Source organism: Poecilia formosa, unplaced genomic scaffold (assembly GCF_000485575.1).
Source record: "Poecilia formosa unplaced genomic scaffold, Poecilia_formosa-5.1.2 Scaffold217, whole genome shotgun sequence".
Lineage (NCBI taxonomy): Eukaryota > Metazoa > Chordata > Actinopteri > Cyprinodontiformes > Poeciliidae > Poecilia > Poecilia formosa.
In genome coordinates this window covers 583,485-637,784 of record NW_006800156.1, presented here as the reverse complement: position 1 = coordinate 637,784, position 54,300 = coordinate 583,485, and the positions used below count along the sequence as shown (strand labels likewise).

Sequence of the window (54,300 nt, the reverse complement as noted above, 5' to 3'; positions counted from 1 at the left end):
GCTGGTTCTGTTGCTGGTTCTGGTTCTGTTGCTGGTTCTGTTGCTGGTTCTGGTTCTGTTGCTGGTTCTGGTTCTGGTTTTTCTCGCTCAAAGCAAAACCAATCGTCTCCCTGCTGATATTTGTGATCATGCAAAGCAGCTTCAGTTCATCGTTTGTCATCGACTGAATGAATCATTTGGACAAACGCAGCTTTTAATCGGCGCTCGTTTGATCAGGACTGCGTTTCAAACGGCTGCAGGAAAAAGTCGCTTCTTCTGAGGTGAGTTTAAAAACGAAGAGACGACAGAAAACCTCCTGGTTTCTCCACCAATCACTGATTCTCTCTAAACCTTTAGTTTTGCTGTTTCTAAATTAATATCAACTTGTTTTCTTTGCATGAGGTCTGAAAGCTCTGATGACCATTTCTGAATATTTGCTTGGAGTCCCAGACATGTTGTCAGTAGTTCATAGAATAAAAGAATAACGTTCATTTTATCAGATATAATCAGACAAACTGGTCATTTAAAGTTCTCTATTTTTCCAGACCTATATTTGCTCATTAGTAACGTTTTGAGCATTTCCTGTGATGAAAACATGTTTTTAAATAATTCAGAAAAAACATGTATATCCTGACTACAATTTTAGCTAAATCCAAACTTTAAGGAATGAAAATGTTAAAATATTTCAACCTTTTTGTCTCTAACTGTATCTTCAGACCTGCAGGTGTTAACGCTGCTCCTCTGATCATTTCTACACACATTTAGGCAAACAACAAAATGTTATAAGAATGTCTTTAAAAATGATTCGTAGGTTGAAATAAAGTTATAAATCATTTTTAGAAAACAATTCCTGATGTTATATTTATCTCTATTGATTCAGTGATGAGGTCGTTGCTTATTTGTCTAAGTTGAAGACATTTTTCTAGCTCAAACATTTAAAACATTTAAGGTTTTCATGACCTTACAGGCTCTGGATATTGAAAATGTTTATATTTCTGGCTTTACTTTGATTTCCTTTTCTTTACAGACTCGGTCATCTGACAGCCATCATGTCTTTGCTCCATTTTCCAAACTCTTCCCTGGATTCTGGACGTTCTCGCTGCAACAACACCGACGGCTCGCGAATCGGCCTGGCCTTGATCTCCACCAGAGTCTTCCTCCTGTTTCCGGTGTCGCTCCTCATCCTCTGCCATGGCGCCCAGCGGCGGCGGCGGCGCTCCTTCACGGCGATGAGCCACCTTGACGTCTTTACCTTCCACCACTGCGTCCTGGAGCTGGTCTGGATTCTGGGTACTGTGTTACAGTTTTTAGGGTCGTCGATGGACCTGGAGGTCATGTCCATGGCAGGTACCTACCTCAATACCTGCATCTTCCCAGGAGAGCCCTTGTTTCATGTGCTCACCTGTCTGGACCGATACCTGGCCGTGGTTCATCCGGTCCTTTACGTTAGCCTGCGTAGCAGCCGGGGCGTTTCAGTCAGGAATGTTGCCGTTTTCGGCGTTTGGCTGTTGTGTTTTCTGTTTAGCTGTGCAGCAAACAACCTCAGGTCCGTCATCTACATCCGGTTGTTCAGTGGCTTTCTGACCTGCTCCGTGCTCATCATGCTTTTCTGTGGCGTTTCGGTTCTCTGCGCTCTGATTGGTCCAGGCCCGGGGAAAAAGGCGGGAAACAAGAAGCTTGTTGACCAAAGCATCCTGAGGGCGTTCGTTACGGTCGCCGCCATCACCGGCGTCCTCTGCTTGTGGTTCTTTGCGTTCCTGGTGTCCAGTTCTTTGACCAGCTCTGCGCTGGTGGCGCAGAGCGTTTCCTGCGTTCTGGAGGTTTCTGTGCTGTGGTTCAGTTTGCCCTGCAGCCTGATCTTACCTCTGCTTTATTTACTCAAAACTGGAACGCTGCAGTGTGGACACGGCGGCGAAGGACAAGAAATGGACACTGAAATAAACTAAACATTTCTGGTTTAAACTGAACAACTGATCAAATTCAGATTTAGAAGAGATGAGATTTGTTGGTAGATCTCTGGAAAAGTTCTTCAGTCGAGTAAAATGTGGTTCAGTCAAGGCAAAACTATTCATCATTGCAAACAAAATGATTAGGAAGTTATTTTGTTATAACTTGAAGTAATCAATCATTTCAACACTATTCGGAAATCTTTGAGTGGAAATGATCCAGTCCTGAAATGATTAAAAGTGTCATAAAAACCAGACAAACATTAACGAACCACTGCTGCATCATTTCTAACTTATTAGAAAACATTTCTCTCATCATTGATGGGGAACTTTTTGAGTCAAAGGTAAATGTTAGACATTAAGTTAAGCATCTTTAATTTCCCCTGAAGTAAATCTGATTATTATTATTATTATTATTATTATTATTATTATTATTATTATTATTATTATTATTATTATTATTATTATTACCTGCTACTTTGTCACTGTCAGGTTTATACAGGCAATGCAAATGTGTATTATATAACTTCACTATGGGTTTATTTGAATTACACCTACTAATTTTCATATTTTAAACCTTAAACTTGTTTATTAATATCTACATGAAGTCATTTTCAGCATTGATTAATAGTTAACTTGTCATCCACACTGAACCTGGTTCTGGTTCTGCTGCAGGTTTCTTCTTGTTAAAGGAGAGTTTTTTTCCTCCACTGTTCCTACAAAGTCCCAGACTGAATTCAGCCGACAACAAATCAATCAATTAACCAATCAATGACCAGTTGATCATCCAGGAGGAGTAATCTGGTCAGTAATCTGGTTTCCTCAGATTAATCACTTTTTAATTTGGTAGAATAATAACCCGAACTGACCAGATTAATAACTGTGATGAGATCTAATTTACTTTCTGTCTGTGTGATTTAATTGAGCTGATTCTGTTTTTCTGTATATAAATTTGATGTTTTTCTTAGTTGTGTTTTAAGACGACATGTTTTTATAGAAACAGAATTGATTTGAATTGATAAGTTTTGTGGTATGTAGTGAACATAAATCCAGATTGAATCTATACATTATGTCATTATAAACATCTGCTGTTTTAATTTTCTTTTTATTCCATTTAATGTATGTTTATGTTGTGTTTATGATTGAGGGAAATTATCATTTATATATTAAAGTGTGATTTAAACAGTAAAGCTCTTCAAACTACTGGATAGAAATATGTAAAAAAAATCACTGGATTAAAGAGTGTAAAACATGCAGATAGTTACAAACCACAGGTTATAAATGAAGGATTAAAAAAAAACTTTCTGCTTTGTAAGATAAAAATACTAAAGTGATAAACCTGCATTCTGCTCAGTGACCAGCAGGGGGAACTCTCCTGGTGTTTCTGCTGCGTGTTGGTGACGATAGTTTTGCTTTTACTGGTTGAAATGCAAAATATTCACTTTGAATTGTAAGAGTTTGAGCATGTAGGTCAAATAAATATGTATAATTTATGATTCCTTGTGTCTTTTGTTTTAATGTTGAATTAAAATAGATAATCTTTGTCTAAAGTTTAAAGCAAACAATAAGAAATGAGAGGAACATTTCCTCTTCATTTGATCTCAAGTTTTCTTTAACTGAATTCACATTTACTGTAATATTTATGTTAGTGAACTGATGCCATCATCAGATCAGGATGATTTATTTTACATCTGGTTGTTTTTGTGTAAAGAGTGAATTCCTGGATAAATATATGAACATCAATAATTGATATTCTGTTAAAATTAACAAATTTTAACAGAATAAAAGAAAATAAGGTTGTGTTCAATTTTTACTGATTTAAAACTTTCATAGAGCAAAATTAAGCTATACAGTTTTACACAAAACAGTTTATAAACTTCATTGAAACAAACCAAACATCTGGCCATTTTGAATTTAATGTGATTTTAAATATTAACGTGTTTACATCTGTGTATGATGTAAGTAAATATAATAAGATATCTGAAAAAAATATACTACTGCAATTAAAAACCCATTAATTTTAAGGCTTTTTACACATTTTAGCAGGTTTTTCAATAAGTGTATTGTCTTCATGTCATCCACTTATAATTAATTACCTCAGATCCACTGCAGTAATCTGATGTTTATTCTGCAGTTTAACCACAGCAGAAATAAATTCAAATGATTTCCAGGCTGAAGCTTCGTCACGTTGAAACAGCCACAGGTGAGGAGCTCACAGGTGTTCTGTCACCTGGACGCTCTGAGGAAGGAGAGACATTTTCTAGAAATGACAAGTTAAAAATACAATATTCAAATAAACAGGTGGACGTGCCAACACCTCATTAAATTTATGTTTCCTTAAGAAAAAGTTTTTATTTTTTTTTTTTTTTAAGTGTGAGATGCACAAAATGAGTTTCCTCTGAAATCTGAAAATGTCTTCAGGTCAGGTGTGAATGAGTCCCATCATGCAAAGACGTCATTTGTCATGTTGAGACATGAAGCTCAGCAGCAGCTATTAAAGCACACAGACAAACTGCAGGCCAGATAAAGGGACAGTTTGGGGGATTCGGCTCTGCAGGCAGGTAGGTGGCCGTTTACCAGGACGGAGGAGAAATAAATGATTCTCTGAATGGAAAATGAGATCTGAGGTAAAAAACAAACAGCATCACGTCTCCAACAGGGAGCTGAGGTTGTTCATGTAGAGGTCAGAGTTTATGAATGATGTGAGGTGTGCATTTAATCCAGAAGCTTCAGTTCATGTAGAACGATGTGGTGATTTGTTTTCGTTTTCATGAATGTTTCACCCTGAAGCTTTGTTCATTCATCTTGATCAGACAGATTTTTACTTTCATGTTAACAGTGGAAAACTAAATCCAGCTTTTCTTCTTCTGCTGTCTTAGAATCGTTGGTGTTGCTAAAAAAATTCACAGACCTTCCAACTCTTGACTTGTCCTCATAAACCTCCATTATGAAACCATTTTAATGACCTTTTTGTTCAATCTAATGACCCATAAGAGACCATTCCACTACAGCAGACCTTCATCACAGTGATGTAACAACCTTAAATAATCGTTTCCATTTTTCCTTTCCTCTGTATCACAAAAACACGACAAAAGGCAGAAACTTAGTTTTTACTCCTTCACATCTTGATGTTCCTGAACTTCAGCACGTTTTGCATTTAACCAAACTTTGTGTCCAAACTTTCTGCTGGGCTAAAACTGTAGACTCAAAAGTAACCAAAATCTAAAGTCAAGCAAATAAAGAATCGCGATGTTTATTACAGATCCAAAGCTGGAAAATGATTTTTACATTAGAGCGATTATAGATTAAAAAATAAATAAATAAAAACAAAACGAATACATTTCTGCCAAAAATTCAGAAAATTTCTAGAAAACTTAAACATTTTTCAAAAGACAATTTTCAACATTTGAAATTCAGAAATTTCCAAGTTTTTTGTAGAAAATTTTTGATTAATCTAAACATTATATTTTTTTCAAGTAAATATTTTTGTCTTTTCTAGAAAATTTCTAATATTTAATATTACTGTTAGCATTACTCTAATATTATATGCTGTAGCAGAATTTGCACATTTATTTGTACTAAAACAAAGGCGTCTAGTTTTCAGGGTTTTTTGGGCTCAAATTAATAAATTTATTTTCAACAATAAGAACAGGATTTGGGTCACTTTCAAAACACTTGGTATATCTGATCAAGTTTAAGAAAGAATAAAAACTGTATATTATTTTCTGTAAAGCGTTTTGAGACAAACTTTGGTGTCGTTTATAAAAATCAACTGAACTGAAGTAGATTTAGGTTTTGATTTATTTATCTACTGAATGATGCTCTGCTGAATAGAAAATTTGAATTTTGTAGTTTAATGAGGTGCTTCATGTCCAATTCTTTAACTGTAATTTTACAATATTGTAATGGCTCCTCTTCCTCCTTTCTGTCTGCTCAGATCCACATCAACCATCCATTCAAAATGTCAGCCAACTCCTCTTCCTCCTCCTCTTCCTCCAACTCGTCCAGTCAGTTTGATCAAACTGACTGTGACTTTGTCAGCATCATGTTTCTTGCCTCTGCATTCAACCTCAGCAGAGCCGTCCTCCTCCTCCCTGTGTCCGTCTTCGTCCTCATCCTGGGCGTCCACCAGAGCCGCTCCTTCACAGCAGCGACCCACTTGGACGTCTTCACCTACCACCAGGCCGTCATGGAGCTGATCTGGGCTCTGGGGGCAGGACTCACCTCTCTGGGGCTTTATTTTCATCTCCCAAATGTTCCAGTTTTTGGCTACATTTTTAGCAGCGTCGTTTTCTTTGGAGAGACCCTGTTTCACATTCTCACCTGTCTGGAGCGTTACCTGGCTGTTGTTCACCCGGTCACCTACAGGGGGCTCCAGAACCGCCACGGAGCCGCCATCAGGAACGGCTGCATCGTGTCTGCCTGGCTGCTGTCCTGGATGTGGGCCTGTCTGATAGTTTTACATGACAGCATCTTGTCCATGATCTCATTCTTGTGTTTCCTGGTTCTGTCTCTGATCATCATCTCAGTCTGTAGCTGCTCTGTCCTCTGTGCGCTGATCCGACCCGGCCCGGGGGACAGAGACAGAACCAGGGGACAAATGGACCAGATGAAGCTGAGGGCGTTTTTTACGGTCACAGCTATAATGGCCGCGGTTTTCTTGTGGTTTTTTGCATTTCTTATTGCCACCGCGGCTAAATATGCCAATGTGTTCAGTCACAGCGTCTGGTGTGCGATTGATTATTACGTGATGTGGTTTAGTCTCCCCAGCAGTCTTACTTTACCCTTACTTTACATGCACAAAAAAGGAGCTTGGTCCAACTCATAATGCAACAGATTATTGTAAATTAGGTAATCTGGAGCCAAATGAAGTTAGAAGTTGGAGACATTTAGTTTGTGAAGTTGTTGTACAGAAGATGGTGAGCATGGCTAAAGCAGTGCTGGGCTGCGGATTCAAACCACTGCAGTCTATTGTTCAAAAATATGACTTTTTTTTGGTATTTTTTGTTGTCATTGTGTTATTTATTTTTTCTAATGTAGCATTTTATGTATGTGAATAATTGGATTATGTTTTTAGAAATATTCGGAACATGACTGTCAGTGATGTAAACTCAGTATTTCTACTGAGTTTTATTAAAGTGCATATTGATTGGTTGCTTATTGGATATGATGTGTTTTAGTTTGTAAGTATACATGCTAACATAGCTCATGATGTGAGCTGTAGATGTAATGAATTTCAGGTTTTTACTGGTTTGATTTAAAATAAACCATCATATGATGCTGTTTCCTGTCTGTTTACTTGGTTTTTGTTTTTTACATCATAAAATTGTTGCACTTTGCCAGTATAAAGGTAAAAGTTCAGTATTTACATTTAACCAATTGGTTTTGTCTTATTTTCCCAGTTGAAATGAATAAAATTTGGACGTATTAGCGTTTAGCTTTCACTGCCACCAGCCTGGTGAGCTACCAAATCCCACACAACCGTTTTGTTTCTCTCTATAATTAATGATCGTCTCACCAACGAGGAAGAAAAGGGTAAATTGAAACCACCGAGACGTTAAATATTAATCATAAAATGTTTTATGTTCTGTTTCTGGAGCCTCTTCAATGTGAGGGAACTTTCGTCAGCGCTGACTAAGCTTCTGCATGAAATTAAGAGTCATTTTCAGATTCAAACTTTCAGAAATCCTGCAGTTGTGTCTGAATTCACTGTGTGTCAGAACTGAAGGAGTTTTTTGACATATTTATGAAAATGCTGCAGCATGGCTCGACTGTAAATCACATTTCTGAATAAAACAACATTAAGCCAGAACCATATTTACTTGTCATACTTTTGAAATGCACAGCATTAGGTCTGATGGTGCATTACTTCCTGTTTGGTAATAAAGGAGAGTGAATTTTTGTTTGCCACATAAAAGCTTTAAATACAGAAAATAATCAAATTTAACTCAATTAATTTCATAAAGTGAAACCAGATCAAAAGTAAAATTTATTTTTGCTTTAGCATGATTTCACTCATATACAGCCAATTCCAATAAAATGTGACATTTGACTCTGTCAACCTGTTTTATTATGTCCCTTTGACTTGTTGCCAGGCCTCTGATGTAACTGCTGTAAACTTTGTTTTGGTTCATCTTTGCTAAAGTCACGTGAACGTTCACATGCTGCTCCATGAGCCTCCATTCGCCTGCTGGGAGTTTTTCCTTTTGCATAAAGTCCTGGTCCAATCATGCAAATCATGTGACCCTGCATCATTTGTAACCCTGTCACATCTACATGATTAATCACCTTCACTGTACAAACAGGGAGCAGTTATATACCTGCACACCTGTCAGCACTGACTGACTGACAGGTGTGCAGATTCCAGAGGCAGAACGAAAACGATTAATCACTTCTCCAAAGGTCAGTTACTCGACTCTTCATGATTTATCAGCATTTTATGGAATTATTTAAATAAAAATAAGTCTATATGTGGAAAGGTTTGCAGACGTTGTGCTCTGGAAATGGTTTTCTCCTCTGAAATAGTAACATCCATCAACAAAACGATTAACTGGATTAATTGTGATGAATCATTTAATAAATAATTTAATCGTTAATAACTGGAGTGCACAGACTCCAAAAAGTCTGTTTGCTGAAAGAACAACAGACTCAGAGCAGAAATTAAGTCAAAACTGTTCAACATTTTACATGTTAAGAAACGTTTGTCTGTAAATATTCTACCCAGAACTCCTCAACTTTCAGCTTCAGCTTCAAATTCTGTAAAATAAAATGTCTTATTAAGAACCTTTGGCTGCCCAATTATTAATCAATTAATAATAATTATCAAATCAGTGATGCTGTATTGACACATTTTGATGATATTAGTGTTTTTTAGCTGCAGATTCATCATTAGATACAAATTATTAAGCCTTCACTAGAGGAGTACTGTTAATGCATTTCAGACAATAAAATGTTTCTTATTTTAAAATGAATCAAATTGTTTATTTATTTTAGTCTTTCAATGTATTTATAATTTTGTTTAAAATTAAAAATCAGAGCCAATTTTTAAATGATTAATCGATTAGTTGATTACCAAAATAATTGTTAGTTGGAGCCATAAACCCAACATGCACTTCTGGTCTGAGTGAGGAAACTGGAGAATTGATCCATCCGCGGGAAAAACATCCAAACTCTGAGCAGAAATGTGTCTCAGCTTCGACTTGAACCCACTGAAGAGAAGCAACAATATCTGTGAATCAAATATTATAGAGAAAAAAATAAAAATCACCAAAACATGACTGACTTGGATCTGATTTCCTACCAAAGAATTTACAATCACTTGTTGTGAAAACTTTTAAAGTGGAGCTGAAGTCAGATTCCCTGTTTGTGTGAACAGAGGCGCCTGCAGGATGTTAAAGCACAAAACTATCCCTGCCCCTGACCCACAGGAGCACAAAACCAGCACAAACCACACAAACAGCTCAGCCAATCAGCTTTTTTATTTTAAACAAATTATATTAAATAATAAAGATGGGAAAGCAAAGCCTGCCTGTGATCCAGGAGGATGGAGATCTGCAGGTTCAGGTGGTGTCAGACGTCCAGAGGAGGAGAAGGTGAAGCAGCAGGAATGTTTGCTGAATTTCTTTTTGGCAAACATGTCGACTAGATTTAACTGTTTAACCCGCAGCCTTAGAGCGACGCTCAGGAAGAGCGCGGCAGATGTCACGGTCGGCTGACTGGGTGACCCGTCAGCTCTTCAGTTTACAAAACCACAAAAAGAACCTCATAAACCGACGACCCGCCAGAACCGCACATGGTAAAAAAGCTCAAATTGGATCCAAACAACAGGAGGGATCAAAGTCCGATCATTCAGTTTTAGCTTACAGAAAGAGCACCCACCAAAGACACTGACCAATAAGATGTAAGCTTGGGACGTACATGTGTCCACTCCCATAGATTCACCAGCTCTGGGCTACAGACACAATGTTTTGACACAAAAGACCTTATTTTTCCTCCACAGCGTGATTTCAGGAAGATCTCAAGCTGCACTCAGTGCGTACGGCTGCAGGAGCTACAACCTTAGTGAATAAATCTGATTCTGATTGTTTAGTAAGAAATGCAAATAGTTTCAACATTTTCACTAAACTGGTTTAGTTTCAGGCTTTCTGACGTTTATTTTCTTCTGCACAGATCATCACCAGGATGTCGGTCAACTCAGCCGTTCCCAACTCCTCCTTCGATTCGGCTGACGTTCGCTGTGCCAACAACACGGTTTCCTCTCTAATCGGCATTTCCTTCATTGCCACCAGATTCCTCCTCTTCGTTCCTCTGTCCATCTTCATCTTCTACTTGGGCTACCAGAAGTGGCAGCAGCAGAGGAGCTCCATCAGCGCAGCCAGCCACTCCGACATCTTCACCTTCCAGCAGTGTGTCCTGGAGTGGGTTTGGATTCTGGGGACGTCTCTGCACACTTTGCTAACACACGTTGGCGTTCTCCCCATGACGACTCCGGGGTTTTTCCTGACAACCAGCATTTTCATAGGAGAAACCTCGTTTCACGTCCTGACCTGTCTGGATCGCTACGTGGCTGTGGTGCATCCGGTCGTCTACAGAGACCTACGCAACACGCGCGGCGTCACGTTCAGGAACGCCGCCATCGTCTGCGTCTGGCTGCTGTGCTGCTTAATGACGTACGCCGTGAACTCAGCGCTCAGCTCGGGGATATTTCTGGTCCTGCTGCTGTCCTTTCTCGTCTTGGCCTTGATATTCGTCTCTTTCTGCAGCTTCTGCGTCCTCCTGGCTCTCATCAGCCCGGGGCCGGGGGACGCAGGCGGGGACAAGAAGCATGTGGACCAGACAAAGCAGAGGGCCTGCTTTACTGTCACGGCCATCCTGGGGGTTCTCTGCCTGTGGTTCCTGGGGTTCTTTGTCTTCACCTTTCTAATAGGGTCAGAGGTCATGGCTGAGAGCATCATCTGTGTCCTGGAGATCTCTCTGCTCTGGTTCAGTCTGCCCAGCAGCTTGATTTTACCTCTGCTTTACTTGTACAAGACAGTAAAACTACCGTGTGGAAGCCAGAATAAGGCCTGAGGAAGAGGGACAGAAAATCAGATCAGATTTAACTTTTAACTGAAGTTGCTGCCTTTGGACCTAGAGAGGAAGGATCTAGAGTTATAGATCTAGAGTCAACGCACAGCTTCAGTCATTCCAGCTGGAGACTAGAGATGAGGATGACCTCTGACCTGAACCTTCAGAGAAACATAAAGACGGTTCCAAAGTCGGCCTTCCATCACCTGCAGAACGTCTCCAGGATCAGAGGACTCCTGACTCAGCATGTTTTTATCTTCAGTCTCTGCAGCGTCTGAGTTCCTCCAGACTAAACTCCCAGCTGTTTGAAACCGTCTTTAAACCATAATAAATAAAACATTAATCAATATATTTGATGTGTATTTGCTTGATGATTTTAATGATGATTTTTGACTAAATGTAATATCACTGGTTTCATAACTGATGCCTGTATGATGAGTTTTACTTTAGGAACTTTGAACTGCTTGTAAATGTACTGTAGAAATAAACTTGACCTTTAACCTCTTGTGAGGATCAAAGTTGTTTTTGTGATGAATTAAATATTTCTGGTTGGTATAATCTTCCTTCTTGTGTCAGCCAACATCTGATGTGAGCCGTTTCCTGGTTTCAGTCAGGACTCAGTCGGCAGCACTTCGGATAAGAAGCAGCTGCTGACTGATCCGATCTGCGTTAGAAATCTGACCTGCTGAAATAAAAGTCCAGATCGTTCTGGTCTTACGACCCGTTGAGTCTGTTTGAGCTCTGATCTCTGCTGTTTGGAAATAATTCCTTAATGATTCAGTAACTTTTATTTTCAATGGGGGACAATAAGGGATACACACACACACACAAACACACACACACACACACACATTTATATATATATATTCATACTCTTTATGTATTTGTGTACATGTTGGGTTAGTCGTTCTGCGGTGTTTGCGCTCGTCTTTCTGCTCATCAATGATCTGTAAAAAACATTTGCCTGCTTAAATTTACCGGAAACATTAGAATAAAAGATGTGCTGCTTCTGTAAAATGCAAAAATCCTCTGAATGTTTTTCCGTCTGTTTGCTGTCAGACGTTTATCTCCTGTTTGTGAGGCTCATGTCGGCGTCTCTGAGTTTTAAACAACAGGCCAGGTAGATTTATGACTGAGGTGAGTGTCTGTGGAAATTATTTAGTCCTTCAATGTATTTTATTATCCGGGCAAAAATTCTCATTCTGCATTTTTATCTTTTTTTTAAATTTTGATGTTTTGGGAACGTCTGTCTGCTCCAGTTCTTTAGAACCAAACCAGATTTTTTTCCAGAATTTTATTGGTGTATAATATTACACACTGAAAACTGAAGTTATTGATCATATTTCCCTTACCTCTAGTAGAAAGGTGATATTTTTCTGATATTATTGAAAATATGATGAAATTTATCACATTGTTGGAAGCTAACAGATAGTCAGATATCAGCTGTTTGTCTTTGCCAACTTTCAAAGTTAAAATCTTCTTATCAGCAGGAGTTGAAACTGTAACTGGAAGTTTGTCCAGTCAGTGGTTCTGGTTTTGTTTCTAAATGGCGTCACGCTGGTGGAGGCTGCCGATCGCATCCGCTGCTACATGACGGGAAACTCAGGAGTCCTCAGAGGGAATGAACTGAGGTTCATAACTTTGTCTGAAGGAGCATCAGAGTTGGCTTGTTGCCATGGTTTCCAGGTCTTTTACTGACAAATCCTCTGAGGTTAAATATTCTAATTATTTCTTCTTGAAACAACCTCTAGGTTTGCTACAATGTGAGTTATACAAATATAAAAAGTATCAAAGCTAAGCATATTCTCTCCATCCTCATCAAACACATTCAGGAGTTTTATTCTGCTGCATGTTTTCCTGCTGAGCTGCAGAAATTAATTAACTTCAGCAGTGAGATGCAATGTTTTGATTTTTTTTAGCACGTTTGCTTATTAATTAAACTAGGGACGTTGTAGACATGAGACAAAAATAAAAATGTGGCTGTGGAGGAGAACATTTCTGCCAAAACACCAACAAATTCATTTATGACATTCCTAAAAAAATAATAGCACAAGTCATTTTTGCTTAAATCTCTTTTGGTAAAAATAATTTAAGCTATTATTTTAGGGAAGTGACAATATCCCAGAAAAATCTTTGATGTTCTCTGATTTCAAAAAGTCATATATTTGCAAGAAAATAATATATTTTATGATCAAAGCCATGGATTTACAGAATTTAAGCTGAGATATTCTGAAATGTTGTAAATCAGAGATCTGAAACAAAAAATGCTGTAAACTGGATTCTGACTGAAGTCTGATGGATTCCAGTCTGACGCAGGTTGGTGGTTGTTCAGCCCAAACTGGTTGATCTCTGTGTAACATTTAGATAGTTTTTCTAGACGTTTCATTCCGTTTCTGCTCTGCTCCGTTTTCCTGTCCAGATGTCGGTGACCCTGAACATGTCGGGTAACTCCACCGTCATGGCCGCCCTGAACTCCTTCTCCCTGTTGATGCCCTGCAGCTTCAGCACCTTCCTCATCCCCTTCTGGACCTTCACGGCTTTCGCTGTGGCCAACGTTTTCCTCCAAGTCCCTCTGCTGGTCTCCGTTCTGCTCCTGGGCTGCCGGCGGCGGAGGAAACGTTCCCGCTCCGCATCCAGCCACTCGGACGTCTTCGCCTACAACATGGCTGCAATGGAGATGGTCCAGGTGTTAGCCAGCATCTGCTTCACTACCAACATACTGATAGGAGATGAACGGATGAATGAGCTCAGCCAGTTTGTGATCTTCATCATGCTGAGCGTGAAGCCTCAGTTTCAGATGCTGACGTGTGTTGAGCTCTACCTGGCCGTCGTCTTCCCCATCTCCTACCTGCGCCACAAAGCCTCGGCTGGCGTCGCCATCAGAAACTTCAGCGTCGCTTTTGTTTGGCTGAGCTGCGCCGCCTGCGCCGTTCTTACCTTCTTCATGAATGATAAAGATGCTTTGATTCTGTATTTCTGCCACATGACGTTTCTGCTGCTTGTCATTTGTTTTTGCTGCGTTTCGGTTCTCTGGACTCTGCAGCATCAGGGTCCGGCCCGCAGCAGAGACGGAGAGCAGGCGGACCAGTCAAAGCTCAGGGCGTTTTACGCCATGCTGCTCATCATGGCGGTGCTGCTGCTGAGTTTAGGCGGCGCGTCGGCGTGTGAAGCCATTAGAAGCTCCGTGGTTAGAAACGGAAACGCTGCCTGCTTCTCGGCGCAGTGTACAGAGCTGATGTCTCTGCCCAGCAGTTTCGTTCTTCCGCTTCTGTTTCTGCACCGAGCAGGAAAACTACCGAGCAGCAAACCGGCCGCCTCACAAGGCCATTTCTAACCAGCCTCTAGAATAAGGACAAGTAAGCTTAGAAACTACTTTATAATTTTAGCTGATGGCTGTAATTTCTGATCCAAACCCAAAAATAACGATAAGGTTGTGATTTTTGTCACTCAGGCTTTAATAAAGTGCTTTTTAAGTAACTAGTGTGGATGAAATGTGGCTAATAGACACATGGGGTTGAACAGCCCATGTTTCCAACACGTTTAACGTTTTAATACGCTGTAAAAATGAAGCTATTTATTCTCCCAGTCTGACTCCAAACTAGATTTGATCAAAATGAGATTTATTTGTTAAATGCCAGAAAAATTAGAGACTTTTTACCACTTTAAAATCAGAAGTTTACACACATTCCTTAAACAGTCTGATTTGACTCAAATGTTTTCCTTCCACTGGATTTTCCTCAGTTTAAAGTTGGGTTTCTGGGCCTCTTTATGCTTCATGGTTTTCCTAAATGGTTTTGTTGTCATTCGGCTGCTTGGTTGGTAATTTGTTGCCATAAATCCTGTCGTTGACCAGCTGATGACGTTTATTTCTCATTAATTTCACATCTATTTTATGAAGTGTAAAAGATGACAGAGTTGTGTGAAAAAGCCAAATGTTGTAATTTCATTTTTAAGCCAATGTTGGGGAGAGTTTGCTGGGCGAAGATGTTCTGCCCCCACCTGTTTCTGAGAACTCATCCATCAGTTTGAAAATGTTTCTATTTTTGTTTTATGAAAAACTTTGAGTTGCATTTATTTAAAAAAATAAGTTAATCATTCATATATTATGTGTTTGCTGTCTTATTGCTGAAGTTAACCGAAAAGTAAAATGAGATACTTTAGATAATTTTATGTTACCACTGAGTTTGAGAATATAACTTTTAAAGGTGATGGGTTTTTACTATTTATGTTTTTGTTTTCTGATGTTTTATTAATCACACGAATAAAACATGACAAAACGCCTGTTCTTGTTTTCTGGTTCAGATTAAATCATAGTAGATAAAATAACAACCGACTCCGAAAACTAAACTGTATTCTTTAGAAAAATCAACTTCCACATAGAAAACACTGATAAACACTGGATATGTTTTAGGTCCTGAACATAATCTCGATATTTTCTTCTTAACAGAAACGGATCGACGCAGGAAGAGCAGGAAGCATAAAAACAGAGACAGAGATTCATTAAACTGGAAAAAGGTTTTAAAATGTGACTGTCAAAGGTCAAAGGTCATGAGAGAACTATCTGTACATAAAACCTTCCAGGAAACTGAAAAAACTGAATTATTTAGACTTTGATCAATAATAACTGGAACACGTGATAAACTGGATTTTATGATGACAAAATGTCCTGTAAAGTGTTTATGGCTGGTTATTAGTTTTGTTCAGATTAACGTCATCGAGACTCTAAATCAGCCCTGGAGCATCCAGACCATCGGTTACATTTGTCTTCAACGCGCAGCAGCGATGTGGAAATCACATTCACCAGATTAAATTTAGCGTAAACAGCAGGTGAAACACATGAGCTTTGAAAAACGCAAACATTTACGTCCAGTTTGGTTTTCGTCGCTCAGGTCGGTGGAAAGCAGCTGCAGGGTTCAGGTACGTTGTTTTTAAAAACTTCGTTTCTTTTCATTGTTCAGATTCTCAACACTTAATAATTTTCACTTATTTGTTTATTTTGCCAGTCGGTGGGAGGAACATAAACCCAAAAACTGAGGAAATGTGTGTTTGGTTCATTCAGTTGGTTTGTTTTTATCACTGATAGTAATAAATTATTTAGCAGAATCAGCAACTTTTACAATCCAACAAGTTAATTTTATTTCTATTAAATATAATTTGTCTGGAACTGTGAAATCACAGTTGTATTTCTCTTTTACAAATTAAAGCAAACATAATTCCTGGCACCTTTAGTGCATCTCTGTTTGGAGATTCTTTGGTTTTCTATGAAAACACCTTTTTGTTCTGTGTCATTATGGATGAAACGATCAGGAGCCTCTGTGGAAAGTCTGATCATTTTAACCACATTTATTTTCATTTTCTCAAACTGTGCCGTTAAATAGTGGAAAACAGATTTTCTCTGTTTTTGTTTTTCACCTTGATGCTGAATATGAACTGATCCTGTCAGGACTGTTTATGCTGAGCTGCAGGTTTGCACAGTTTGAACTAATTAATCTCAGATTAACTCATAATAAACGGTTTTCATTCCCTTTTCCCAGATGTTAACCACCAGGAGCTGGGAAGCGTCTTTAACTCGCCCTGCTGGGACTTTCCGCCGGATCCAGGCGGCTTCACTGCCGTCAGCCTCGCTCTTCTTCTGCCTCTCTTCGTCGCCGTGGTAACGCTGGGCTGCCGGCGGCGGCCGGATGTTTCTTATTGCTTCCTGTCCCACTTCCTGTCCCACTTCCCNCTGTCAAAGGTCAAAGGTCATGAGAGAACTATCTGTACATAAAACCTTCCAGGAAACTGAAAAAACTGAATTATTTAGACTTTGATCAATAATAACTGGAACACGTGATAAACTGGATTTTATGATGACAAAATGTCCTGTAAAGTGTTTATGGCTGGTTATTAGTTTTGTTCAGATTAACGTCATCGAGACTCTAAATCAGCCCTGGAGCATCCAGACCATCGGTTACATTTGTCTTCAACGCGCAGCAGCGATGTGGAAATCACATTCACCAGATTAAATTTAGCGTAAACAGCAGGTGAAACACATGAGCTTTGAAAAACGCAAACATTTACGTCCAGTTTGGTTTTCGTCGCTCAGGTCGGTGGAAAGCAGCTGCAGGGTTCAGGTACGTTGTTTTTAAAAACTTCGTTTCTTTTCATTGTTCAGATTCTCAACACTTAATAATTTTCACTTATTTGTTTATTTTGCCAGTCGGTGGGAGGAACATAAACCCAAAAACTGAGGAAATGTGTGTTTGGTTCATTCAGTTGGTTTGTTTTTATCGCTGATAGTAATAAATTATTTAGCAGAATCAGCAACTTTTACAATCCAACAAGTTAATTTTATTTCTATTAAATATAATTTGTCTGGAACTGTGAAATCACAGTTGTATTTCTCTTTTACAAATTAAAGCAAACATAATTCCTGGCACCTTTAGTGCATCTCTGTTTGGAGATTCTTTGGTTTTCTATGAAAACACCTTTTTGTTCTGTGTCATTATGGATGAAACGATCAGGAGCCTCTGTGGAAAGTCTGATCATTTTAACCACATTTATTTTCATTTTCTCAAACTGTGCAGTTAAATGGTGGAAAACAGATTTTCTCTTTATGCTGAGCTGCAGGTTTGCACAGTTTGAACTAATTAATCTCAGATTAACTCATAATAAACGGTTTTCATTCCCTTTTCCCAGATGTTAACCACCAGGAGCTGGGAAGCGTCTTTAACTCGCCCTGCTGGGACTTTCCGCCGGATCCAGGCGGCTTCACTGCCGTCAGCCTCGCTCTTCTTCTGCCTCTCTTCGTCGCCGTGGTAACGCTGGGCTGCCGGCGGCGGCCGGATGTTTCTTATTGCTTCCTGTCCCACTTCCTGTCCCACTTCCCGTCCCTCTTCCTGTCCCACTTCCTGTCCCTCTTCCTGTCCCACTTCCCGTCCCTCTTCCTGTCCCACTTCCTGTCCCTCTTCCTGTCCCACTTCCCGTGCCTCTTCCTGTCCCTCTTCCTGTCCCACTTTCTGTCCCTCTTCCTGTCCCACTTCCCGTCCCTATTCCTGTCCCTCTTCCTGTCCCACTTCCTGTCCCTCTTCCTGTCCCACTTCCCGTCCCTATTCCTGTCCCTCTTCCTGTCCCACTTCCTGTCCCTCTTCCTGTCCCACTTCCTGTCCCTCTTCCTGTCCCACCTCCTGTCCCACTTCCTGTCCCTCTTCCTGTCCCACCTCCTGTCCCACTTCCTGTCCCACCTCCTGTCCCACTTCCCGTCCCTATTCCTGTCCCTCTTCCTGTCCCACTTCCTGTCCCTCTTCCTGTCCCTCTTCCTGTCCCACTTCCTGTCTCACTTCCCGTCCCACTTCCTGTCCCTCTTCCTGTCTCACTTCCCGTCCCACCTCCTGTCCCTCTTCCTGTCTCACTTCCCGTCCCACCTCCCGTCCCTCTTCCCGTCCCACTTACTGTTCCTCTTCCTGTCCCACTTCCTGTCCCACTTCCTGTCCCACCTCCTGTCCCTCTTCCTGTCCCTCTTCCCGTCCCACTTCCCGTCCCACCTCCTGTCCCTCTTCCTGTCCCTCTTCCTGTCCCACCTCCTGTCCCTCTTCCTGTCTCACTTCCTGTCCCTCTTCCTGTCCCCTCGGTGTCTTCTTGTCGCTGCACAGCTTGAATTTTATAAAACGTTTTGAAGAAGTGAAACTTTGTTTAAAATGATTCAAACTTTTGCACATTTGGGTTGAAAATTACTTTTATTCAACAAAACTGATTAAATGAAATGAAACACTCGTCACTCAAAACATTAAAACAACACAAAAGGTGAATAAAAAGAGATTTTTTTCATTCACTGTGGGATTAATAAAATTTTATTTTAGTTTTTATTAATTTTTTAATGATGTGGAATCATTTATACCTTTCTTAATAATCAGTGTTAGATATTTTATTGTAATTATAGAAATCAAAGCCTTAATAAAACCTCTAAGCAGCTTTCTGAATATTTTCTGAGATTTTAACGATGTATCTTTGGTGAGCCTCTTTGCCATCACCCTAATCTCCAGCTTCTTCCACACATTCTAAATAAATACATTTATATTTAGGTCTATAAAATTAAAAGATTACTTTCAGCATAAATCTGCAGGCATATTACATCACAGCTCATCAGGTCAGGATGAGTTTTGGCTACAGACTGAAAAATAAGAATTTAAGCCCAGACAGAAAAACCACAACCAAAGCAGAAACAAATCAGGTGAAGCAAAGGGAGCGAGTTTTTGCAGGTGTTTCTGTTTCCATAAGAGGAAGGAAAAATGACTGACATGTTTTTGCATTTTACATTTGCATCAGACAGCAGCAGAGTCGCATTCCCTTCTTTTACATAATGTCTGAGCTTTATGTAATAAATCACAACACGAGGAAAAAACACACTTTGTTTTTTATTCCTTATTATTTCTCAGTTATTGGATGTGTGGAAAAAAATGTCATGAGACTTTATTCAAAGTTGATGCTGATCAAGAGAGGCTGNTCCTGTCCCTCTTCCTGTCTCACTTCCCGTCCCACCTCCCGTCCCTCTTCCCGTCCCACTTACTGTTCCTCTTCCTGTCCCACTTCCTGTCCCACTTCCTGTCCCACCTCCTGTCCCTCTTCCTGTCCCTCTTCCCGTCCCACTTCCCGTCCCACCTCCTGTCCCTCTTCCTGTCCCTCTTCCTGTCCCACCTCCTGTCCCTCTTCCTGTCTCACTTCCTGTCCCTCTTCCTGTCCCCTCGGTGTCTTCTTGTCGCTGCACAGCTTGAATTTTATAAAACGTTTTGAAGAAGTGAAACTTTGTTTAAAATGATTCAAACTTTTGCACATTTGGGTTGAAAATTACTTTTATTCAACAAAACTGATTAAATGAAATGAAACTCGTCACTCAAAACGTTAAAACAACACAAAAGGTGAATAAAAAGAGATTTTTTTTCATTCACTGTGGGATTAATAAAATTTTCTTTTAGTTTTTATTTAATTTTTTAATGATGTGGAAACATTTATACCCTTCTTAATAATCAGTGTTAGATATTTTATTGTAATTATAGAAATCAAAGCCTTCATAAAACCTCTAAGCAGCTTTCTGAATATTGTCTGAGATTTTAACGATGTATCTGTGGTGAGCCTCTTTGCCATCACCCTAATCTCCAGCTTCTTCCACACATTCTAAATAAATACATTTATATTTAGGTCTGTAAAATTAAAAGATTACTTTCAGCATAAATCTGCAGGCATATTACATCACAGCTCATCAGGTCAGGATGAGTTTTGGCTACAGACTGAAAAATAAGAATTTAAGCCCAGACAGAAAAACCACAACCAAAGCAGAAACAAATCAGGTGAAGCAAAGGGAGCGAGTTTCTGCAGGTGTTTCTGTTTCCATAAGAGGAAGGAAAAATGACTGACATGTTTTTGCATTTTACATTTGCATCAGACAGCAGCAGAGTCGCATTCCCTCCTTTTACATAATGTCTGAGCTTTATGTAATAAATCACAACATGAGGAAAAAAACACACTTTGTTTTTTATTCCTTATTATTTCTCAGTTATTGGATGTGTGGAAAAAAATGTCATGAGACTTTATTCAAAGTTGATGCTGATCAAGAGAGGCTGTAACTTCTGACATTTTAAATTTTACGACACAAAGCAAAAATAAATAAATGCACTTCAAATACACCACCAAACCCCATATATATGAGTAAATGGACAGAAAAATGGATAATAATAAAAATAAGACAAGTAAAATATTATATTGACTATATATATAGTTGGACCAAAACACAGAATAAATAGTGAGAGTTTGTTGGAACAGTGTAAAGGTCATGGGGTCGTTTGGTTTTCATTTGGGTTTCTGTTTTGATCGGTTCCTTAATTTTGTCCTAAAGGTCTTGCCATATTGGTTCTCTGTGTTCATTATTGCTATTAAGGTGTTGCCATATTCATTCATGTTTGTGTTCAGGTTTTAGTTCAGGTTTTTAGTTCATTCTTGCGTTCTGCTCCAGTTCTTTTAGTTGAGTCTTTTTCACCTGAATTGTGGTTAATTAGTTAATTTGTGTTTATTAGTTTTCCTCACTTTCCTGTTTGTTTTCTCTCAGCTGTTCCACATCTCCTCTGATTAGTCCGTTTGACTTCCTGACCAACATAAGGACTCCAAGGACAATCCCAAATGACATGCATAAGACATTTAAAACAGTTTGGATTAGATGTTCACAGCTGAGTGCATGTATAGATAAATATTTAAATTAGTAACTCTTTAATGTTCCTATTCAGCTTCTTCTTCTGCGTCACTCAAATGATCATCTCTGGATCCAATTAGAAAAACTGAATTTCACATTTTCTCTGTTGACCTGTGGTTTTGTGCATGTCGTGTTAATGCAGCCGATAAAATAATGTGGAGGTAAATTGTTATATTAGAGCCTGAATGTGTGACCAGAGCTGCTGTTGATGCTGTTATTCTCAGAGAGACACACCAGACTACAGCTGAAAACGACTTTATGTTTGTAATGAGGCATTTTGAATCATCCAGACTCGTTGGTCTGTTTACCGCAGGACAGTTTTCCTGCTCTGTGCAAAAACAGGAATGGGAGAACCAGACTGCTGGGAGCCGTCAGCCATATTCCCAAATCGATGAAGATGCAGAGACCCTGTCGGTCAGTAGTTTCAAAATCTACGAGGCCCAACCAGAACAGGAGGCCGACGGAGCGTAAAATCAGCGCGCCTGTGATCGCCATGATCATTTGGAAAGCTCTCTTCTTGGACTGGTCAACGTTTTGCTTCTTACCGCCTTCCTGGCCCGGGCCGGGCCGAACCAGAGCGCGGAGGACCAACACGCAGCAGAGAAGCATACCGAATATCGCCACACCGAGAAGGGAAAACATCGGCACAAGAGGATAATCAGGGTAATACTGCCAAGCCATGACCATACCGCCGCAGGAAAGCAGCCAGACGACAGCGGAGCTGATGTTCCTGATTCGCACCCGAACCGCGTCTCTCACATGCATGTATGCGATGGGGTGAACCACGGCCAGGTAGCGCTCCAGGCAGGTCAGCAGGTGAAACAGAACCAGGCCGTCCATCGGAAGGGCAGAGAAAACCACACCCAGCATCAGCGCCGGCTCTCCGGTGAAAAGTTGCCCTATCGTATACACGACGGTGCCAACAACGCCGAAGAGCTCCATGGCCATCATGTTGTAGGTGAAGAAGTCGGTGCTGCTCATCGCCGACGCTGCAGGCGAGGAGCGCTGGCGCCGCCATCGCTGGAAACCCAGGAAGAGGATCAGAGCGAAGAGCGGGCCGAGGATGAAGATGACGAACACGGTGTAGAGGCCGAAGATGACGCTGCTGCCCACCGACAGCTGGCACAGCACGTACAGGGAGTCGGAGGCATTAGCGAGGGAAACTCCAAAGGAAACCATGATCTGTCAACGGAAAACCAGAGGAAACAAAGCCTGATGATCTCCGAGCCGGAAACGTATCACGTTTTATGCTGATGATGTTCATGTTTTCAGTGAAAGCCTGTTGGTTCTTTACATGAACTTGGGCTGAATGTATTTAACAGAACCGGTTTTATACAGTCAGAGTAACAAGCAAACCAGTTTTAATGTTTCCATGTTGAAATAATATGATCTTCAACCAGGTTTTACAGATTCAGCCAATTTAATCATCTCAGTCGATGTTAAACTGACCAATGAAACAAAACGTAAAACTGCTTTCATCTTTACAGTCAAAATGACCAAAAACTGATTTTTCTGCTTATTTACTCTGAAGTTTTAATTTCCTGAGAACAAGTCCGACTATTTCCACAAACTCAGAACAATACTTTCTGAAAATAAACACTTCTGTCCATTTCTTGTTAAAATGTTTCATCCTTTACATCATGATGTTAAACCTGCTTTAAGTACCTTTACAGACGATTCCTCTGCGTATTCAAATTGATGAGGCTGGGTTCCCGGTTCCTCCTGACAGTGACTGATGAGGCTCCTGTCAGGACGCGTCATGTTAACACGCCGCTGTCTGGACCAAAACAAACATCTTTGCATGTTTGCACCAACAAAACACAAACCTGAGCCCAGGGTTCGTCGGAGCTGAAAGGACGGCTCGCTGCGGCTCCTTTTGTTGTTTTAGTTTCCATTAAATGTTATGACAGACAGAGTCTGAACATCAGCAGGGAAATGAGACACACATTCAACAAACTTCTCATTTTTTCTTACCAACCAAAAAAAAATGTGAAAAAAATGTAAAACTAAAAGCGAAGATGGATTTTGTTAAACCTTTTCTGTCATTTGGTTTGAAAGAGATTCTGTTAAATGTGAAAATGATGCCATGTTCTCATGTTTCTGGCAGATTTTATTTCATTTTTAAAAACATTCTTTATGCTATGAACATGATTCCCAAGGCCTTTAGAGACCAAGAGGCCCACAGCATCACACATCCTCCACCAGGTGATTTTGTTTCAGACTAGATGTGACTGATCAGAGTGTTTAGTGTCTGAACTTATTAAATGTTTGTCCTAATTGACACTATATGTCTGTACAGACATATAGTGTCAAATGTCCCGTTTGATTCGGACGGATCTGGTGGTTTTCTAACTCCAGTGAGGCGCCGACGTCCGGCTGCTGAAATGACATTTAGATTGAGGTTTAGGAAACACATCTCTGATCTGGACAAGTTCATTCCTGTTTATATCAAGTTCTACATGATTTTGTTTCTTTATTGTTCATTTTTTATTTCATATTTGACCTAAAACTGTGGCTCATAATCAGACTCTGGTACATTGATTGAGCCTGAGTGAAGACAGGAGACTCTGTGAAATGGCCGGAGCTCTGCCAGCAGCAGGTTCTGCAAAGTTGATGTTGTTTCATTAAATTTGGCTTAATTTCATCTTTATGACCACAGTTGGGTACTAACTTTTTGTTTTTGAAAAAATCTACTTTCAGGAGTATTTTTACTACATTTCAAGTAATTTTAATGTGAAGTTTTTCTGCTCTTGAATTAAATTTCTGTATTTTCTACCCACTGAATGAAAATCAAACATATTTTAACCAGAAGTTCCCCAGACACACACCTGCAGGTTCTGTTTAAGTTTCATCAGTTTTTTTTGCTGAAAATGATTTTGAAAAAAATATTTTTGCATTACTTATTAATATGAAACAATTTGGTCCAACTTTTCCACTTAACTTTATATTTTTGTCTGTCGCATTATGTAATTTTTAAGTATTAAATGATTGGTATTCTGATCAGTTAATTGATCTTTTAACACACTTTTTCACTTTTGCTTGAGTAAAAACATGTTGAAGTCTTTCTATAACTTTTGCATATTTTGCCCACCTCTGATTCTGACTTTTTTAAAATCCAGTTTAGATTCTATGATCGATTAATTTCTGTTAACTGATTACTGGAGGTGTATTTTTGTGTTAAAACCCTCAGTGATTCTTTCTCCATCAGTTCTTCACTCCGGTGGTTTGATTCTGCTGCATGTCAGTTTTCCTGCCCTGTGCAGAAACAGCAGCGGTAGAACCAGACTGCTGGGAACCGTGAGCCACAGTCCTGAGTCCATCACTGCGCACAGATCCCCTCGCTCCATCGGAACCAGCTCACTCAGACCCAGACACACGGACAGGCCGCCGACCCGCAGCAGCAGAGCGCCTGTTATGGCCAGTATCATGTGGAAAGCCTTGTGCTTTGACTGGTCCGTCTGCTGCTCTCCGGGTTTTGACCCAGTCAGAGTCCAAAGAACAGACAGGGAGAAAAACACCATCGCAGCAACGCAGAGGCCCAGCACAGAGAAGAAGGGGATTGTGGGAAATGTAGGATTGTACCACGCTGTGACTCCTGCCCAGCCGAAGCCCAGCAGCCAAACACAAACGGAGCTGAAGTTTCTGACTCTGAGTCCGAGTGATTCTCTGAGGCGCATGTAGGTGACGGGGTGAACGACCGCCAGGTGGCGCTCCATGCTGGTCAGGACGTGAAACAGGGTCTGCGCCGGTAACGTGACGCTGAACAGATACAAGCCCAGCATGAAGGTGGTGAAGCTGTTGATGTACAGGCTGAAGGTGTTGAGCGCCGATCCCAGCACAGAGAAAACCTCCAGGACGATCATGTTGTGGGTGAAGAAGTCGGTGTGGCTCATCCTGAGGCGACGCCTCCATCGCTGGAAGCCCAGGCAGAGGATGAGGATGTAGAGCGGCAGCAGGAGGAAGATGCTGAGGAGGGAGAACATGGTGTTGGTGGCTCTGCTCCCTGTGGAGTTCATGCAGGCCAAATAAACCAGAACAACAGAGGAGCTGGAGGAAGACGAGTTGGTAGACATGACCTGCAGAAAACAACAGGAGGAGGAACTTCAGTTTCTCTGCTTGAGGATTTTGCAGCATGTTTTGTTGGACAGATGAACTAATGAATATCTTTGCCTGGTTTTGATGCATCACTTTCTAAGGCTGATCACTAATTAAGGTTAGCAGGTCTGAGCAGCAGACATTCAGATATCAGGATGATTTCCACGTCTGTCACTTCAGCTGTAGGGAAACAAAGATTTACTCTCCTGTCTGTTACATTTCATCAGTTTCTTACTGTACATCGTTCTGAGGCCACATCAGTTAGTTAGTGGTTTGTAAATACAATTCTGGAAAAAACTAAGAGTCCACTGCACTGAAAACCTCCTGTTATTCCTCCAAACATTGATTCCTGAACTATTCCTAAGTTAAAACATTAGTCTTGTTGTTTCTAAATGAATATTAACTTGTTTTCTTTCCATTATTTGAGGTCTGAAAGCACTGTTTCGACCATTTCTCATTTTCTGCAAAAAAAATACTAAATTTGTGTTTGTAATTTCGGGGACATGTTGGTAGTTCAAAAACAGAACAATGTTCATTTTACTCAAACATGAACCTATAAAAAGTAAAATCAGAAAAACTATTGCATTATTTCTACTGCACATTTCTCAGTAAACATGAAATAAGACAAAACTAACTTGTAACTAACTTTACAGCAAGATACAGGAGATTGTTTTAATTTCTCACCATTGATGATGAAGTGTCTGCTGCACTGGCAGATTATTTCACATTAAGACGTTTTTCTCATGTTTTAAGTGAAATAATCTGCTAGTGATATTAGTAAGACTTATGAAATGTCTTTGCATCAGGACTTGATTTTTTAAGGTCTTTTTTTTGCTAAAGAACAATTTTAAAATGGGTTAATGCACTGAAATGGAAAATAAATGTTTTAACAAAACAACGATTTTATTTTCTGATTTTTCAGAAACGATTGAACCTAAACCAGAATGTATTGAAATAAAATCACATCACACATTTCAAATTAACTTCAACTAAACATTTGGTGCTACTGGTGTAAATTTAAACTACAAATAAAACTCTGAAATGTTTAAAAACAAGATTTATCTAAACCAACCATGTTGGATCTATTTTCATGAATGTAGAGGAGAACATGAAAAGGTCCGACCGTCTCTGCAGGAGCTTCCTGTTTCCTCTGCTCCTCACACACTCCGACTCCCAGCAGGCTGAGTTCAAACTTTTTCTCCTCTAACAGCTGGAAATGTGCAGAACAGCATTTTGCATGTTATAAAAACCATGAGTGATGAGAGCGACCCGAGTCAGATCAGTTTGTTCAGCTGCATGAAACATGTTCACAACAAACCCATAACTTTACATCAGAGGCTCAGGAAAACCAAACCAAAGTGACCGGTCCATTCATAATTATTCATGTTACAGAATGAAGTTAATTACTGAACATTAAAACTGTTTGTAAGAAACTAATAACATTTAGAAAACAACATTTGTCTCCTTTGTTTTCCTGACATTCCAACATTGTCATCTATAAGTCAAGTATTGAAGTTGATTCTGTATCCATATTTATTTTGTATCGATATGATTTCATTTATTTCTCACCACTAGATGGTGCTGTGTCTGTTTGTTTCTCCTTTTCTATTTTCTTCATCCTTCAGAATGTTTCTGGTCTGATGTGAACCTGGGCGCTGACCGTGGTTCTGATCAGAGAGATCCAGTTTGGTACAAAAGTATCACAGTCTGGTCATGTAGACTTTATGTTTTCTAATAATGTGTTTGAATGTTTTTTAGCTCCAGTTTGAAAGTGTTTGTTGTTTTGGTGTAATCTAAAAACAGAGTAAAAGTAGAACTAGTTCAACATATGTTTACTCAAGTAAAAGCAGAAAGTAGCCGCCCAAGAAATCACACAGTGAGAGTAAAACAGTGTTTTGTAGAAAGGCAGCTCAAGTAAATGACAGAATCAGATGGACCAAAGTGTAAATTTATGTAGAAATGTTGGTATTTCAAAGACCAAAATGAAAATAATTCATAATAAAAGAAATTCAAGAAAATCAAGCAAAATAAATATTTTTTCCAAAACCAGTTTATTTCAGAATAATCCAGATATAATTCAGTGAAGCTACTCACAATACAAAGTAAAAGTATTGATACTTCATAATAAAATGATTCAAACAAAGGTAAAAGTACAGTGTAGCAAAAATACTAGCACCTTTTATGTATCCAAACATTTAAGAAAGTTACTCAATTAAATGTAGTAAATTACTATCCCACTTTGTCTAATCTCTGTTATCACACAGGTAGTACATAGAACAGGTGTAGAAACGCTACAGCGAGTTAACAGGGCAGAACTGGAGGGAGGGAAACTACCAGCTCTCAGATAATGAACATAGAACTATTCCATCTAGATTAAATATTCACCAAATTTTCTCTGTGAACATCAACAGAGAACCTTTATTACCTGTGAGTATGAGGGACAAAATCAATCTAAAAACACGAACTGTGACGCAGATCTGTGTGTAGCTGCAAAACAAAATTATTCATCGGTTTCTGTTAACCTGAAAAATGTCTAACAGGATGAAGAAATCAGAAACTTAATTAAATATGGTCAGGCGATGTCATCTGGAACTGGTTTCAGCTGCATCTAGCTACATCCTGCTGCATCCTGCAGCATTCTGCTGCATCCAGCTACACGCTGCAGCATCCTGCTGCATCCACCACTTCTGATGTGAATCCCAGAAGTCTGAGCTGCTGCTTGGCAGGGAAAAAGTTTCCCCAAAGAGCAACAAACCACCAAAATTTGGAGCACAGCGCCATCTACAGAGCTAATCCAAGAATCCACAAACAGAATCAAACCCAGTTATTCTGGACCAATAAGGAAGCATCACACTAAGATTCCTGAAGCAGTTTTAAACAATCCACCATTCAGCAAAACCAATCCACACATGAGAAAGATTTGACGCTGCATTTGTTTCGGTTGTTCGTTCCCTTTTCTTCTAAAATGCTCAGAAACAGTTTGAGTTGAGTTCTGCTGTTCTGTTTCTTCTCATCCTGAAACTACAACTTTCCTGCTCTGTGCAGAAACAGCAGCGGTAAAATCAGGTTGCTGGGCACCAGCAGCCAAACCCCCGAGTCCATCAGTGCACACAGATATTCTGTATCAGCTGAAATTAAACTCTTAACCCCTACGGAAAGCAGAATACCCAGCATCCTCAGGGCCAGAGTGACGGTTATGGCTAAAATCATGTTGAAGGCTCTTTTCTTTGATTGGTCGGTGTTCTGCTGGTTCCCTCTAGCGCCCCCTGGCTTTGGACGCCTCAGGAAATGCAGGACAGACAGACAGCAGAACAACGTAACAATCAGACAAATGGCCAAACAAGGCAGCAGCACGTCTGTTGGGAAGTTCGGTAGATACATTGTCATTGAAGCAGACAACCCAGAACCCATCAGCCACACGGCCGCCGTGCTGATGTTCCTGACTCTCACTTTGACCGCCTCCCTCAGGTTCATGTAGGCGATGGCATGAACCACGGCCGCGTAGCGCTCCACGCAGGTCAGGACGTGGAAAATGGTCTGACTGGGAATAACGAAGCCTAACAGATACGCTCCCGTCAGGAACGTTATCTGAGATTCCAGGTGGCTTCCCAAAATGACCAAAGCTGATCCGAAGACATCAAAAATCCCAGCGATCATCATCTGGTAGGTGAAGAAGTCGGAGTGGCTGATTGCTGCGCCTGCAGCAGCTGATGGCTGACGCCGCCATCGCTGGAAACCCAGGCAGAGGATGGAGACGTAGAGCGGGAGGAGCAGCAGGTTGGTGACGGCGTACGCCGCGTAGATGACCTTGAATCCTACAGAAACCTTACATCCTGGCAAAAAGTGACTGACGGAGACGTTGGACATGTTGAAGAGAGGAGAGACGACAGAAGGGACAGACATAAACCTGAGGGACATGGTCTGCAAAAAAAATGAGAAAATAAACAGAAATTAAACAACAAGAATATGGAAAACAGTTTTAATCAACAGTAAAAACGTTTATCAGCCTCCAGGTTTGGTCCAAACCCAACAGGAAACTGGTTTGTATTCTGAAAACACTGAGAATTTAAAGTTAGTGACACAAATATGAATGTTACATAATAATAACTGTTGGTTATAAAGCTAAACGAACTGCTTGGCGGGTCTGGTGACCTTCAGGTGTCGGGGAAAATTTACCTCATAAACAAAACTGAACAGGAGAAACCGAGAGCAGCTTCACAGCTTCGTTTTAACCAACAATTCACATGTTTCATGAGTTTATTTTGAAAGAAACTAATTGGGAATAATATTTTTTTGCCTGAATTTTGTTATTATTATAAATTAATTTCCTATTTGTCTCTAAAACACCAACATTTTCATATAACTTTATATTTTGGTTATATAAAGTTCCCTCAGGATATTCGTATCCTGAAGGAACTTTTCATATGCTTTACTTTTTAAAAAAATTCAATTAAAGTACTTAATGACTTCCTGTTTCCACGGGCTGTTAATGTGTAACACAGGAAGGTCAACTTTCTTTTATTCTGGCCACATGACGTACAAGGACACTGGTTTAGCCGCCAAACAGGAAGGTTTGGCAGCTAAACCTTCCTGTTTGGTAAAATTTGGTAAAAATGTGACTCAAGACTTGAGTCACATTTTTACCAAATATTGTTTTACATCAGTGACGATGTGGTGAAGTAAAGCTGCTCTTACTCCGTCCACTGTTGCATTAGTACATATTTTCTTGAAACAAGAACATTAAAAATATAACTGTAATGAAATGATGAACACATTTAAGTGTAATCTCAGGATGTCGTGTTTCTTACTGAAGCAAATTCATTAAAGCTGCTCCAGATAAAAGTCTAAAATACTGAAAATGTTGAAAATTATGACTGTTTTGCAGTCGCCTTCTGCATCTTCACATATTTCTGTTACCATGATGTTGCTGTAAAGTTGATTTAAAAAAAAACATAAATCTGCACCAACATGATATGTGTTGGAATAGCTATAAAGAAGCTTTCATACATATATTGTTATAAAATAAACCCACAGCCGTCCCAAAACGGCTACATTATTTTCTCTAATGGAACTAAATGCATCCAGATCAGTTAAAACGCTCAATATTTGATCACTTTCAGTCAAATTTAACTACAGATTATCAATAAACACAGAAATAGAAAATGATAAAACTGTCGTTAGATGATTAAATGTTTCAGACCTACCCTGCACTAAACCGTCCAATCAGATAAAAACGCTTCTCTGCTCCGTCTGGCTTGGAGTCGTTTCCCTCCCAACATTTATTGCCTACCGATCTGCGTATCGGTGTATGAATGTGTGAGTGTGAATGGGTGAATGTGACTCTAGTGTGAAGCGCTTTGAGTGGTCAAAATGACTGGAAAAGTGCTACGTAAGTTCAGTTCAGTCCATTTACCATTGATAAAACAGGTTGAAAAAAATCCTGGTTTTACTTGACATGAAAACCACAAATGGCCAACCACTCAGCTGAGGTCTGAGTTTCTGAAGAGATGATTTGAATATGGAGCAGAATCTCCTAACGACCCGATTTCATTTCTGCTAATGTCAGAAACGTCGTTCCACCTCCTGATTTAGTCTAGTTAGATTCAGATCTGGACCAGTTGGAGTTGATTTTTACTCGTCTCGGCCCAGACTGAGCTGGAAGCTGCTGATGGCCAAAACATTTCGTTTGTCAAAGTGAAGAAGGTGAAACGTGTGAAGCAGCTTCAGAGGATTATTGATGATGGATTTGTGTTTGTGCAAAACGTACAAGACCTTTGCATGTTCCAGTCATCTAATGGACAGAGACAGATTGACCTGCTTCTGATGCTATGAACTGATATTATTGTTATTCAAGAGTTAATTTCTGGACAGAAAAGGGATTAAAACTCAGAAAAGTCTTGACAATCTGCATAATATTTAACAAAGATCCTGGCATGTAAAGATCTGCAGGACGCTGCAGGGAACGAGTCTGTGGATACGATTGGCTGTGCTGGTTGCTGAGCAACCACATGAAGTTATGATCTTTTAAGGCTGCAGTTTGATAAACAAAACTGCTGACATCATGTTGACTGACGAGGAGAAGGCAAAGCTAATGGCTAACAGGGATGTGATGAATGTTAGGCAGCTGGTTTAGCTAATGAGGCTGAATGAGGACAACCTGAAGGCCTGACAGCCTAACTTTACTCTGAAGTTAGAAGCTGTTATAAGTTTTAATCCTGTAAGAGGAGGGGCTGTTTGACGGGTTTGATCAATTTCATTTTGCACGTTTTTTCCTTTTTCATCCAGATAACAGAATAATGTTTCACATTCTTCCAAAATGTCTCCTGCATTGTGGTCGTTTTCCAGCTCAGCTAGATTTACGCTTCCATTTAAGCTCACAGAAAGTTTTTAAAACACTTTTTAAACAAGTTTTGAAGTTTCTGCCAGGAGCAGGAAAGCGACCTCAAAGTAAACTTGAGTAATGGATGCTAACATGTGGATATTTGATAAGTGTTAAGAAGTAATCAAGGCAGTTTGTCATCCAGTTTGGCTTTATTTTAAAAGAAAAATACTAAACACAAAACATAGGCTGTTTCAGTCCAGCATTTATCCACCTCTCACTTCTGACCACAAACATTTTATTAGTAAAGTAGGATTCATCTTCCATTCATCTGCATTTTAATCTTTACTTAATCATCTGTTACAGACAAACCTGATATTATTTCTATGTTCATGCATAATTGTACAGCAATAACTCAGATTCCAGTAATTAGACGTGACTCCAGGTCTGAAGTTTCATTCCTGACAGGTTAGCTTCCCATTCCTGTGCAGAAACAGCAGCGGTAGAACCAGACTGCTTGGCAAACAGAACCAGAACCCGGATAGAAAGATTGCACAGTGATTTTCTACTCTGTGGTTTTGATGCAGAATGGCCATGGATGCGCTCTGCCCAGAAATCCTCAGCACCAGCGCGACGGTTATGGCCAGGATGGTGTGGAACGCCCTCCATTTTGTCTGATCCATCTTCATTCCCGGCGTGATCAGGACACAGAAGACAGCCAGGCTGCAGAAACTCATAGTCATGATGATGAAGGCGAAGATGGAGAAGTACACTGTGGTGGGGAAGTGAGGGTAAAACACGGGAACCAAAGCAAACATCACGAAGCTCAGCAGACAGCCAACAGCAATGCAGACGTTTCTGACTCTGGTTCCCTGTGACTTCTTCAGCTTCATGTAGATAATGGGGTGAACCACAGCCAGATAGCGCTCTATGCAGGTCAGACAGTGAAACACAGTCTGTGCAGGAGCAGTAAAGGAGATAAGGTGATAACCAAACACCATGTTGGCTGTTCTGCAGGTTCCAACGCCAAAACTGAAAGATAAAAACCCAAAAGAAGAGAGGGTCTCTGCTGCACACATCCAGTAGGTGAAGACGTCCGTGTGGCTGTTCTGTCCTGCAGCCGGCCTGGTGGAGCGCCATCTCTGGAAACCCATCCAGAAGATGAAGAGGTGCAGAGGGAGGATGAGGAGGTTGGTGAGGGTGTAGCAGTAGTAATGGATGACATGGTTGATGTTGCTGAAGCAGGAGAAGGTGACAGGATGGAGGGAGGTGTTGAAGGAGCAGAAGGTGCTGGAAGAGGAGTTGATCAGCATGGCGGAGGGAAAGAAGACGTTTCCACCCTGGAGATACAATAACAGACGAGTTTTACTGACCCTTTGCACGTGACGTCACGCTGATCACAAACAGATCAGGATGAAAACCAAACTGGTCATTTTTTGTATAACTTTCAAAGCAGAAAGATGCGGCGCGATGGACAGCAGCCGTCAATCTCGGTGTGACCGCGGTAAGATTAATGTTCATATACTTTATGGACACGTATGAAGATGATATCAAATATCGCATTATGGAGAAGGCAGCGTCTGACCATTGGTAACCATGGAAACAACGCCGCACCGTCATGTAGCCTAGCATGTATGGGGAAAAAACTGGTCAGCATCTCTTTTGTTCGGTTTTAATGCTGCTCGGGTCTAAGGGGAAACACTGTTTATGACATATTAATATAAACCATGTGGCGAGAATTCAGGCAAAGTCTGTAATTTGATCGACACGTCAGAGGGAGGAGGTTCGGGTCGGTTTCTAAGCTAACTGTTTCCAACTTTAGTAAATCCCTCCGGCTATGAGCCCCAACCAGGTGAGTTACCTCCACAGACAAATTAGCTCGACTCCGACAAGTAAAAGCCATTAATAAACTGACAAAAACAACGTAGGAAAACAATTTCAGTCTCTGTTCAACACTCCCATCCCTCACTTCCGACGCCCTCGAAGTGACGTAGTTGCAAAAGGTCAATATTTTTAAAATGCATTTTGGCAGGAGGAAGTGGTTTCAGTTGGGAGAAAGAAAACTCTTGGTAATTTTGAAAGAAAAGTCCTGCCGTCCTGTGCATTGTATAATTAAACAGACTGACCTGGTGAGCCTGTTTGGTTTCTTGCTGCTGGCTGAGTTCAGCAGGCGTCTCTGTTGAATAACTTGGTTAAGTTCATCTGAGGGTTTTAACTAGTGGGAGGGAAACTGACGAGCTGACAGCTTATTTGCATCATGCAAACTTTGTGATTTATTGTAACTTTTTTGTTTTTTTCCATTAATCATAAAAAGTGCTGGTGAACTATGAATTTGATTTATTGTCTGTTTCTGGACTTTATTTCATATCAACCTGTCAGGATGTTTGCTGTACAAACTGCTGTATATATGACATGAAAAGTGACCTTTTCTCTGAACTACAGCTTCATAAAGATTTACTTCCACAGTTTTTAGGTTTATCTTTACATTTACATCTTTACAATAACTCTGAAGTTATTGATATGCAGTCTCAATCAAACAAGACATCATAATGTGTTCATGTTAAAATCAGATTGAGCTAGCAGCCTCATTTATCACAGCTAGGCTATTTTAGCAACGGCAGAAAATCATAACAAATGTGAACAAAGCTTTAGGTCTTGCCTAAATGAGTCTCTTTTTAAGCTCTTGTTTTGTTATATCATCTAAAATGATCGAAGTATTGACAGTATTGGTAAGAATCGATCTGCTGTTTCAGTATCAATCCGGACCTCACTACGGTCCATTCTTCCAGTTCCTCCTGAAACATGGCAGCTTCCCGGCCTTGTGCAGAAACAGCAGAGGTAAAACCAAACTGCTGGGGACCGTCAGCCACAGCCCCGAATCCAGAAACGTGCATAGATGTTCTGGATCTATTGAAATCATATCACTGAGGCCGAAAGACACAAGATATCCAACTATTCTCAGCAGCAGGGTCAGAGTTATGGCCAGTATCATGTTGAAGGCCCTGAGCTTTGACTGGTCCGCTCGCTCCCTCGGCCCTGGCCGCCTCAGAAAGCGAAGCACAGCCAGGCAGCAAAATGTGGTGATGAGGAAGCAGATGCCCAGGAAGGGCAGCAGAGGGGCGGTGGGGAAGTCAGGCAGGTACAGCTTCAGTAAACCCAACCACCCGAAGCACAGCAGCCAGACGGACGCCGTGCTGACGTTTCTGACCCTGACTTTGATGGATTCGCTCCACTGGACGGACTTGACGGCATGAACGATGGCCAGGTAGCGCTCCACACAGGTCAGGACATGGAAGGAGCTCTGGCCAGGAAAAATGACGCAGAACAGAAACATCCCCAACAGGACCATTGCCTCACTCTCCATGTGGGTTCCCACAACATAAACCACGGAGCCCAGCACGCCAGTGACCTCCACCGCTGCCATCTGGAAGGTGAAGAAGTCGGAGTGGCCTGACGGCGCCAGGCGCTGACGCCTCCTCTGCTGGAAACCCAAGAAGAGGACGAAGGCGTAGAGCGGGAGGAAGGAGACGCTGATGACGGTGTAGGTGGTGTAGATGGCCAAGCTCTCAGGAGAGTTCAGGCACACGCGTGGAAATCCTCAGCGGATGAGTTGGAGGAGGCGAAGAGTTGATGGACATCGCATCTGGAGGAAAAATTAAAAACATGGAAGGATTTAATTCGCTGTGGAAACAAAAAACTGCTAGGAAATATCAAAGTGTTTGGGACTTAAACCAAATTCCTGCCTGGACAACCTTTATAATTTGATAAGTTTCTAATTGTTTACAAACCCAGAAGATTCCCTTGAGTCATAAAATAACTTTAATTACCATCAGAAACATGTTTATGACGAAGATGCATCAAAATCTACAATATAAGGATCATCCTAAGAAAAAGGAAATAATAAAATTAAGAGAAAAAAAATCCATATTATGAGAATAAAGTCACAATATTTTGATAATAAATGAAAAATGTTACAAGAACAAAGTCGTGCAAGAATAAAATCATAATATTAACAGAATAAAGTTGAAATATTACTATAATAAGGTCACAAAATTTGAGAATAAAGTGAGAATAAAGTGAGAATAAAGTTGTAATATTTACCTTATTCTTGTAACATTGTGACTTTATTCTTGTACGATTTTATTGTGGTGATTTTATTTTTACCATCTTAGCGTAGCTCTAATAATAAACAGCTCTAACTGTATAAGGAGTCTGGACTGGTCAGACTGTGTTTTAGGAATATCTCATATTTTCCATCCCCATAATGAAAGCAGCAGATTAAAACATTTAAACTTTGACTGAAGTCACTTCATGCAGCTCAGTTCGTCCACAATTTTAATCAAATTTACTTCCATTCTGATCCGTTCAGACAAAACAAAATCAGTTCAGTTTAATCCAATAATCTTCATTTGTTTAAAAGTCAGTAGAAACATCTGGAACACCTGAATGTTTCTCCCATGTAAATGAATAAAAACACAAAAAAACTTCATCTATAAGAGACAAATCTCACCAGCAGCGTTTCTTCCAAACAGATGAAGCTTTAGAAGGTTTAGAGGCGTCTGCTTGTTTAAAACATAAATTTTATTTGCATGTTAGAAAATGACTGATGAGCCACTATTTAAATGTGTTGGCGTTAAAACCCACGACCACCAGTTCCCACTTTGTGTTCCAATATGGCCGCTCCTCGTATCAACAGTAAGCTGCAGTGGAAACATGTTTGTTTCATAAAACACAGATGTAAGACTGGATTCTTGGGCACCAAATCGTTTCAAGACAAAACAAAAATCATGCAGGAGGAAAAGTAGAGAAATGAATCTGGACTTTCTCACCTTATTACTGTAGAAATTTTAGAAGTTTTGCCACAAAACTGCTAACATATTCAGATAATTCTGGATGTTTGCATCTGTAAACAGAGTCGATCTGAAGAATGGATGTTTCTGGAGAACTGCAGTCCAACGAAGTTTCTCTCATCGGAATAATTATCAGTTTTCAGCTACTCTAGATATGAACTCACATATCTAGAGTTCAGAAATACTTTGACTGAAGTCACTTCATGCAGCTCAGTTCGTCCACAATTTTAATAAAATTTACTTCAATTCTAATCCGTTCAGACGGATCAGAACTGATCTGTCAATTCTGATCCGTTATGTTAGGAGATTCTAATTACTAGAATCTGGTAATTACTAGATACATTTATGGATCATGTAATTGTTAAAGTTGGATCTTGTCATTTTTTTAAAATAAAACAATAAATCTTATTGTGTTTAGACCTGCAGTGTGTAATATTCTGATGATTTAAGTGATAAATCCTGTTTAACCTGCTTGTGTCCATGCACATCTCTGTATGTTTCTCTCCAAATTAACATGTCAGTTCATGTGATTTCATGTCTGAGTTCATCATCAGTAACCATCAGCCTGCAGGTGATTTATCAGAGTTATCCATCAGGTGCCAAATAAAGCACAATCAACAGAAACAAGCTGCTGTTTTTATTCATTTGTTTAATTAATGAATTAAACAAATGAAGCCGCTCCAGTTTGCATGCAGGAGAATTAATTGTTCTGTGAGTTTTGTTTTCTCATCGTTCATTTTATTTTCATAATGGCTTCTTTAAAAACAAATGGGCTTTAACTTTACATTTAACCTGTCATTCACAGGTTGTCAGAGGTCCTCTCGTGAATGACAGGTTAATAGTTGCATTTCAAGGTTTTTCTAAATGTATGAAGCTGTTTTCAAAACACAACATGATTTTATTTTTTTAAAGACAGATCAACACAGAGTAACACGTCACTGTAAAGTTGGAAGAAATAAGAGTGCATTTAAAAAAAAATGCTAATAAAAAATCTGGAAAGTGCTGCGTCATGTTGCAATGCACACATTTCGCCAGAAGATGGCACTGTGGTTTTAAATTACATTTTCTTTGAGACTTAACTGTAATTTTTATTCTTTTATACTTGTGTTTAAAATGGACCATTCTGAAAATTAGACTTTTTCATTTACTTATGGATATAAAGAGTTTTATCTATGAAAGATTGGAGGAAGAAAGAGAAAAATGAGGAAAAGCATCAGAGCCAAGTCAAAACTCCTGATTTTACTTAAAAGCTGTTGATGCTGTAGCACAGCTGGCTGCAGCAGACAATTAGAAAATTAGACCAATATCTTTTTTATCATTTGTTTTTGATAGAACATAATTCCACATCTTCTTGTGTACAGATTGTGTTAACACTGCAGTGCAACTATCTCTTACAGGAAATTAGAAAAGCGAAATTAACATAATATGAAGGAAACCCTATTAGGACAAACAACTTCTACAAATCAAGGTGGAAAATAATGCAACATTTGTTTACATTAAACAAGAAGCAAACAAAACAGTTCAGCATTTACTAATTAAAACAGACTCATTCAGTTCATCAAACCACCTCATTAGAAAACCTTTTCCTGTGTCGTTGTTTATCTGTGCTGTTAGTTTGTGTTTTCACATCACTAATATAAGGCTGACAGTGACTCGTTAAAAACGAATAATGATCAGGTGTCGTTTTTTTCATAGTAAAAGCTAATTTTAGCACTGTTGCACAGCTAAGTCTAACAGGACGTTAGAAAAGTAAAAGCTGACATCCAGAACATTTCAACCCAATGCTCTAGTTTATACAGCTGGTTAGTTTTCCCGCTCTGTGCAGAAACAGGAGCGGCAGAACCAGACTACTGGGAAACGTCAGGAAGATTCCTGAATCCAGGAATCCGCACAGCCTCCTGGGATCCAGAAAGAGCACGTGTTTTAACCCAAAACCCACCAGGAGCCCAGCAAATCTCAGCACTAGAGTGACGGTTATGGCCAGGATCATGTAAAAAGCTCTCTGTTTGGTTTGGTCAGCCTGTCTGTTTTGATCTGTCGCTGGTTGAGTTAGAGCCCAGAGAACAGAACAGCAGAAGAAAACCATCACACTTATGGTGAGAACTAAAATAAGGAAAAAAGGAACAGAGGGAAAGTCTGGCAAGTTCAACTGTAGCACCCTCACCCATCCCAAACACAGCAGACAAACCGAAGCACTGCTGATGACTCTAATTTTGACCCTGTGGGTTTCCTTACTGTGCATGTAGGCAATGGGGTGAACAACAGCGAGGTAGCGGTCAGCGCAGGTCAGCACATGTAAAAATGTTTGTCCTGGTAAAATGATACAGAATAAATATACACCCAGAAAGAGAATCTGACTTTCACTGTAAAAGCTTGACGTAAAAAGGACAGATCCAACAACGCAAATGATCTCTAGGATCATCATCTTGAGGGTGAAGAAGTCGGAGGGGGTCAGTGTCGCCCCGGCAGAGTGCTGATGTCTCCAACGCTGGATCTCCATGTAGAGAACGAAGACGTAGAGAGGGAGCAGGAGCAGAGAGTTGATGCTGCTGTAAACCATGAATATCACTCTTGTGGCCACTGAGTGCCGACAGGCCATGAAAAAGGGAACGTCAGAGGAGTTGGAGGTTGAGGAGACAGGAAGGATATTAAGAGACGACGAAGCGTTGACAGACATGGCCTAAGAAGAAGAGCAGAAACCAAAAACAGTCGCTAATTAATTATCCTTTTTTGTCTGTAACATATCCATATCATCACATTTGCAGATGATAGTTTGATTTCTGCCAGTGTTGCATAAAATTACATTAATTTCCACTCAAAAATCTGAGTCTCCTCAAAAATATATATAATCTATAACTTTGAGACTAAGAAGTCTCAAAGTTTAATCATTGTTTGTAAAGAGTAATTGTGTTATTGACCACATTGTCAGACAAGACAGGAAGGAATGACAGGAATATATAATGGAAATGCTTCTTTTCTGCCACACAACAGCTGCAACAGAACAGCTGGAAAAACGAGGACTAAGACGTTGCAATGGCCCAGTCAAAGTCCATATCTGAAATGTTTTGAAGACTAAAGGAGACATTTGTCTCTGAGCAGAACAAATGTCTGCAAACCTGAAGACATGTTGGAAAATTGGCTGTAATTCAATATAATGAGTTGTTGTGATAATTGGAATATTAACGTTGAGCAATTTGGACTTCAGATAAAAAGATTCCTCAGTCATTTAAGCAAAGACTGTTATCAAAACTAAGACAATTAACTGAAATAGATCACTCTAACTACCACAAACATGTCAAATAACTAATCAAATCCATAAATAATTCAGGATATTCTGGACAAAATGATTCTCAGTATTGTGTGAAAAAGTAATACCTGAGAATAGTATAGAAATGTACCTGTTAGTTTGGATCTTTCCTCTCGTTTTTCTCCTGAATGTCTCGTCTTTCTGGTTCTGACTGTCAGAGAATTGGACCATGACTCTATATGTATTGGTGACGCCGGTGTGACTAAAACCAACAAACCAAACCGATCTAATGTTTTCGTGTAACTGAATCCCGGTGGGGCAGTCATTAGAGTTCTCAGCTGTCATTTAGTATGAAATGGAGACGTAAAAGCGTATGAAGTTTCTCGTTCTAAACCCAGTATGTATGCAAAGACAGCAAATGAAGCTGTGGTGTAGTATGGCATGTCAATGCAAACACAATCTAAAGCATCTACGGGACAACAAAGATGAGGACGGAAAAACTGCAAACCAAATCTGAACAAAATGTCTCCTGGTTTGTTTCTGTACATTTACCCAAAAACAAAAACCCTAAAACAAAACATAGCTACAGCAGTTCAAGCGCTCTAATGGTGTCTCAGGGCTAAAGTGGATGTTTGATATTGATGATATTACAAACATATAAAAGTTTACACTCGCACTTTAATGAAAAAAAAAATAGAAATACAAAAATATTCCAAATTAAGTGTAAAAATAAGTAAATAAATGAATACTGCAACATAAAAATAACTGGAATATATAGAAATTACAACTTTTAAGAAATAAACTAAATCTTTATATTAAAGAAAGAAATAAAAAAGAAAATGAAAAAGAAAGAAGGAAAGAAATAAAGGAAGAAAGAAAGAAGGAGAAAATTACAGCATATTAATAATTATTCTTTTAATATGATTTCTAATTAAATAAATAAAAATTAAGAAATAAAGTTGGGATTTTTTTTAAAATAGATAAACGAGGGAAAGTAATTAAAACATTTTAACATTTATTTATTTTGTATTTAAGCAAACATAAATAAATAATTTAAAACAGTAGAAAAAATAGCAACAATTATATGTTTTGTGATAATACATTGAATGAAACTCTCTCTGTTAGGAGGTTTTAAGTCCATAACCGTTTAAAAATTAATAATTAATAATCTCCTGATTAAAAAGGTCAGAAATATTGAAATCATATTAATCTGCTCGAGAGCGGAACCTTCGTGGTGCGTTTCCAATGGGACTGTTTTTGTTGACGCACCAGCGCACCTTGAACTCGTAGTGAAGCAGAAGTTTGGACTTTTCTCCTCTGTTTTCCCGTCTCATGCTAAACTAAGCCGTTTTCTGAAGCATGTCTGGGCTTCCTCGGTTCCTCCGCTTTTCGCCCTCAAACTCGGAGCGGATATGGCGCAGAGGAAGCGCAGAGAAGTGCGTCAGTTTTTCTTCCAGAGCCAACTTTCTGCGCCCCGGTGTAGCCCATCCGGACAGCAGGGGCGGGTCCAGGTGGTACAGCAGCTGCAAGCCGGTCCGGATCGGCTGCGCCTCCGGGTTCTGGGGGGACACGGCCACGTCAGGTAAGAACTGGGGGGATTTTCCACCAGCGGAGGGTTCGGTGCTGCGGAACCGCTCAGCTGAGGGGAATTTCCGGTTGATTTATAAACTACAACCTGCTTTCTAATGGGTTCACAGAGCTCCAGAATAACGGGCTCCTTAAGGATGCTTTCTGGTTTTCCGATGCATTGCAGAAATATCCACACCCTTAAGCACCGTGGTTTAATAAAACTTTATGTGACAAACTAATTTACTTTGACTAGGCCACCATATTGTAGCTTCCCATCAGCTCTGATTTCCTGTAAAGGGTGCAATTTGTTTTCCTCCAAGTAAAATCAGGCTAACAGATTCTTCCACCTGACCTCTTGTTGCCATGGCAACAGAGGCTTTGAACCTGACACACTTCTTCAGACTGCTCCTTTTTCTTGGTCCCTGTGAAGCATTTTTTTAAAAACACACACACACACACACACACACACACACACAGCTGGAGCCAGAATGGAACGTCCAGCGGTTCTGACCCACTGACCCGCTGACCGGTCTCTGGTTCTGTTTTCAGCCCCTCAGCTGATCTACGGCGGGCAGCTGGACTTCCTGGTGTTCGACTACCTCAGTGAGATCACCATGTCTCTGCTCACCGCCGCCAGAACCAAGATGCCTGTGAGTCTCACCTGTTCATCACTCACACCTGAGACTGTACAGCAAACCAGACAAGCACACAAATACTAGTTTTATTATTAATAATATTAATGATGTGTGTATTTTCATTCATTTCTAAATGTCGACACTATAGATTTAATTAAAATGTATTTATTTACAGATTTACTTTGTTTTTCTTGAACAGTTGTTAAAGATATTTATTTATTTTTTATTTTGTTTTGTCATTTCTGTATTATAATCTCAAAATTTTGAGATTAAAAAGTCAGTTTAAGTTTAGAGATAGAAAGTCAATTTCAACTTTCAAAGTTATAAGTTTGAGATACAGTCATAGTTATGAGAGTCAATTATTTGATTGAAAGTCATAATTTTGAAATTCTAAGTAATAATTAAATTCAGTCATAATTTTAAAATGTAAATTCATAATTTTGATTTTCTGATTCATAATTATGACTTTTATTGCCACTTCAAAAACTTTAAATTATAACTTCCTGTGGGGATTTTACTAGTTTTTCATGGCAGTAATGAGCTGCTATACTGAGCTGTGTAAAAATATTAGTTTTTATCAGTGAATCAGATCATGATTTTGATCTGCAGTTGCAGCTCGGCGCCTGCAGGTGGTGCTGTTTTCCCTGCTTTAAGGCTCGTTCTCTCCTTCCTGCAGAACCTGGGTTACGCTCCGGACTTCGTCCAGGTGGCTCTGGCTCCGTTCATCAACGACATCCACAGGAAAGGTGAGTCCGCCACCCAGCAGCAGCGGCAGCCGCCCTCCGTCTCCATGGCAACGGCCAACGCAGGCCTCTCTGCTCGTCAGGTATCCGTGTCGTCAGCAACGCGGGCGGAGTGAACCCGCTGGCCTGCGCCGAGGCCATACAGGAAGTCGTGAAAAAGGCGGGGCTGGACCTCAAGGTTGCCGTGGTGACCGGTGATGACCTCATGCCCAGCGTACGACCCCTCCTCTGATCTGACTACATGACCTCAGAGGTTTAAGTTGATCTGAGCTGATTTCCTCCTCTGGTTTCCTGCAGAGGAGCCTCCTGTCTGAAGTAAAGGTGGCCGACGGTGGCGGCAGGCGGCCGCTGCCCAAAACGCTGCACAGCATGAACGCCTACCTGGGGTACGAACATGCAGATAACATAGATATAGAGATAAAATTATATCTTAAAGCAAGAAAACCTTTACTTCAGTCTATTGATGTATTTTATTTATAGAATATATTATTTTTGAATAGAAAGCCAATCGGCACAAAACCATAAATACCTTGAATTTACCGTAAATATCCTAATGTGATTCCCTTCCTGTGCTCAGGGCCGAGCCGATCCGCCGCTGCCTGGACCTGGGAGCCGACGTCGTGGTAACGGGGCGCTGCGTGGACAGCGCCGTGGCTCTGGGGCCGCTCCTGCACACGGTACAGCTGACTGCCAGCATCTGCTGCTGCTGCTGTTGAGGGGCTTAAACCTACAAATAGAGGGTTTCTGCAGATTTTTAGCACAGAAAGCAACTAAAGAAAACCTGCATCATGAAAACCGTATGCAGAAAAATCCCAGGGCGGGATTTGAACCCAGGACCTGCTTGCTGCTCGGCAACAGTGCTGACAACTACTCCAAGTTTCCAGCACTGAACTCCACTTGTAGTGCACCTTTCTTTCATTACTACATCTCATGTTGTAGCAGAGCATAAAAAAAAAATAAAAAATAAAAAAAATCATAGCATTATACATTGTAGCATAACGTGCTGTAGCATAGCATATTATAACATTTACTACATAGCATTATTTAGAATAAATTTAATTTAATTTTATAACTTAGCATAGAATAAGAAAATGTCCCTAATCATACCCTAGCATAGTTTAGCATACCCTAGCATAGTTTAGCATACCCTAGCAAAGCTTAGCATAGCTTAGCATATCCTAGCATAGCTTAGCATACCCTAGCATAGCTTAGCATACCCTAGCATAGTTTAGCATAGCTTAGCATATCCTAGCATAGCTTAGCATACCCTATAATAGCTTAGCATAGCTTAGCATAACTTGGTACACCGTAGCACAGCAAACATAGCAGGACATAATGTAACATAACAGTGTTACAAACATAGCATAGCATGACTGTGTATAGCAAAGCTCAACAAATCCTGACAGAATGTGGCATAGCAGAACAGAAATACACACAAATGTAACATAAACCTTTTTTTTCTTTGATTCTATGTTATATGAAGCAAAGGAAACTGATTTTTTTCTTTTTAATGAAAATGTAGTTTTTGAAAGGTCTTTGTAGGGATTTGAAGTCTGATAGAATATTCTTCCATATTTGGCCTTTCACTGAAAATTTTAAAAACTGAAAAGCTTTTGGTGCTAAAAATGTAGACTTAAATGACTCAGATGTTTTTCCAAAGAGTGGTTTCAAGTTGGCTCTGAACTTTTGTGGCTAAAGATTTATGTTGATGAGCTAAAATTGTTTGGTTTCCGTCGCAGGACATTATGATTGTTTTAATCTGTATTTTGTTCACATGCGGCTTAAAATCTGTTTCTGTTGCAGTTTGGTTGGAAAAGAGACGATTACGACTTGCTTGCAGCAGGAAGGTAAAAAAACACAAACACACCAAAAAACCCAGCAGAATTTAAAAATAAATTCTTTCTTTGTAAGTTTTCATTTCTTGCTGTATAAATGCAGGTGTTTTTTTTTTGTGCAGCTTAGAGCAACGAACAAAGAATATCAGACCAAAAACAATCTTATTCTCACATAAATGCGTAATTTTTTATTTTTTTTTTCAGAATTACATCTATAAATTTTAACTCATTAGACTGGTGGGAAAAAAAAATACATTTCAATAAAACCATAAAGTAAATGCAGAACCACAGAAACATTTCATCAGAATGTATTTTTATTGTTTTTGAAGCTCTCGCTGTTCGTGTTTCAGCCTTGCAGGTCATCTGATCGAGTGTGGAGCTCAGAGCACCGGAGGGATCTTCACCGACTGGCACCAAGTCCCCGACTGGTGAGTTTCAACGGATTGAAATCCTGATTTTCATTCATCCATCTCCAATGTTCAACCCTCAGACCTGAACAGGAAACTTTAACAGGTTGGTATGCTAGCTCCTGCTAACCATCTGAATCTGGAAGCACTTGCTCTATTTACCCAACCAAATATTTTTGTAGCTACAGATATTCTCATCTTGTGAGAAAAAAAACGGTTACTAGCCGTTAGCTTGATTCTCACTTATTATTTGAGTAAATTTGAGAGCCTGCTGGTTGATTAAGTGTTGTTTGACTTCAGTTAGCTGCTATGGTTCCTGTAAGTAGTCATTAATCTGATTAGCTTTTAGCCTGACTCAGTTAGCCTGTCTCTTTTAATCTGTTAGCCTAGCTTGTTTTAGTGAACACAAACCTGTTTCCATTAGAATAATTATGGTGTTTTGAGGAATCTTGTTTCCAGTTTGGCCCTTTGGTCACAGCTGCTCTCTGCTCCCCTCTCAGGGACAACATGGGCTTCCCGGTGGTCGAATGTTCCTCTGACGGATCCTTCGTTCTCTCCAAGCCTCCAAAAACCGGCGGCCTGGTTTCCTTCGGAACCGTCGCCGAGCAGCTGGTGTACGAGATCGGCGACCCGCGGAGATACCTGCTGCCGGACGTCATCTGTGATTTCAGCCAGGTGGCGATCCAGGAACTACCCGGTACCCACACACACACACACACACACACACACACACACACACACACACACACACAGTCCTGAGGACATGACCACAGTTTGAACTGCTGACTGTTTTCATAACCCTGAAAAACTCCTAAACAAATGCATCTGGAGCTTCGTTTGGCCCCCTGACTGAACCCTTCACCCTCCTATGAACCTCCATTAAACTCTCTATCAGCTATCAGTCACAGATTTTCCTTTTATAAACCTAAACATGGATCCATCAGCCCCTGCCTGAACCTTTGGGCAGCAGCGTCTAACCTTCCCTTGAACCCCAGAAACCTTCTGCTGAGCTCCTCCTCGCTGATAAAACGCCTCATTTTCTGCCTGTTGGGTCATTAATTCAGGACTTTCTTGATTGATAGAGAGAAACTTCACTACTGTTGCCAGATTTCTGAAATTCCACCCTCAGGTCTCCCTCCCTCTGCTCAGCCTGAGTAAATAAGAGCTGTGTGTGCATTTTGGTTTCAGTACATCCAGAATATTTCGCACATGTATGTCAATGACCTTGTTCCATCTGGGTTAGGAGAGACGAGGGAACAGAGTCAGCAGATAAAAAACATGTTTTTTAAAGAAATCTGTACATTTTGTCCCTCAAAAGCAACAAAGTGCTGATGTCTGAATTTATACAGAGGAAAAATGTCCTGAAAGCTCAAAAGTCACAGAAGAAGTCTTCATTTCATGTCTGTAAATCAAAGTGGAACAGTGTTGCCCCGAAATAAAAACATCTTAATATATAACCTGAAATGAAAATATTAGTCTATTAGTTCATTGTTTTCGTTCCTCCTTATATGAAACGTGGCACCGTTTTGTAAATGTGACTGGCCACAATAAAACCATGAACAAGTCGATTCAGGGCATTTTGACTCATTTACAGATTCTGAAAATAAGTTTCCAATCATTGAAAATACATAGAAATCTAAACATTCTTTACTACAAGTGTTGTGTGCACTTATAATGTTTTAGGGCTGTTTGTAATTTAGAATATGAGTTGCTTTGGCAAAAATAAACATTTTCTTTCATATTGCAATGTAATTTTATTTTAGGTGTTAAGATGCAGTTAGTCAGCGTGGGGCGCAGCGCTGCTCAGCGCCTCGTCGCAGTCATATTGTACTCAGCACAGGTGTAACCTGCATCTTAATAATGTTCAAAAACAAGAGTTCTGCAACTCACCCTGAGAAACTTTCAGCCAGTATCTGCAGATTTTCTTTCTCAGTCTTATTCATTTATCCATTATTATTAACACAACACTTTAAGCTAACTGTAGCTTTGCACTTTAAGTTCACGTCACAGCAAATAAACAGTTGTTTACATGCAGTACATGGCGGACCAGTGGGGGCGCCCGCGGACCACCGCTGGTCCGGCGACCACAGTTTGAGAAACACTGATCTAGAAGGTAAAGGATAATTAAAGGTGGGAAGGATTTCCCTGCAGATGATGTCAACAAGGCATTGGAATCATTATTTAGTCACTAAGATTAGAAAAGACTGTGAACTAGAAGGTAGTTGCACTAAAGCTGAAGCGCTAATCATAAACAACAGCTAAGCTAATGCTAAAGCGCTATGTCAGCACGGTATTTAATGGAAGCTAAAGCTAAACTGCTAACTTTAGTTCAAGCAGACTACAATCCTCAAGCACCAATTTCATTCGACATGTAAAGTTTTCATTTGACTTCACAGTTATGCAGTTCTTTGTTTGCTTTATTAAATCAAATTCTAATAATAATAATCCATAATTTTGGCAAGAAAAACAACATGAAACCTAAACTATCTGTACATCTTTTCCTCTTAAGAACCAAACCGTCAGAATGAGCCGTTAAGGTTTGAGCTACGATGGGAACTTCCAGCTGCTGCTGAAAAATGTAAATATTTCAGTCTGATTGAACCTCGCTGAACTCTCAGAGCCCGTTTGACCACCAGCCGACCCGTCTCAGTTTATCTCTGAACATTAACAAGGCGGGTTGGGGAACCCAGGACGGGTCAGTCTGCAGCTCGGTTCAAACCGCGGTGAACAACAGGCTGCAGGAGGGAACCGGAGGAGAGGCGGCGTCCAGAAACAGGGAGGAGAAAACGAGTTCCTGCACAACGAAGAGCCACGACGGTCCAGATAGCACAGAGGACACCGAATAAAACAAATGATTTAAAATGGACAAACAAAGAAATAGGTTTATTAAAAATGTTAAATAATTACAAAATAATAAAAAAATTATAAAAAATGTTTAGAAAATCAAAAAATACATAAAAAATATTAAGAAATGGTTTAAATAGAACTTTTGCTGCCTCAGTGATGTTAAGTTGTGTTTCAGGTGCAGACGGAGGGGCCGTCAGAGTCACCGGCGCCAGAGGTTTGGCCCCCTCTCCTGACTACAAGGTAAATCAGCAGCGTCACCAGCAGAGGGCGCCACCAGGAGAAGGGCCTCCATAGGAAAGGGTTAACAGTGATGTCGTTGCTGGCGTCCAGGTGTGTGCCACCTACATGGACGGGTTCAGAGCGACGGCGGTGTGTCCGGTGGGAGGGCCCAGAGCGGCCGAGAAGGCCCGGCGGACCGCAGACAGCATCATCAAACGGTGCGAGGAGCAGAACCGACCCGGCTGGGATGATTCCTCTCACTTTATTAATGTGTTTTCAGTCTGTTGAGCACATAAATCATCAGTGACTGAATTTAATCGGTTTGTTTTGTTCGTTCAGGACCAGGAGGATGTTTCAGCAGATGGGACTGCAGGATTTTAACTCGGTTAACGTTCAGGTTCTGGGAGCTGAAGACACTTACGGCCCAAACGCTCGCAGAAAAGTAAGAACAAAACGGAACCTGATATTCTGCAGGTTCAGGTCCGGTAACGGATTAGACCACTGATTTCCATTTTTATCATTTTTCTCTTTCTACCAAAAACTTGATAATGACGAAAGTTTTCACTTTGGTCTCAACCAGCTTTTATTTTGAAGGTTAACTTTGTTTACAGAAACTTCATAATTAAGTTTATTTGTCATTTCTGTTGTTTTATTTGTTTCAGATATTTAAAATATCTTCCAGTTCCAGTGTTAAATGTTCATTAGAATTTAAAGTTTATTCTTCTTTGAGAATATGTTTTTGCATCATTATGTGATTACTATATTATCGTTTATTGCAATAACTTTGACAATTTGTCGTCTTTTTTCTACCAACATATTTGTTCCATAACTGATTTAAAGATGAATCTATTCTGTTCCTCCTTTGCTGCGTCTCGCTGTTGGACCAACTGGGTCAGGGTCAGAGCTAAGCCTGTTTCAAGCCTCTGAACTCCCTCTGTGTCTCCCTTGTTCTCCATTCGCCACAGACGCTGCTGTGAGCCTCGGCTGCCCTGCGTGGAGCCTCCTGCAGAGGCCGAGCTCAGAGCGGAGCCGCCGCCAGCCTGCAGCGGTTAAACCTGACTCTGGTCTGTGTCTGTGTTCAGGACTCCAGGGAGGCCGTGGTCTGGATGGCCGTCCACCACAAGCAGAAGAAAGCTCTGGAGGTCTTCTCCAGGGAGGTGGCTCCTGCAGGAACAGGCATGGGTAGGAGAACCGCTCCACGCACAGAGCAACTGCAGATAAACACCAAATGTTACCGAGTATTTTGGTCGAGTTTCTGGTGCAAATGTCTTAGCACATTTGAAATAAGACAGAACTTTTCATCAAGACATAGGAGCTTGTTTTAAGTCAATGATTCCTTAATACTGATGAAGAAAAAACTAGATTATTTCACTCATAACTTTGGGGAACATGTCTCTTTATAAGTTAAACAATCTGACAGTGGATCTAGTTTTTTATGTCAATATTAAGGAATTATTGACTTAAACTCCAATATCTCGCAGAAAAGCAACTTAGTTTTTTTCTTAAAGGGAGATGGAGCCATTTTACAGCACAGTCTAACTACGTCAACTTCAGTTGTTATAAAAACGCTATCTATGTCAAATATACCTTTGTAATTTAACGCCTTGAAATTGGGCCTCTGTCTCTTTAAAAACTCCTGCTCTTTCTGAAGCTCAGCCTTCATTACCACTTTAACAATGTTTTTATCACTGAGAAGTCGCTCCTGTGACGAGCTCAGCAGTTCCAGCAGGTGTTTGCTAATTGCTACTGCTAGTCTGAAGGAGCTGAGTGTGTGAGCAACAGAGGAGGAGCTGCTCTGTGAGACTGAAGCTCTGAGGAGGAGCTTCGTCCTGAGGGCGGGGCTAGGTCCACCCAGGTGTTTTTACAGTTGAATGGTTGCCATGGAGATTAGAGGATTTCTCAAACATGCGTGAAATAATCAAAGCAACACTCCAGGTATATTTATGATGAGGGAATAACATTACAACATGATGCAAACCTGAAAAAAGTCGATTTTACCTGGTACTGCCCCTTTAATTCATGTGTCCTAAGATATTTGCACCAGAAACTGGACCATAGAGATGTTAAAGTTTAGCATTTCTGCAGCATGAAACCCTGATTTAACTGATTATGTGAGGAACAGACTCATCTTAACTCTAGTGAATTTAAGCATAACCTATAGTTTGTGTTTCTGGCCAATGAAGTGACGTAGAACTGAATCACGTCTCTGTCGGTCCGTCCCGTTGTCATGACGATCCTCCGGCGATGTGGTGGCTCTGAGGATCCTTTCTCTGATAAATTCTGTAATTAATCCAGTGAAATCTGATAAAAATCCCGTAAAGTTCAGATGCGAGTCGATGTTTGCGTCTTTTCTGTGACGGCTACATTTTCCCCTGATGTTTCCTCAGCAGTGAAGGACAGGCTTCCCCAGTCCAACTGTTCCTCTGGAGGAAAGTTCAGGTGATGGGTTGTGTTTTAATTTGTCTCCTTAAACTCAGATTCATCAAATTGGGACGTCCAGTTTGATGTGTTTTATATTTTGGCTGCCGTCATTATGAAAAGTCCTAAATAAAGTTAAAAGCCAGCATCAGAAACCGTCATGTTGGCTTCAGGAAGACGAGTTAGATGAAATGTTGCCGCTCTGTTCACGTCCCTCTGTATTTATTGACACTCTTAAATTAATCTTTTATTGCAGCAGTATCATATCACACTGAGAAAAATTCTAACTTAAATTGGAGCAGAGGAGCGATGTGAGACTTCAAAATGGGAAAGACAGGCTGACCTGCAGTACCAGGTGTTACCAGCAGAGGCGCCACTAACCGTAACGTCTGTTATGTAAAAATAACAAATACCTCTGAAGTGTGACTTACACAATGTTCCCCATCAGACTGTACAGCTGATTATGTAATTGTGTTTATGAAGCAGAGTGCTGCATTTATTTATAAAGCAGATGAAGTGACCAATAGGAAGGCTCCTCAGCCTTCTTATCATTAATCTGCAGCAGAGTGAAAACATCACAATGTGAACCAAAGTTCATTCAGACGTTTCTGGATGTTTCTGTGCAGTCGGTGAAGTCACGCTGCCGTTAATTAACCGTCGTTGGTGTTTGGAGGCCAGTAACCAGACGGAGGTTTACTGAACTGGGTCTTCCTCGGCTGGCTGCAGATAGCAGAGGTTACGACCTCCTGAGCCGCGTTCGGGTCGGACCTTTTCAACTCGGAGTGAACCCTGCCTGACTCCGGCCGGTTCCGACTCTCATCTGATGGCCTGAAATCTTGTTTCTCTGTTTCTCTATAAAACCCTGCAGCTCCTGGACTCACCGGCATCGTGGGCGGACGACCCAGAGTGTGAGTTACTCCCTGTTTCACGGTAAACCTGAGAGAGTCGACGTGTTTAAGGCTGTTTATACTCGCAGGTCTCCAGTCCTGAAACCGTTTTTCTTCCTACATCCCAAATCCCAGATAAAGGTCAGTTTGTCTCTGACAGCCTGATCTTGTCAGGCGTTCCTGAGTTTATGGGAAAACCAACACAACATGTCTCAGGTTAACTCTCCAGGTGTAATGTACTGTCACCTGAAGCTCCAACATTCAACAGGTCAACATCCACGTTGCTGGAGAACTGGTAGAGTCACTTACCGAACCGGACTCACCTGAGCAGGTGCAGGATGAAGCTCCTCCCACCTCTCATCAGGACGCGCCGGACACAGGTAACCCAGTAACTCCTGATTGGATCTGATGTTTATTTGGTCGAATCATCAGCCTGTCCAAGTTCATAGTGACCAGAACCTCTGGTTCTGATTGGTTGATCAGTTTATAGGAAGTTACTGAGGCAACAAGAACTCCTGTTAGTTTATTTTATCACCAATATCCTGGTCATTTTTTCTTGTGGGTTTCTGGGAAAGAGTCTTTTTGTTCCTCTTTCAAGCCTTTAAAAAGAGGCCGCCATTTTTAATGACGTCCAGAAAGAGGCCGCCATTTTTAATGACGTCCAGAGATAAAAAGGCATTAAGATCCAATGCAGCTGCTGATGTTTCCACACTGCATAGAGATGATGCTGTGATGTAAAGTCATCCAGGATGTCTGAGTAAGAACATCAGGTCTTTGTAATGTTGAGGTCATGACCTTTGGTCATTACCATCAAAGGGTAAGGGGGTAAGGTCCAGATAAGATCTAGATAAGGTTCTTGCCAGGTTTTTTAATTTCTCATTTAGTCCTTGGTAAGACCTTGATAAGATTGTGGTAAAGTCTGTGATGTTTTTGTAAAGTCTGTGATGTTTTTGTAAAGTCTCTGTAAGATCTTAGTCATGACTTTGTCCTGGTTTTTTGAACACATTAACAAGACAAAGCAATAGACCTTGTTTTAATTTTATTATTATTATTATTATTATTATTATTATTGTTGTTGTTGTTGTTGTTGTTGTTGTTATTATTATTATTATCATGAATTGCTTGGTAAAGTCTTTCATGTTTACCCAGATTGTTTTACATGGATGATGAAGATAAACTACAGTATTTGTTTCAGTATCAGATGTTAGTGATTATTGTGTGAAACTATTGAGTTATTAGTTTAACTTCATCGTCAGGATTAGCGTCAGTATTGAAGTATTTGTTGAATAGGCAGTTGATTTATTTTAGTTCCATCTAACTTTAACATCCTGAAGATATGTTGAAATAATTTTAAGTATTTAAGCAGGATGTCAGACTGGAGCTGTTCAGCCCTTCAGAGACATTCAGGATCCTCTTTGTGTGTTTTTACCTCTGGGAACAGAACAAGTGTTGCTGGTTCTGACCCAGTCGCTCTTTTCAGTCGCGGTTTTGTTCTGCAGATTCCCAGCAGAACTTCAGACTGTTAAGAAGCTGCTCTTCTTTACAAAACCAAGCAGTTAAAGCTCTGCAGCACCGACCACCTCTGCATGCAGACTGCAGTCTTATTGGTGTTTACATTTTCATGCATGCATTCGTTTTCAGATATGCATGACGTGGAAGTGAACAGGAGCTACGGAGCTACTTCCATAAAACATGAAGTATCTCCAGTTAAAGTGATTTTAAAGGACAAACGTGCTACTGGAAAGGTTACAGGTTTCCTAATTGATTACAGATGTCTTTGTGCTCTCATTGTTTTTCACCCATTTCATAGATTCTTGACATTCTTAGCAACTTTTTACGAGCTTTCATGGTTTGTTGAGAGCCTTCAACTTGAGCTGAATGGGTTGCATTAGGACAGAGCGGACCACTGGCAGGGAACAAACAGCTAACAGGCTGGATGTGTGTTTGCCTCCGTTTTACCACAAGTTTCTGGGCCAAACACGCAGGTCTTTCTGGTTCCTTTCAGACCTGCCCAGTGGACCACACACCTACCGGCTGGAGGACCTGGCGTTCACACGCAGCGGGGACAAAGGAGACTCGGCAAACATCGGTGAGAACTTGTAAACCTCAGCGCTGCATTTAAATGGAGCCAAAGACCCAGAAGCAGAAAGCTGAGAACTCCTCAGCTTTTAGCGTTCAGCGAGCCACATGGAGGGCAGGGGAGGCCACAACTCATGAAATGTTAGTTAAATGTTATCTTTTATATGCATTCATGTTCTGATCTTTATTACTATAACATAATAAAATAAATACAGCAGTTTAATCCAGGCTGTCCCACCCTGCACCAGTATGCCAGCGTTTATATGCACGTGACGTCACGCTCTTCAAAACTCCGCCCACTCCGCCATGACGGACAACAAAACAACCAGTTCAGCCTCATATCACTTTGTTTAGTTGATTTCACTTAAAAATGGTCACAAACAGACACAACACTTTTTACAAGGTAACAAGATTAACGTTCATATAACCGCTATAAAGAAGCAGGATTACATAATGTTACATTATGGAGGAGTCTAACCGTTGGTAACCATGGAGACGATGCTGCACAGTCACGTAGCCTAGCATCCCGTGTTTTGTTTTTAATGCTGCTCCACTGTAAGAAGAAACGCTGTTGATGACATATTAATGTAAATCATGTGGCACGTCAAGAGGTTCTGGTCGGGTTCTGAGCTAGCTGGTTCAAGCTGTAGTAAATCCGTCTGTGAGCCCCAACCAGGTAGTTACATTCACAGATAAATTATGATTAATAAACTGGCAAAACAACTTAGGAAAACAGTTTCAGCCTCTGATCAACACTCCTCCCCTCCCTCACCTCCATCGTGGCGCCCCGAGTGATTCAGTAAAGGGTTAATATCAGTTTGCTCCAGTTTATGCTGGTTAAACCCATCTATCCCAGTCTATCCCAGTCTATCCCAGTCTGTCTCAGTCTGTCTCATTCTGTACCAGTCTGTACCAGTCTGTACCAGTCTGTACCAGTCTG

At 40.4% G+C, this 54,300-nt stretch overlaps 3 protein-coding genes across 4 annotated transcripts; 2 read left to right on the top strand and 1 right to left on the bottom strand.

The window, feature by feature from the left end:
* The first annotated feature begins 4,200 nt into the window (after window positions 1–4,200).
* On the top strand, window positions 4,201–7,210 carry LOC103149055 (uncharacterized). The gene is made up of 2 exons (XM_007568072.2): window positions 4,201–4,486; window positions 5,863–7,210. Exon 2 carries the CDS (start codon window positions 5,887–5,889, stop codon window positions 6,751–6,753), a length of 867 nt encoding a protein of 288 aa, XP_007568134.1. The 5' UTR covers window positions 4,201–4,486; window positions 5,863–5,886; the 3' UTR covers window positions 6,754–7,210.
* A 24,626-nt stretch (window positions 7,211–31,836) lies between these two features.
* LOC103149054 (uncharacterized) lies at window positions 31,837–33,813 on the bottom strand. Its single transcript, XM_007568071.2, has 2 exons — window positions 33,751–33,813; window positions 31,837–32,964 (listed from the first exon to the last, which is right to left on the bottom strand). The coding sequence occupies exon 2, from the start codon at window positions 32,935–32,937 to the stop codon at window positions 32,080–32,082; it is 858 nt and encodes a 285-aa protein (XP_007568133.1). The 5' UTR covers window positions 32,938–32,964; window positions 33,751–33,813; the 3' UTR covers window positions 31,837–32,079.
* A 7,161-nt stretch (window positions 33,814–40,974) lies between these two features.
* Window positions 40,975–53,521, top strand: LOC103149103 (uncharacterized). Of its 2 annotated transcripts, XM_016679633.1 has the most exons (17): window positions 40,975–41,303; window positions 41,840–41,940; window positions 42,602–42,671; window positions 42,752–42,882; window positions 42,966–43,054; window positions 43,246–43,345; window positions 44,472–44,515; window positions 44,854–44,931; window positions 45,411–45,607; window positions 47,933–47,997; window positions 48,088–48,194; window positions 48,316–48,418; window positions 49,059–49,158; window positions 51,263–51,302; window positions 51,371–51,422; window positions 51,550–51,661; window positions 53,287–53,521. In XM_016679633.1, exons 1-17 carry the CDS (start codon window positions 41,081–41,083, stop codon window positions 53,382–53,384), a joined length of 1,710 nt encoding a protein of 569 aa, XP_016535119.1. In that variant the 5' UTR covers window positions 40,975–41,080; the 3' UTR covers window positions 53,385–53,521. The 2 variants fall into 2 exon arrangements, with proteins under 2 accessions (XP_016535119.1, XP_007568183.2); XM_007568121.2 differs by lacking the exon at window positions 53,287–53,521 and having other exon boundaries at window positions 51,417–51,422; window positions 51,550–51,631.
* The last annotated feature ends 779 nt before the right edge of the window (window positions 53,522–54,300 follow it).

What these genes read in the sequence shown, in the direction of transcription:
- LOC103149055 (XM_007568072.2), top strand. Translation starts at nt 5,887, where the DNA reads ATGTCAGCCAACTCCTCTTCCTCCTCCTCTTCCTCCAACTCGTCCAGT.
- LOC103149054 (XM_007568071.2), bottom strand. Translation starts at nt 32,937, where the DNA reads ATGCTGATCAACTCCTCTTCCAGCACCTTCTGCTCCTTCAACACCTCC.
- LOC103149103 (XM_016679633.1), top strand. Translation starts at nt 41,081, where the DNA reads ATGTCTGGGCTTCCTCGGTTCCTCCGCTTTTCGCCCTCAAACTCGGAG. An exon ending in GGCGATCCAGGAACTACCCG is followed by an intron (nt 45,608 to 47,932) that starts GTACCCACACAC and finishes GTTGTGTTTCAG; the next exon opens with GTGCAGACGGAGGGGCCGTC. An exon ending in GCCCAAACGCTCGCAGAAAA is followed by an intron (nt 48,419 to 49,058) that starts GTAAGAACAAAA and finishes GTCTGTGTTCAG; the next exon opens with GACTCCAGGGAGGCCGTGGT.